General features: G+C 41.7%; 1 protein-coding gene across 1 annotated transcript; it reads left to right on the top strand.

The window, feature by feature from the left end:
* Window positions 1-19,663: 19,663 nt before the first annotated feature.
* LOC308302509 (solute carrier family 4 member 11-like) lies at window positions 19,664-47,679 on the top strand (the record flags this gene model as incomplete). The annotated part of the gene is made up of 21 exons (XM_080746765.1): window positions 19,664-19,700; window positions 27,913-27,963; window positions 30,107-30,202; window positions 30,657-30,700; window positions 30,853-30,963; window positions 31,138-31,246; window positions 31,484-31,565; window positions 32,949-33,072; window positions 33,948-34,157; window positions 36,587-36,671; window positions 37,032-37,157; window positions 37,712-37,825; window positions 38,419-38,551; window positions 38,937-39,010; window positions 40,287-40,542; window positions 41,035-41,141; window positions 42,129-42,294; window positions 42,675-42,848; window positions 44,830-45,025; window positions 46,590-46,759; window positions 47,613-47,679. The coding sequence occupies 21 exons, from the start codon at window positions 19,664-19,666 to the stop codon at window positions 47,677-47,679; spliced, it is 2,532 nt and encodes an 843-aa protein (XP_080602891.1).
* Between the last annotated feature and the right edge of the window lie 24,410 nt (window positions 47,680-72,089).

Genomic DNA, 72,089 nt, shown 5'->3' on the forward strand with positions numbered 1-72,089 from the left:
AACACAATCCGTAGTAAGGGGGAGGTAAGGATGGGCTTTGTTTTCTTTTACCAGTTTCAAGTAGCAGCCGCCTCTAAGTGGCTTTTCGGAGCAGTTTTAAAGGAAGGTAGGGATTTACACTCCTCAAGGCCTTCAGTAGACTAAGGGGTCTTCAACGTTTAGGTCAAGGACACCTTAGCTGAGAGAGAGATGAAGCAGGGACCCCCCACTACATATTGTAGTATAACATTGTGTTCCAGATGAAACAGTTTTATAGATTTGCATAGATAGATGCATAGACTTGATTCATCCCTCAGTTTTGGATTGCCTGGTAATGGTTTTGTATTTTCAGATATAACTTGAATTTATAGAGATCTTCTCTATAGCAAATAAATACATAATGCCGCCTTTTTCTTCCATGCATATTTGTTCAACCATGACCAAACTCTTCACCAGACACTTTCTTGGCTGTAAAACAATTTAAACAGCACGTGGTACTGTAAAACTTTAAGGCTAAAAGGATAACACAAAACAAGTCCTTGGGACTTGTTCACAATTGTGGTCCTTGGTGTTCAATTCATCAACATAGTATAAAGAATTAACACAATAATACATGATGGCATCAACAAATACAAACACTATGTACAAAGAAGAAAAGGGAAGAACGGCGACAATGAATGACACCTCCTTTAAATGGAAATTTGCATTTACCTCCCCTTGTGGTCTCCTGAAAGGTGTTTTTTCCAAGCCAATTTTGAACGAAACCAGTGATTCACCCATCCTTTATTAATGGATGGTGACAGGGCATTCCACATTTTGGTGGCAGAGTAGTGGAGAGATCATGGTTGCTCCCTCATGTGTATGTGGCTGGGTGTCACTCATTTAGTCCTGACCTGACCTCAGAGATGGGCGGCAGTGGCTCAGGGGTAGAGAAACCGTCATTAGAACACGGAGGGTTCCCGAAGGGTTCCCAGTTCGACCCCGGACTCCCCCAGAGTTAGTGTCGAAGAGTCCTTGAGCAAGACTCTGAATCCCGAGTTGCTCCCGGTGAGCAGGTTGGTGGCTTGCATGGTTTCCTCTGCCATCGGTGTGACGTGACGGACAGCCTGACAGACACACAGCTGCATGGTAGAGCTTTTCATAGTAACTTGCGACCTGACGGTCACAATTATAAACTGTATGCCTACTGTAGAGTGTCAAAGTGAAATTTGTCAAACCTTTTTGAAAATAGCTGATCTACCCGCTCAAATGTACTTCAATCTCTTCCAGAATTTACTTGAGTAAAAGTACAAAAGTATTGGCAAAATATGCTTAATGAGTAAAAGTACTCGTTATGCAGAGTATACTGCCAAAACCACCAAACTCATGCAATATGAAATATATTATTATTCAATACAAAATAATGCAGTGTCAGGGAACATACACAACAATAAAACCAAGGGATCCCACAGTTCAGTCCCTAGAGAGGATGTAGGCTACTTCAAAATGTTACTTAGGAGACCACCCAAATCACAATGTGATGACATTACACCGTTGTACTTTACAATACAAACCCCAAAATCAATCCTCCAGTTCTAGGCAACACATTTTTCACACACACATATTTCCACACAACTCCTCTAAGGTATATTAGTTCAATATTGAAAATGGGTGGTCTTCCCCTTTAAGTAAATGTACTTCCCACCACAGGAGCCAGAAGGAGGGGAAGCAAGATTCACTTTGAATGTCAACGGCCTACTTACCGCATTGCAAGGACTCGTTCAGTCATTCACACCTTCAGTGTTCATGTTCTATTCACAGTCAACTTGGATAGTGAAGAACAATAGACCATATTCACACCGCAGCCATCTTGTATTGCATCACGTTCCATTCGTCAACAGATATCAGAGTGGTGTGGGGCTCTGATTGGCCCCCACCATTCTTGTTGGACTATATATCTTGGCTCAGTGCCATCTTGCTTCTTTAGTCTGAACGACCGAAACGTTGTAATACATTTATTGTGAGTGAAGACAGTGTGCTCCATTCGTCAATTTGGTCAACAGAATTTGGTGGTACAGAACTCATATTTTTGGACCATCGCTCCATTGTTGTAAGGGCTGATGTATACTCCACTTTTAGAGACGAATTTATTTAGGTTCAGTGATTGGGTGAAACATAAAAGAGGAGGACAACAGCTTTTCAAGAATTTGAATTTATTTTATATATATATATATATTTTTTTTAGCAGAGACAATCTCTAAGTGTTTCAGTTTTTTCAAGTGTTAGTATAAAGACTTACAAAAGGTTCACAAAAGGAAGAAATACTGCGCTAGAAAATAAAATATCCCTTTACCCTTCAAATAAAAATACAATTACTAACCCTTCTTACCTAACTAAATAATTACAAAATGTACAGCCAAATTAATGACAGTAAACCTACATACCGTACCTACCTAATACATTTGGCTCCAAATGTGTATGCATCTGCTTAAAGGAGGCTCAGACTTGTTGCCACCCCATGTGGAGAGAGACACAATCCAAAATGGCCGTGGTGTGAAAACGGTCCATCAACACAATAACAAAGCCATTAACACGTGTGAACAACTCCACCCCGTCCGTCTGTCCGTCTCAGAGAAGGAGAGAACTAAACAATACATCTTCTACTTACTTCTACTCCACTACATCTCAGATCCAAATATTGCACTTTTACTCCACTAAAATTATTATAATATTATAAAACATACATAAACCACATTTATGTATGTTTATGCCTTGGCTATTTGGAGATAGCGATCTACAAGCTCACAACGCGTCGCATGATCTTGCATCGTGACGCGTTGTGAGCTTGTAGATCTGCTATTTTCAAACATTTTGTAGTTTGGTACTTTAAGTACTTATTGATGCCAATACTTTTATACTTTTACTCAAGTACATTTTAAATTCCATACTTCTACTTGTAACAGAGTATTTCTATATTGCAGTATTGATAATTTTACTTAAGTAAAACATTTGAGTACTTTTTTCCACCACTGATGCAGATCGTAGGATGGAGGAAAACAACGAGACGGAGGAAAACAAGGCTCAGTCAGAAGAGGATCCTTCGGAGAAGGACAGCTTGGACAGAGTAGAAATTGTGGGCAGCAAAATGTGAAATAATAATGTTAGGTTTATAATAGAGATTCATTAGTCGTTAATAGTGATTAATTGGTCTTTAAGCAGCCCATGTTTCTTTTTCAACTTTCAACAACCGTTTTGGGCGAAATTGTGCATATATCTAACCAACAAATTGAATTTCAGAATTTCTCAAGAATATATTTAGGAACAGAGCTTACAGGTTAAATAAAAGGTGTTTGTGTTCATGTTTAATTTTTTTTTAGCCAGAATCATGTGAAACTTAAATAGTGCCAGATAAACTTCTGGCAAACCTTTATCTTTATGGATTATCATGAAAAAAGTGCAACAAGAACAGGTTGGAGAGTTTACATGGTTGTAAGCCCTCTGCAAATAGTAACATTAAATACAAATAGACAACACCACTGGTTTAAATGCCTTGGCTGGGATGCACAAAGATACATTTATGGCAAGTTAAAATGTTGTCCTTTCTGAAAAAGGCACATAAACAACACTGAATTTGAAAAAGCAATGCCAATTAATTCAAAACTAGGGATACCCCATATCTCAACATAAACAAATCTGTAGTATTTCTATTTAAAAATGTTCCAAAATGTTGAGTCCCAAAACACTGATTGAATTGGCAGCCTTCATCACAAAGGGATTTTTCAGCTTCACATTCTAACATAATTATTAAAAAATAACATATCAGCTAAAACCGATATGTTATTTTCATATCTTGTTGGGCACAAACAGCTTCTTCATGTGACTGGCACATGAATAAAATCATTGACACAGATTTCCACAAGGATTCTATTGCTTCCATGAATGGCTTAGCAAGAACTGCTAACCCATTGTGAAAGCCTCTGGCTTAGGGCCCAATAAAAGTTGTCTTTGGTTGCTCTGCAACAGTGGTTACATCCAGGGTTGCCATGTCTGCTTTGGGATTGTTTTTTTTTTCTGTAAAGTTGCTTGTAAATATTGGTAGCTGTGAGTTGCAGTTTTTGGGCTTGTTTCTAAAGTGTAGTTGCTTATATTGGTCTTGCTTTGTGATGTTGTTTAAACCAGTGTTTCTCAAAAACTTTCATGACATGAAATGAATAGTATTTGATTGCGGATTCCCATCTGACAATATTGTATGCCAAGGCAGAGAGTGACCCCCATACAAGATTTGTGTTTCCTAAATGTATCTGATTTAGCGCGTGTTCCTTCCACCGGGGAAATCGCCACTGTCAGGTGAAAAGAAGCAACTTGGACTACTCATGCATAGAAGGAAGCATGAGGTCAGTCCGTTGTCTCCCCAGGCCCGGCAGAGGGAGAGCAGGGCCCAGGATTACATAGGCAATTGGCACTGGGTGAAAATGGGTTACAAAATCGTGGGATAAAATCTTTTTCTTTTTTGTTGTTGAAAATAGCAGATCTGCTTTTCAAGTGCCCAATGTATATTAGTTTAAAGGGCTCGCTTCTTTTGGGCTTCATGTTTTCATAGACCTGGTTGCTTGTTTCTCTCACAAACTCTGGCAACACGGCGCAGTGGTTACATCACATAGTTAAAGAGTAAGTCCAGGCGAGTGGTACAGGGTCCAGGCAGAGACACCATGACCCCGTGGCAAATGATGGAGCAGTTTGCTTACAGTAGTTAGTGGTGAAATGCACCGCAGTATCCGCTGTGGGATATCAAGCACAGAGGCATGGATTCTGCCTAACAAATCGAACCAGTGATCATTTTGACAGAACATTTTGATTTTTTTTTTTTATATATAAAATTCCATTTGATTACACTTGATTTTGTCGACAAAAGTTTATTTTGGCAGGCCTTTATGGCGTCGTAATGACTGATCTTACACTTGGTTGCATGCTGAAAATAGCCGACCTACAAGCTCACAATGTGGTGCAACGCGTAGTGAGCTTGTAGATCTGCTATTTTCAGAGCACAACCAAACATGAAATGACTTGTCTTTTAGTTCTACTGGATTTATTCTCCACTAGTCCCTCGCTAACCTTTTAGTCGTTTGGTTGCGCTCGGGTGTTGCACTCTGAAAATAGTAGATCTACAAGCTCACAAGGCGCTGCCCTGCAACGCATTATGAGCTTGTAGATCTTCTATTTTCAGCAATGCAACCAAGAGTAGAAACAGGCATCACAACGCCATCAATCAAGGCCCCCCAAAATACATTTGTGTCGACTAAATCAACCGTCGCTTTAGTAAACTAAAATCTTATGCAAAAAAAGACTATGACTAAAACTAAAATCTAAATTCCCCATCAAAATCAACACTGGATACTAGGTCATGAAGACATGTGGGAAGCAATCAGCCAGGGTTTCGTCGCAATGCGCGTTGTGAGCTTGTAGATCGGCTATTTTCAATCAGGTATAAAATAGGGCTAAAGTGGATTAATGCATGTTCTATTTCATCATTTATATCTGCAAAGTAACTACCGGTAGTAACTCAAGTTTTCAAATAAATGTAGTGGAGTAAAAGTACAATATTTGCATCCGAGAAATGGTGGAGTAGAAGTAAAAGTATTGGAAATTGGATATACTCAAGTAAAGAACAAATACCTCAAAATTGTACTTAAGTACAGTACTTAAGTAAATTTACTTAGTTACTTAACACCACTGGTATACAGTTATGTTTATCAAAGGTGCCCAGCATGGGTTAAAACCTGCCCACCCCCCACCCCCCCCCCCCCCACCCCCCACACCTTTCCCGCCACCTCCTTACAAATTCCAACCTCTTGCACACAAAGGCATCTGTGATCCAATTGGCTGAGGAGACATTAAGGTGTTATTCATTGGCATAGTGACCGCGTCCCCTTTTACCTGCCGCAGGCATGCTTGACTGTTGTACTAGTAGGATCACTCTCACACTGCACACAATCAAACAACACACAGCCTCTGGAACTACCCCAAATCCTACCTGACAATCCATCCATCCATCTGCCAAGCACATGCATGGTTCATCTGTCCTGTTCCGCCGTGTGGTTCTTCTGATTGAGGCCCATCGTCGCGCTTGGAAACCCATCGCCAGCACAGCGTCATGAGGACCGAGAAGGAGGCCCGGGGGGAGAGGGAGATGCCGGCGGTCATAGTGAACACCTTTGCAGAAGGTAAGAGAGATTGGAATTGTATTATCAAAGTATAGGCTACGTTTGTTTGGAACCTGATGAATGCCCCCCACGAGACAAAACGCACTGGTCACCTGCGTTTTGTTTTTCACACTTTGCCAAGCCATGGTGACCTAATAAATCGTCCTTGTTGGGTGGAAACCTTGCATGTCCAAAACCTTCCCCTTTTTGTTATTTTAAAAATGATTTAAACTAGTGAAAATAGCAGATCTACAAGCACACAACGCCCGTTGTGTGCTTGAAGCAAAGATTTTGGTTAAATTTGGGTCTTGGACCCGTTGGCAAACGCCAGGTTGTGTAGAAGACATGGATGGAAATGACAAAAGCTGAGAGCCCCCCACATCTGCACGCATGTGCGTGCACGCTCTCTCGCTCGTGCACCCACAACCACGTTTATCAGAAATGCTTCAATGTAACGTTTATGTTATTACTCTTCACAATGATGTTACATGTGGGAGACGTGAAGCTATACAGTACGTTTAATTGACAGGATCACAGATGTGAATGAATGCAAGGACCTACTGAGGAATTATATAAGGAGAATTAGCTGTGTTTAAACTGTGGTTTACACAATGCTTGACCTAAAGTTTTTTGCCTCGCCCTATGTGTGACCAACTCATCCTGCAGTCCAGTCTGCTTAAAACAAAGTATTTGTATAATTATGGAATAGGTTTGCAATCAAGTAGGCCACATCGTTGCTGTCGGGCAGTAATCTATCTCCATATTTTAACCGCTTGTGTTTTTTTGTAAATTATTGCCTTACTACTTGATCATTGTGGTGGATTTCTGGATCAATCAGTAATCGATGAGGCAATTAGGAGACCAGACAATATTCTATGTGGTGATGGCTATGCTTTATGTACATGATAGGGAGAAGTACAATAACACTCATGTCAGTGGTACGGTAGTTCTGCCAGGAGGCACAAGTCAGAGATCACATATACTGCTTCAAGGACAAGCTGAACCACACGATAGGCTGTACCAAAACAATAGCTATCAGGCCTAGTGGAGACATTTAGACTCTTACAAACTATCAAATATCATAATGTATTGTATAAGTATTATCATTGATGGTATGAAGGTTATACATATGCAGGCATATAATGTCTTCCTCATCATACTACAGCTTCACACAAAAGCAGGGGTCTTCAACAGGGGGTCCGGGACCCCTAGGGGCTCCTCAGAGTTACTACAGGGGGTCCTCCAAATCTTTGTGTGATAGAAGCTTGTTTTTTCCCTCTTTTTTATATTAACCACTTGAACCCTAGCGTCCATATTTTGAGAACTCTAGCTCACAGTGCTGCGAGGCGTTGTGAGCTTGTAGATCGGCTATTTTTGGCAAAGAGCTTTGCGGGGAAAAGAGCAGGCTAAGTACTGTGAAAGGTCAAGTTTATTAAGTATTGACGGTTCAAGTGGTTAAATATCTGAAAACCCACATTAACATGAATCCAAAATATACTGATGATCGTGCTGTCAAACAATGAAACTATATGGAATCTATGATACGGTTGTGGGGGGTCCCTGCTTCATCTCTCTCTCAACTAAGGGGTTCTTGGCCTGAAAACGTTGAAGACCCCTGCACAAAAGCATCAAAAGTAGAAGATCCACAAGCTTGAAAGCTTTAAGCTATTTAGAGCTGCTGCTTTTGCTACTTTTGAATTTGAATCCTGAAAAGTACGTTTTGGACATAATGAGGTTTCCACCCGACAGAGACGATATTACGGTATGTTTTTGTAAGTGACATGGGTCTCAGGGGTTGACACTAAGGTCTCAGAGGCCTTGCCCGAACCTGAAAGCAAACTCAACTCGACCGTTTTATTTAACTGTCTCAAACAGTCGGGCAACCGTTAAGTGTCAACCCCGGTGTGAGTTTTGAACACATAAGTAGAGTTGGGGGGAGAGGGCTTGATAACCTTGTGTTAGAATGAGGTCAGGGTGTTGACTTGATAAGCAGCTGGTCAGTGTTTCCATCTGGTGTTAATGGAATGTGTATGCATCATCCAGGGTCACCACACACACACACACGCACGCACACACGCACGCACGCACGCACGCACACACACACACACACACACACACACACACATACACACACACACACAGTTTCTATGAGTGTGAGACAGCGTAGTGCATTGAGCATTGAGTCCGCCCTCATAGGTAGAAATGAACTTCGGTGTGACCGTACCCAAAGTTATTGTTTTGGTAAAATGTACATTTCTGCCTAACGCTACTCTTCTTTGCTCGGGCAGCGTAGCATTCTCGGGCACAGTGTTTTATCTCTCCTGACACTGCTGCTTCATTGTGCCTTCTATGTATTCAGACATGCCAGAACAGGGCATTTCCAGATTACCTGTGTGGTAAACACTGGAAGGAAGCTGATGGTAGGTGTTACACTCCACCTCAGCACCACTTAATCTCCCTGGTGTGCAGAGAAATGTTAAGAGGCATGGGCTGACATTTATAAAAGAGCCTTTTGGTGAAAATGTTGAAAATAGCCGAGGTCTGTTATTTCTGTGCTTGACACCACACTGAATAAGCATAATCAAGCCAATAGAGGGTATGCGCATGCATAAAGTGAGTGGCAAATCTGACTTTTCTGTTTGGATGTATGGGCTGTCTGTCAAGGCCAGAAAGTGTTTTGACACTCAGCATTGGCGTTTCCACATAACTTCCAAGTATGATGATGATGTCATGTGCATATACTGGAGATATGGGGTACGGCGCTGTTTCCCATAAATTAGAAAACAAATGTCTAAGAAGTAGTGAGAATAATACCAGATCTACAAGCTCACAACACAGCGCGAAGTGACGCGCCGTGAGCTTGTAGATCTGCTTTTTTCACTAGTTTGGGTCCCGCCCGGGCAAATGTCTAATCTCTCTTTTGGGTCACAAGCTAAAAGGTTTGGGAACCACTGGTCTAGCGCATTGAAAGTGGGGATACCGACAATAAGCCACTCTGACCTACTTTTACGGTCATAACTACTGAAGAAATGCAGTAGCTGAAAATATGTTACTGAATGAGAGCTATAAATGTGTTTGCGGCACGCATGGCCAGGCAGCTCATCGGCAGTCAACCATTACGTTTTGGGTACACTTGCAGAAGCACATGTGTGTGATCATTAATCACATGGAAAAGTCTGACAGTGCCATGAGAGAGAGAGCTCTCATTTGATGGTCACTTTGTGGAAAGATATATAGCATCATTAACACGGTAAAAAGACTGAAAGTTGAATTGATCGGCGCAAAGAGGCTCAGTCGACATTTGGGTACATTTCGTCAGCCTCATATATAACAGTGTTTCTCAAACTTTTACATTTCAAGGTCTGCCCTTAACTCTGACAGTATACAAATGGAACCAAATGGACCCGTTAGGGTTCATTTGGTTCCATTTGTATACTGTCAGAGTTACAGACTTGTATGGGTCAATTTAGACCCCCATAAAGGAACCCACAGAGTCCCTGGAATCCACTTTGAGAACCACTGGGCTATAACATAAAGGCCTAAAGTCAGGGGTCTTCAACAGGGGGTCCTCAGAGTAACTACAGGGAGTCCGCCAAATCTTTGTGATGGGGAACATTAGCCAATCTACAAGCTCACAACGCCTCGCAGTGAGGCGTTGTGAGCTTTTAGAGTAGGTGTTGTAGAGGGGGATGAAGGGCAGACCAGGTACCACTGTGTCGACTAAATCAACCGTCGCTTTAGTAAACTAAAATCTTATGCAAAAAAAGACTATGACTAAAACTAAAATCTAAATTCCCCATCAAAATCAACACTGGATACTAGGTCATGAAGACATGTGGGAAGCAATCAGCCAGGGTTTCGTCGCAATGCGCGTTGTGAGCTTGTAGATCGGCTATTTTCAATCAGGTATAAAATAGGGCTAAAGTGGATTAATGCATGTTCTATTTCATCATTTATATCTGCAAAGTAACTACCGGTAGTAACTCAAGTTTTCAAATAAATGTAGTGGAGTAAAAGTACAATATTTGCATCCGAGAAATGGTGGAGTAGAAGTAAAAGTATTGGAAATTGGATATACTCAAGTAAAGAACAAATACCTCAAAATTGTACTTAAGTACAGTACTTAAGTAAATTTACTTAGTTACTTAACACCACTGGTATACAGTTATGTTTATCAAAGGTGCCCAGCATGGGTTAAAACCTGCCCACCCCCCACCCCCCCCCCCCACCCCCCACACCTTTCCCGCCACCTCCTTACAAATTCCAACCTCTTGCACACAAAGGCATCTGTGATCCAATTGGCTGAGGAGACATTAAGGTGTTATTCATTGGCATAGTGACCGCGTCCCCTTTTACCTGCCGCAGGCATGCTTGACTGTTGTACTAGTAGGATCACTCTCACACTGCACACAATCAAACAACACACAGCCTCTGGAACTACCCCAAATCCTACCTGACAATCCATCCATCCATCTGCCAAGCACATGCATGGTTCATCTGTCCTGTTCCGCCGTGTGGTTCTTCTGATTGAGGCCCATCGTCGCGCTTGGAAACCCATCGCCAGCACAGCGTCATGAGGACCGAGAAGGAGGCCCGGGGGGAGAGGGAGATGCCGGCGGTCATAGTGAACACCTTTGCAGAAGGTAAGAGAGATTGGAATTGTATTATCAAAGTATAGGCTACGTTTGTTTGGAACCTGATGAATGCCCCCCACGAGACAAAACGCACTGGTCACCTGCGTTTTGTTTTTCACACTTTGCCAAGCCATGGTGACCTAATAAATCGTCCTTGTTGGGTGGAAACCTTGCATGTCCAAAACCTTCCCCTTTTTGTTATTTTAAAAATGATTTAAACTAGTGAAAATAGCAGATCTACAAGCACACAACGCCCGTTGTGTGCTTGAAGCAAAGATTTTGGTTAAATTTGGGTCTTGGACCCGTTGGCAAACGCCAGGTTGTGTAGAAGACATGGATGGAAATGACAAAAGCTGAGAGCCCCCCACATCTGCACGCATGTGCGTGCACGCTCTCTCGCTCGTGCACCCACAACCACGTTTATCAGAAATGCTTCAATGTAACGTTTATGTTATTACTCTTCACAATGATGTTACATGTGGGAGACGTGAAGCTATACAGTACGTTTAATTGACAGGATCACAGATGTGAATGAATGCAAGGACCTACTGAGGAATTATATAAGGAGAATTAGCTGTGTTTAAACTGTGGTTTACACAATGCTTGACCTAAAGTTTTTTGCCTCGCCCTATGTGTGACCAACTCATCCTGCAGTCCAGTCTGCTTAAAACAAAGTATTTGTATAATTATGGAATAGGTTTGCAATCAAGTAGGCCACATCGTTGCTGTCGGGCAGTAATCTATCTCCATATTTTAACCGCTTGTGTTTTTTTGTAAATTATTGCCTTACTACTTGATCATTGTGGTGGATTTCTGGATCAATCAGTAATCGATGAGGCAATTAGGAGACCAGACAATATTCTATGTGGTGATGGCTATGCTTTATGTACATGATAGGGAGAAGTACAATAACACTCATGTCAGTGGTACGGTAGTTCTGCCAGGAGGCACAAGTCAGAGATCACATATACTGCTTCAAGGACAAGCTGAACCACACGATAGGCTGTACCAAAACAATAGCTATCAGGCCTAGTGGAGACATTTAGACTCTTACAAACTATCAAATATCATAATGTATTGTATAAGTATTATCATTGATGGTATGAAGGTTATACATATGCAGGCATATAATGTCTTCCTCATCATACTACAGCTTCACACAAAAGCAGGGGTCTTCAACAGGGGGTCCGGGACCCCTAGGGGCTCCTCAGAGTTACTACAGGGGGTCCTCCAAATCTTTGTGTGATAGAAGCTTGTTTTTTCCCTCTTTTTTATATTAACCACTTGAACCCTAGCGTCCATATTTTGAGAACTCTAGCTCACAGTGCTGCGAGGCGTTGTGAGCTTGTAGATCGGCTATTTTTGGCAAAGAGCTTTGCGGGGAAAAGAGCAGGCTAAGTACTGTGAAAGGTCAAGTTTATTAAGTATTGACGGTTCAAGTGGTTAAATATCTGAAAACCCACATTAACATGAATCCAAAATATACTGATGATCGTGCTGTCAAACAATGAAACTATATGGAATCTATGATACGGTTGTGGGGGGTCCCTGCTTCATCTCTCTCTCAACTAAGGGGTTCTTGGCCTGAAAACGTTGAAGACCCCTGCACAAAAGCATCAAAAGTAGAAGATCCACAAGCTTGAAAGCTTTAAGCTATTTAGAGCTGCTGCTTTTGCTACTTTTGAATTTGAATCCTGAAAAGTACGTTTTGGACATAATGAGGTTTCCACCCGACAGAGACGATATTACGGTATGTTTTTGTAAGTGACATGGGTCTCAGGGGTTGACACTAAGGTCTCAGAGGCCTTGCCCGAACCTGAAAGCAAACTCAACTCGACCGTTTTATTTAACTGTCTCAAACAGTCGGGCAACCGTTAAGTGTCAACCCCGGTGTGAGTTTTGAACACATAAGTAGAGTTGGGGGGAGAGGGCTTGATAACCTTGTGTTAGAATGAGGTCAGGGTGTTGACTTGATAAGCAGCTGGTCAGTGTTTCCATCTGGTGTTAATGGAATGTGTATGCATCATCCAGGGTCACCACACACACACACACGCACGCACACACGCACGCACGCACGCACGCACACACACACACACACACACACACACACATACACACACACACACAGTTTCTATGAGTGTGAGACAGCGTAGTGCATTGAGCATTGAGTCCGCCCTCATAGGTAGAAATGAACTTCGGTGTGACCGTACCCAAAGTTATTGTTTTGGTAAAATGTACATTTCTGCCTAACGCTACTCTTCTTTGCTCGGGCAGCGTAGCATTCTCGGGCACAGTGTTTTATCTCTCCTGACACTGCTGCTTCATTGTGCCTTCTATGTATTCAGACATGCCAGAACAGGGCATTTCCAGATTACCTGTGTGGTAAACACTGGAAGGAAGCTGATGGTAGGTGTTACACTCCACCTCAGCACCACTTAATCTCCCTGGTGTGCAGAGAAATGTTAAGAGGCATGGGCTGACATTTATAAAAGAGCCTTTTGGTGAAAATGTTGAAAATAGCCGAGGTCTGTTATTTCTGTGCTTGACACCACACTGAATAAGCATAATCAAGCCAATAGAGGGTATGCGCATGCATAAAGTGAGTGGCAAATCTGACTTTTCTGTTTGGATGTATGGGCTGTCTGTCAAGGCCAGAAAGTGTTTTGACACTCAGCATTGGCGTTTCCACATAACTTCCAAGTATGATGATGATGTCATGTGCATATACTGGAGATATGGGGTACGGCGCTGTTTCCCATAAATTAGAAAACAAATGTCTAAGAAGTAGTGAGAATAATACCAGATCTACAAGCTCACAACACAGCGCGAAGTGACGCGCCGTGAGCTTGTAGATCTGCTTTTTTCACTAGTTTGGGTCCCGCCCGGGCAAATGTCTAATCTCTCTTTTGGGTCACAAGCTAAAAGGTTTGGGAACCACTGGTCTAGCGCATTGAAAGTGGGGATACCGACAATAAGCCACTCTGACCTACTTTTACGGTCATAACTACTGAAGAAATGCAGTAGCTGAAAATATGTTACTGAATGAGAGCTATAAATGTGTTTGCGGCACGCATGGCCAGGCAGCTCATCGGCAGTCAACCATTACGTTTTGGGTACACTTGCAGAAGCACATGTGTGTGATCATTAATCACATGGAAAAGTCTGACAGTGCCATGAGAGAGAGAGCTCTCATTTGATGGTCACTTTGTGGAAAGATATATAGCATCATTAACACGGTAAAAAGACTGAAAGTTGAATTGATCGGCGCAAAGAGGCTCAGTCGACATTTGGGTACATTTCGTCAGCCTCATATATAACAGTGTTTCTCAAACTTTTACATTTCAAGGTCTGCCCTTAACTCTGACAGTATACAAATGGAACCAAATGGACCCGTTAGGGTTCATTTGGTTCCATTTGTATACTGTCAGAGTTACAGACTTGTATGGGTCAATTTAGACCCCCATAAAGGAACCCACAGAGTCCCTGGAATCCACTTTGAGAACCACTGGGCTATAACATAAAGGCCTAAAGTCAGGGGTCTTCAACAGGGGGTCCTCAGAGTAACTACAGGGAGTCCGCCAAATCTTTGTGATGGGGAACATTAGCCAATCTACAAGCTCACAACGCCTCGCAGTGAGGCGTTGTGAGCTTTTAGAGTAGGTGTTGTAGAGGGGGATGAAGGGCAGACCAGGTACAGAGCCAGCGGTCAAGTTGACTAAATATTGAGGGTTTGGAAGGCTAACTGTCTGAAAATGCACATTAGCGCGAATCCAACATACTAATAAATAGATATATGTCAGACAAGTCTCTGAAGCCTTCAATGGAATCTATAAAAAAAGTCCAGTGGTGTAAAGTAACTATTAAGTAGATTTACTTAAGTGCTGTAAGTACAATTTTGAGCTACTTTACTTGAGCATTTCCAATACTTCTACTTCTACTGAATGAATGAATTAATGGTTTTATTTTGGTCCTTGTTCACAACAAATGAAAAAAAAAACATACAAAATTCTAATCATGACCAAAAAAGGAATAGGCAGAAGCACAATGGTTATAGTTTGCCTATGCTTCACAATCCTTAAAAAACTAAACATTTTAATATTTAAAACACCTTCAGATAATGTTGCAAGATAATAATAATACAAATAATGTACTTTTACTCCTACACTTATTTGAAAACTTTAGTTACTAGTTACTTTGCAGATATACATTATAATATTATAAAACATACATTAACCACTTAAGCCCTATTTTATACCTAGGTTATATGAAAATAACAGATCTACAAGCTCACAAGGGGAGCAGGGGACAGGGTCCGTTCTAAATCTTCTAATAATGATTATTAACCTGAAAAGGTTGAGAACCACTACTCTATTGAACCAGCAGATGGTGCTCTTTCAACATTAAGCCAACTCTCTGCACTAAGCCTGTCATAATAATTCCTAAATCAGTCAAATATATTTCAGATCAAAGGAATGTCCTTCTGTTTAATATATAGTAATATCTAATCTTACTCTATTTAACTTCAACTACTTTCTTACTTAGAATTACTTGGTCATGTCATTATGTAAGGTTATTAACCAAATATCCCGTTGTTTTCAATCAACACTCTGCCTTTGAAATTCAGGACAAGCCTGCCATCTCCTGGTAGAGAAGTAAATAATTATAGGGGTTCTTCCATACAATGTCCCAGTTCTCTCCACTGTCTTATCTTGACTGCATTAAAAGTTGTTTTACTTGTTTATGGTGCCGTTGCGTGTCGTGTGTGTAGTCTACTCACCAGTCACCAAATAATGACTTGCTGCGACATGAGTTCATATTGTCCGCGTCATATCCATTTGAATGTTCTGGCAGAAAACGTGTTTGGTAATCTCCACTTTTCCACAAGCTGCACATTATCCTACCCAACAAACCCGAACAGAACGAAAACGTCACTTCTAATAGCAAGCAGTAGGCTGCGTACGTAGCCCTATATGGGGCACACGATTGTCATGTTGTGTTATATGTGTATTATAACCAGGCCTGTGGTTGTGTGCCCCTTAACACACCTGTCATTGATAACAATATCACATGCTCACCAAAGGAAGTTTTCATGCTCAGTGAAGCAGTCATTTCGGTCCCCCTGTCTCGGGCAGAGAATCTTGTCCATGTGAATCTTCATGGAAAAGTGGTGATAAACACACAATTTCTGCCAAAACCATTAATTGGATAAATGTGAAAAATGAAACTAGAGGACAATATCTGACTCCATGTAGTAGGGTCGCAGCAAATGATTGGGTGAGTGATGCAGACTGCAGAGTCAAGATGAGTCTGTCTGCTGAGGCAAGGGGGTGATCTATGGCTGTGTATATGGAATGGAATGAATCCATGAAATGTAATATCACAGCCATTGTCTACTTGTCTGGTGATGCCAGAGCCCTGTATTGGAGAGTTGTGCCAACTCATTTCACTTCATGGGGCCAGGAATGAAGGAATCGTCACGAAGGGTGACAACTGATATTTATGCGACTTCACAGAAAAACAAGCCCAACATCACTTATAATAAGAATGACAGCCACACTGGGCCCTCCCTATGTAACTCATTTTGGCATATGCCCCCAACCTCGCCACTCTCAACCCACCTCTCCAGACTCCCATTTGCTACCTAATTCAAATTCCCCTTTTACCCTTTAATTCATTTTAATGTATTTTTTATTTTATTTTAATATCCCATGATTTCATAACCCATTTTTCACCCATTGCCAATTGCCAATAAGCTGTAATTCTGGGCGCTACTCTCCCTCTGCCAACCTGGGGAGAGCCCCGAACTGAGCTCATGCTTCCTTCAGTGCATGAGGAGTGAGCAGGCCGCTTCTTAACACCTGAAGTGGTAGTTTCCCCTCTATATATGTAGTGCGTGGAAGGAACACGTTATTCCAACCAGTTCCTTTCCCCTCCATCAGGCTGATCAGGGGGAGGCAGTATAGAGACCAGGATTACTGCCTGTTTAATTCTAACAATTTTAATTGTTTTGTTATTTTATTTATTTATTGTACAATTTTAACTAGTTATATTCTTAATTAAGTGCTAGAAAAGTGCCATATAAATTGCATGTAGCCTGTTTGTTTGTTATTATTATCATTATTACATGTTTGCCTCTATACACACACACACACACACACACACACACACACACACACACACACACACACACACACACACACACACACACACACATACACACACACGCACACACACATACACTGAAAGACTAGAAGAGTGTGCCCTGTAACTGTCTTTGATGTCAATAAAAAAGAGGTAATAAAGTTTTACAGGGCCTTGTAGACTCTCAGAATAGAACCAGCCATCCGGTATGGTATTAAGGTATTAAGAGTGTGTGTAGTTGCATCATCATCAGGATTTCAGGCAGTGGTGGACAAAGTGCTCGATTCATTTTACTTACGGTATATCAATACTGCAATGTAGAAATACACTGTTAAAAACATTTACTTGAATAAAAGTACAAAAGTAGGCCTATTGTTTGTACCAAAAGGTACTTAAAGTAGCCTACAAAAAGGAGAAAGTAGCCTTACTCATTATGCAGAATGTGCCCATTTCACACAAGTTCTCGATCTACAAGCTCACAATGTGTTGCATCGCGATGCATTGTGAACTTGTAAATCGTCTATTTTCAAATGGAAGAAATATGTATGAAGGGCTTAAGTGGGTAATGTATGTTTTGTAATAATAATCTAAATCATAATCAAGTAACTAAAGTTTTCAAGTAGTGGAGTAAAAGTATAATATTTGCATAGTGGAGTAGAACATAAAAGTTAACTTTCTACCACTGATTTCAGGGCATGGAATACACAGGGAGACAGACACAAAGAACAGCACATAGTTTTGTTGTCATTGTGCTATTTATGAATAGTTCTGTATAGCCGTTAGGCTATATTATCATGTTATATTTTTATCATACCAAGGGTAGCATTATAGATGCAAACAAAAGTCAAAAGGCCCACTAGCAGCCCCAAAGGCCATGCTGTTCCTCACAGGGACTACCCATAAGTCCGAAGGTTCATTAGTCCGAAGGTTCATTAGTCTGAATTTAGTTAGGGTTACTGAGGTTAGGGTTAGGGTTTGAGTTAGGCATAGTATTCTTAACAAATTCGGACTAATGAACCAGGCTCTATGTGCACAGCAGCCATATTGGAAAGACATTGAGCCTCTTCCTTACTTCCTTCACAGGTGTGTTGCCTATTATACTAACAATGTCTGTTCCATTTCATGCAGCACAGTGGTTCTCAAACTGTTTTAATTTCAAGGACCCCCCAAACTCTGTCTGCAGCCCCCGACATGATTCTCAGACAAATAAAATGATCCTACCTCTACCCCTCACGAGAGAACAATAGCCAGTCATGGCCATGGCTTCGACACTAGGAATTAACATACTTATAAACGTAGTTTCACCATGGCAGCCAAATAACTATAACACTATAGCCAGCCAGCTGGCCCTCGCAATTAGCATACTTAGTTTCACCAAGCATGGGTGTATGGCCCTCATTTACATTGTCATTCGCAGCATGAATACACTGCTCAGGTACCAAAAGTTTCACCGTTCACCTGAAAACTGAGGACTGAGAAGATGAGACTTTGCTGCTGTGGTTCTAAATGCTGAAACTCCAATTGGCTCCTGTGACTCTAAACCAGTGGTTCCCAAAAATGTCAGGCTGTGACTCCCCTGGGGGTCCCGACCCACAGTTTGAGAACCTCTGCTCTAAACACTAGACTAGACTTACAAAGGAGCCAAGGACTTTCAGGAAGTGAAGCTGTCGTTTCCCCTCACAGACACAACCATACAGTCGCCACAAAGACTGCAGTCCAGGCTCCTGGGGAAGCTGAGGTACTTAGCTGTCACAACAGGGAATTCCTGCCCTCTTTTAGAACATGAGAGGCATGTTGTAATGAGTCCATTGTACCACCGCCATGGATATGCCAAACGGACAAAAAAATGTCTTGCTGATTACGTACCTGTGGTGAGACATATTGACATATGATATATTATGTACACACCTACATACACACATGGAAAGCAAGAGAACAAAAAAAAGTAGTCAAGTAGCAAGTAGTTGATTGCGTTGTTGCTGTCGGGCAAGTATCTCCATATAGTTAGTTGCTATCAGGCAGAAACCTCTTATGTCCACATTTTTGTTATAAATGAACGCCCTACTTGATCATACTACAGTACAGCGTCACACAAAGGCATCAAAAGTTGCAGATCCACAAGCTCGAAACGAGGCACAAAGCGACGGGTTTTGAGCTTGTAGATCTGCTACTTTTTTTTCCTTCTTTTTTTGAAATTTCTTAGATGTGTTTGTTTTAAAATGTATTAAAACAAATATATTTCTTTAAATGTAGGAAAATAAAATGGGATTTGTACTCGAGTCGCGACCCATAAGAATTGGTCTGTGACCCACAGATCGGTCCCGGGCCCACTGTTTGGGAACCACTGATGTACAGTAGGCTAATTTTACCAGCAGCAGCAGCCTGGTCTCCCTGCCCCCTCCCTCAACCTCCCCTCCCCTCCCCCTCCCCCTCTCTCCCCCCGAGGCCTCCCATGTGCTCCCATGGCAGAGGCGCGGGGGAGGTGATCTTATACCTCACAGTTTGTGTGAGCCATGCAGTTTCTGTGTGTGGTGTGTGTGTCTGATTGAGTGTGTGCGTGCGTGCATGCCTGTGTGCACGTGTGTGTGTGCCTCCAGAAGGCACTGCAGCCAGTGTGAGCAAGGTGTTCAGGGAAGTGAAGTTCCTCCTAGGAGGAGGATGGGGGTGATGATGATCATGGGCTGACTGACCTATAGTAGGGAAAGTGTGTCTCAACTCAACTTGTAAAACATGGAAGCCAAACAGGTCCTCCATTTCGTGCCATCTGGTAAGTTAAGATTTCACATTGCGGTTGTGGAGGTGATATGAGAGAGAGAGAGGGGAGGGGGGCTCTCACCATGCAACACGAGACCACCACCACATGACAAACATGTGGGGTCTGCTCTATGGCTATGCTCTCTGTGTTTCTCTCTCTGTCACTCACTGCACTGCTCATAACTTTGAATCACTAGTGTTGTTGGTGGTGGAAGGTGATAAGAGGTGACATTTTTAATAGTTTGGGCTTTGGGGTTTTTATTAAAGAGGATTTGATTGATTGAAATGAGGTCTGCACTGTACTGTATAGCTGAATGTCCCTGCTTTGTCGCACCCTGTATTGTACTGTAACTCGGCTGGTTGCTATGCTATTTCTTTCGAGTCTTGGGTGTTTTTAATCCATTGAACCTGAGAAAGATGCCTTTATTGCCAGGAAAGCTCAAAAGGAAATGGGGGGGTCAGTCAATATTTACAGATCACCTACAGTAGCCTATAAATGGGACACTTGTCTGACATGAGTAAATGTGAGCATGCACAGCTGAAATAATCTTTAATGTTTGTTTTGAAGACAGTTGTTTTTTTACTGTCATACAAACTGTCCATCAAAATCAATCACAGAAACATCAAACTAAATTGACTGAAGTACTACATTTATTTTCCTGTGATTGTGTAAAGTCAACATTCAGGGAGCCCTTAGTCCAGGGGTCTTCAACAGGGGGTCCCGGACCCCTAGGGGGTACTCAGAGTTACTACAGGGTGTCCTCCAAGTCTTCCAATCCTTTTTATATTAACAATTTGAACCCTAGTGTCCTTATTCTGAGAACTTTTGCCAAAAAGATCGTCTATTTTTGGCAAAGAGGTTTGGTGTAGAGGGGGAAAAGAGCAGCTTAAGTACAGAGTGAAAGGTCAACTTTATTAAGTATTGACAGTTCAAGTGGTTAAATATCTGAACACACAAATTGACATGAATCGAAAATACACTGATGATTATGCTGTCAAACAATGAAAGTAAAATATGGAATCTCTGAAAAGGTTGTGGGGTTCCCTGCTTCATCTCTCTCTCAACTATGGGTCCTTGGCCTGAAAACGTTAAAGACCCCTGAGTTTATAGCCAACCTCACACACCTCATCTGGTAGAGGTAGACTATCTCAGCGGTTCTCAACCTTTTCAAGCCGTGACCCCTCAAAATAATCATATTTAAACTGGAACCCCCATGCTGACAAGCACTTGGAATTGCAGGAGTTGAGGCATGAAATTTAGTTTGACTCGGTTCCACATAATACAGTAAATATTGTGGATAATAGCCGATCTACAAGCTAACAACGCCTTGTGTTGTGAGGCATTGTGAGCTTGTAGATCGGCTATTTTCAAAAGGTTTGCCTCTTTCTTATATTATTTAACAATTTGGCCAATGTTTGTTGACCAGTTGAGAACCACTGGGCCACTCTTCTCTAATCTGAGATTAGATTAAACACTAAGTAAGATTAAACACTGAGTTGACAACATATAGCATTGATACGATGTTCTTTTGCTTTAACTTCTACCCACAGATGAGCATGCACCTGGTCAATATGCATGCAATTTATTCATGTGGCAATTAACCAAAACATATATAGAAACCGACATTTAGAACCAATAACCGACTTGATCTTGATTATTTTCTTTTACTTCATTTGTTTATTTGGACAGTAGCCTACGCTGCAAGAACATCACAAAACAATGCAACATAAATACACCGGATTGAGCTAAGCTGCTAGTTTACATCTGCAGTCCCCACATGTAGGCTCTACTTGTAGGTTAATTGAATAACCGAGGCTCCTCAGTTTTGATATAGAAAGTAGGCCTATATAGAAAGAATCTACACAGATGTTTTTTTACGGATAGATTATTCTTTACTTTACTAATTAGGTTAGTCTGATTAAGCCTTGTATAGCCTACAAATAAAGCTCACAGTGCATTGCATCGCAACGTGATGTGATCTCATACTTTTAAAATAATCGTCCATTAATTGTAATCGAGGCAACGCTTTTAAATACCCTAATCGTGATATTGATTTGAAGTCATAACACCCAGCCCTAGCTGAGAATACATTGTGTTTAAAGTCAAGAATGGCACAGGATTGTGATCGTTGTCATGACATGATCTGTGATGGCAATTCAGTAGCCTTTGAAGGGTTAAACCACTCCGGTTACATTTTCTCAGGCTGAGGCTTAAGAAGATTATCCACTAGAAAAATGTTCAATATTCTAATCTTTCCACTCTCTTTGACTGCATCATTATAGGCTCAAACTGATGAAGACTAGAATCACAATAATAACATGTAGCTTATTTAGCTGATTCTTCCATGTCTCATATATTATTTACAAATCATTGCTGTCAGAATAGAATGTCCATATTTAATGCCTTTTCATAAATGAATGCTCTACTTGGATCGTGCAATAGCCTAGTGTGATGCAAAGGTTGACAAAATAACTGATCTACAACCTCACAACAAATCAGAACACAAGTTATAGGCTAGTTTTATATTTGCTGAACAGACAGCAGCGAATCCTGGTTGGCTTTATTCTACAACCACGAGGAGGTGTTATTTTAATCCACTCGAAAAGCCCATAACGAAGTGAGTTCTATCAGCTCTTCCAAGGGAATTATAGCTGCCTGCAGTGTCACAGAGAATAGCTGTCACGGAGACAAGGTTCTTTCATGTCTTTAATTGTAAAAATAAATCACTTAAAATGTGTAAGCTGTTGGATAATAAGGTAGGGAGACTGGGCAATTGTCATTTGGTCCAGTGATTCTATCCAGTCTCCCGTCTATCATCTCTGTCGGGCGGAAACCTCACATGTCCCTCACATGTCGATGTACAGATCGACAAGCTCAAAACATGTCGCTTTGCACCGCGTTTCGAGCTTGTGGATCTGCTACGTTTGATGCTTTTGATCAAGTAGAGCGTTAACTTACGAAAGAAACACAAAAAGTGAAAATGTGGACATAGGAGCTTTCTGCCCCGACCGCAACGATAATGCAAACACCTGCGCTAGACCAACCATAATGCCACACTTTTAGGTGTGTGTGTGAAGTGTTGAAGTGGAATGAACTGCAGTTCCTCCTCACTGTTTACGCTGCATGGCTGATGTAGCACTGTGTGTGTGTGTGTGTGTGTGTGTGTGTGTGTGTGTGTGTGTGTGTGCGTGTGCGTGTGCGTGTGCGCGTGCGCGTGCATTGTGAAGTTCACCTGCTGTTGTGCAAAACCACAGTGTTTGTGTTTCAAGTGCGTGCACAAGGCAAGGCAGTTTTATTTGTATAGCACATTTCAACAACTCAACTCAAAGTTTATTTATAGAGCACATTTAACGAACAGGTCAACCAAAGTGCTGTACAGGTTAAAAACCAAAAGCAAACTATATGCAATTCAACAACAAGGCATTTCAATGTGCTTTACACTGCAAGCAAGCAAGGGAAACACAATTATACAATGACATTAGGATGCATACAAAATGTATAGAAATTACAGTGCAGAAGAGAAAAGAAAAGAGAGAAAAGAAAAAGAACTTAAAGGCAACGGCAAACAGACAGGTCTCTTTAGTTTTAAAGAGTGGCAGCAGACCTGCATTTTTCTGGGAGTTTGTTCCAGATACGGTGCAAACCAACCAAATACTGCTTCCCCACATTTATTTCTGGTTCTAGGGACAGAATGGGCTTTTCCAGATGACCTGAGAGGTCTGGATGGTTCATGATATCGTAACAAGATCAGAAATGTATTTTGGCCCTGAACCATTCAAAGCTTTACAGACCAACAGTATAGTATTTTGAAATTCTTTGACTCACAGTCACAGGCGCCAATGTAAGGATTTAAGAAATGGAGTGATATGCTCCACTTTCATTATTAGTAAGGAGTCAACTGCAGTCGTTTTTTTTTTTTTTTTTCAAGTTCAAGTTTAGTCTTGTGGGAAAAGGGATTCATTATTGTGTCTCAGTGTTTATCGCAATAGTCTCAGTGTCTATCACAAAACTTGCCTGTCGGCTCCTGCTGCAAGGCTGGTGTGCCGATAATCATGATGAAGCACACGCTCTCGTGTAATATTGCTTAAATATCATGTTGGCTGATGTGTAGCTGTGTACAGTACATTATATTGTTGCTGTCGGGCAGAAACCTCTTATCTCCATATTTTAACTTTTTGTGTTTTTTGAGGGATGCAAACCGCTCCTGCGTTTCACTTTGTGTGTAGTAGCCATAAAAGATTATGAGCACGGAGCATTATGTGTCGTGTTTGCACCGCTAACTTCGCACAGGTGTGATTTTTTCCCCCATAAATTAGTGCCCTCCTTCAGGGGTGGCCAAATGCGCCCGACAACAAATTTTAATGCGACCTGCGGCTTAATTCTTAAATTGTATTATAAACGGCTCACCAGCAGAGTATAATTTGCCAGAATTGTTCCCCGCTGTCTCATTCTGAAGGGGTCAAAGAAAGGCTATTTTTAGGTTTTCTTTTAGCTTGCACTTCTGGTTACATTTGGTAATGTGAAATAAGGCTGAGTTATTTGTGTTTTGTTCAGAGCAGACACCTGACAAAAGACCATTGATAGGCCTATTAAATATTAATGAAAAGTAACGGTTTTGGACTACACAGAGGTTCCCACCCGACAGAGACAATATGAAGTGGCAGCCTGTTGTTTGTGGTAACAAATCAATTTGAGGTGGAGGAGGCATGGGAATATTCCGTCTAATCTGCTTTGAGATAAAGTCCAGTGCCGGAGGAGCCCATGAAGCCACACACTGTGCCTTTGGCCAAAACAAATCTTCTCCCTATGGCTGGGGTAGTGTCTCACAGATACCTGACCACGCGTACACACACACACACACACACACACACACACACACACACACACACACACACACACACACACACACACACACACACACACACACACACACACACACACACACACACACACACACACACACACACACACAGAGTTGGAGCAGTGTTTCAAGGTCAAGGACACCTGACGATATACACAAACATGACGCACTGCTGGAGTCAAATTTGTATTGTAACTGAACATTCTCACTCCACTCGTAAGCCTTTCCCCCCCAGAGAGGTCCAGTTCATGGGTTCCGTTCAGTTTCTCAGGCACACATACAAAAGGATTAACATTTTCACTTTTCATTTGAGAGACAGTACATTTAGCAGACGATTGATCCAGAGTGACTTACAGTAAGGTAAACACAAGGTACTACTACATCCAATGCACAGAGTAGAGACAGTGTAGTTAGTACCTCAGTAATCAGGATCATGGGCAAATAATATCTAAATTACATTTTAAATTATACATGAATTAATATCTAAATTATATTGTAACCTTTGTCTGTGATTCCAATTCAATGTGATTCTGATTCAATTCCACTTTCTCCCTCTCCTCATTCTCCTGGAAAGCATGAAGAACATTTCTTGGAAATGGAAAAAATAGACTATGTTGTCACATGCCGCCAGGCCTGGCTGCATGCATAGAGCAGATCAAAGCTATAGGTTTACATAGTTGACTTGAAACATACTGTACATGTTTTAACTGCTGGAATAAGGCATCTCAGTCTGTGATGTGTAATAACAACAGCAGTTGAACATGATGTGTGCCTGGGATTTCAATATAGCAAATGTGCAGTTAATTTGTAAACTATGTCACTAAAGCCCTTATCAGAGTCTGCGGTGAAGAGCCTATCACCGCAAATTTTGGGTGATCAGCTATCCGATACCTAAAGTGAGAAAACAAGTGGAGGCCATCATAGTCAGTCACGGTGAAGTCCTAGCACTGTGACTGACTGGTCTAGATCGACCAATCAGTGAACGGGGTGATGGGCCGATCTGTCTGATAGTAAAAACAGAGAGATATGTCAGGGTTCGCGGTGGATAGCTCTTCACCGCGAGTAATGACGTAATGTTGTAGTTTTATGACTTAAAAAGACTACACCGCGGTGGATACCTGTAGCTTATCACCGCGGTGCCTACTATGATAGGGGCTTAACATTACTCACTGTCTGGCTCGGGGGCACCTGATGGGGGTCCAAATGGACCCGTGTGGGTCTGTAACTCTAACACTGTACAAATGAAACCAAATGAACCCTTGGTTCAATTTGTACACAGAGTTGAATGAACACAATCACTGCCAAAGACAGACCCTGGTTTTCAGTGATCACACTAGAGGGCGCTCTGCGCCAACGTATGAATGGTGCTAGGTTACTAGGAGACGGATACAACCCGAAATGACGACGTCATCCCAAAATGTTTCGCCCCATTCACTTCCAGGTTATTGGATTTGGAAAAATCTATTTATTTTCCCAGATTTTCTTCTAAAGGCCACCACTGAAACCAGATTCTCTGGGGTGTCAAACCTGGCCCCCCGTGACCCTGTCCATCTGCAGGGGGTCTAGTTTCACAGAGCAGAGGCCCCCCACAATCTGGCTTGCTCACAGTCAGTATAAGCTATGGCAACACACAGTAAATGGATACATGCTGTCAGGAATCAGAAGAATCTGAGAATTTGAGATGTGTGATACAGTATATGATGCCATACAGCCAGGGACAAACCCGTTTAATCCCACCGGTCACAATAGTGACCGTAACTATTTTCTTCATTTATGAGGCTATAAAATGTTATTGAATGATTCATTCATGCATTTCCAGCAATTATTGAAAAGTTTAAAGGGTCCCAATCAAATATGTGCAGTGTCACATGTTAACTTTAAATTGTCACATGACCAGAGCTGTTTACTTCCTGTCTGCACCAAGAGGAGAGGATGGAAGCATCAAAGCCCCAAAAGAAAATGTTAGTAAAGTATCTTAACATAAAGATAGGACCATGATTTTTGGTACACGTCTTCTTTAAGATGTCTAGTATTGGTGTATGCCTTTGCAATTACTCAAATGTGTTCAGTGTGGTCATAAAACGAACAAACATATCGACGGCAACAATAGTGACCGGTGGGATAATACATTAGCAACTACTGTAGCTATACACATACTAATGCACATAGCAAATTATTCTCTTTCTGCTGTTTTCTTTTACTTTAACTGGGGAATTCCCGGGGACCACCGACTCCTGGTGCTCCAGAACGGATGCAAAAGTGGTCGCGCCCCCTAGTGGAGGACCCCCGCCACTGCAGTGCATATAAAATGCCGGCAGCGCACATAAAATGCCGTAACTCAGGCTAGGAGCGAACGGGAGAGCTGGGGCCGGTACCCACACGTCCGCCTCGGCGGCGCGGACATTATCCCACCGGTCACAATTGTGACCGATCATAAAACACACCTTTTCACCTACTTTTTCATGAAAATTTCAAAAAAATATAATTTATTATTTCAAAGGGTTACTAATGACACAATATTTGAATATTCTTTTGTCTTGGAAAAATTCGGGATTAAACGGAATAAATTAATATAAATTAAACTAGGCTATATAACATATCTCTTAGCAAAATGCAAGCAGACGAGTTCTGATGAAGCCGGTCGATCTGACATATGTGGGAGGAGTAGCACGGCAAAATAAAGTTTATCCGGAAAGAAGGAAAGAAGGAACGAAAGAAAGAAAGAAAGAAAGAAAGAAAGAAAGAAAGAAAGAAAGAAAGAAAGAAATATCTAGAGCAGGGTTCCCCAATAGGCGGCCCGCGGGCCATTTGCGGCCCGCGGGGGGCTACTGTCTGGCCCACACCAACCCCAGTAATAATGGTGGTATAAGAGCAGCAACAACACTATCGTCGTTGTCGGGTGGAAATCTCATATCTCCAAATTTCTACATTCTTTCGCAAATCATACAAGGCCGTTGCACAAAAGTAGTGAAAACAGCCGATCTACAAGCACACAATGCCTCGCACCATCGGCTGTTTTCACTAGTTTGAATCATTTTTAATATGATATATTCAAAACGAACGGTTTTGGACATACAAGATTTTCACCTGAAAATGAAGAAAACTGTAGTGGGAACACCACCATCGCCCCCTGCAATGTTGTGGCCCTCGGCTTGGTACCCTAGACATACTTCGGCCCTTGGGGAAAACTAATTGGGGAACCCTGACTGTTTGCCCTGTTAGGGCAACCACACTAATTACTGTTGACAGATGATGAAACTTTGGAATGGTGAAAAACGGAATGATTTGAACTGATATTCCATACTGTATGATCAAATCATCAGGTTCTTCATCGTAATCCTTCTTTCTGTCTCCTCTCCACAGGCATTCCGTCGACGGGGAGGTCCAAGAACGGATATGTCTTCCAAGAAATGGGTATGTAGGCCTACTGTATGGTTATAGATATACTAAAACTAAGACTAAATAAATTGACAATTTCATCAACAAATAAAAGCTAGAAAGAAATGTTAGGGAGGGACTAGTGGAGAAGAGATCCAGTAGAACTAAAAGACAAGTAATTTCCCATTTGGTTGCGCTGTGACAATAGTAATCTACAAGCTCACAATGCAGCTTGTAAATCCGCTATTTTCAGCATGCATCCAAGCGTAAAATAAGGTATCAATGCCAGCCAAAATACATTTTAGTTGACAAAATCTAATTTAATCGACCAAAAGCGTATGATATTTTGTCGACTGAAACTAAAACATTTCAGATGACAAACATACTGTATGACTAAAACTAAATGAAACTTTATTCAAAAGACTATGACTAAAACTAAAACTTGCGTGAAAATCAACACTACTGTAATGCATCTTATTAGTGAAGTGGTTAAGGTTAAATGGGCCTACTGTAGCTGTAATATGTCTAACTAGTACAGTGGTCCCCTATAACCTGTGGGGCGGGGCCCACTGGTGGGCCTGGATGGTATTGCAAGTGGTCCCCCAGATTGTATTTTGACTCCCTGTTCTTCTATTGAGACCTTTAGATCGACTCAATGGTTATGTCTCACAAATTTTGACCTGATGGCCAAGATTCATGTGGGGTCCCCAGATGATTAGCTTAATGTAATTTTTTTTCTCCCTCAACGGTAAACAGACCAACACACAGAATAAGTGTAGGGTATCTGCACATTTAGAAAGTGACAATTTAAGGACTTAAACGTGTTAATACCAAACTGGACAAACTGTCAAATATTAAGTAAGCAAGAGGCGAACGTTGTGAAAATAGCCGATCCACATGCTCACAACGCCTCGCACTGCGAGGCCCCTGCTCTATCAGAGCAATGCTAAAAGGAAACCAGGTTCAAATCCGGGGTAGAAGAGCAAAGTTACATGGTGCTTATGTGAGCTTTAATGCTAAATAATCTGCACACAGGTGAGGTGACCATTTCACAGGCTAGTGAGCAGCATAGCTAGTGTCTTCGCTGGAGTATTGACCAGTTAATTAATGGGCGAATAACAATGTAAGTGATCTATGAGTTGAAGACAGGTGGTGGTGGTGATATTCGTCCATAGATCACGGGGAAGGCTGGGCGAGCCTCACGGTTCGCTGGAGCTAATTTCAGGACCCGGCAGCAAAAACAATTTTGTTTATGAAGGCAATTTTAATTCCCCCCCTCCTCGCCCATTCCTTGTCTCCTCATAAAACATTCTACCAGCCATATTTCTGTTCTGTACGATGAAGGAATTTACGAGGGGCTGATATTGGTATATTGCCTCTCGTCTGGTATAAGGAGGATATTTTTTATTGGCCTGAGAGTGTTGTCCTCCCTTCTGATCCCCCCCCCCCCCATGTGTTGCTGTGTGCTGGTCAACAGATGGTGGGAGTGCGGAATGAATACTTTTATTTATTGCGGACATTGTTAAATCTAGTCAGTATTGCATGTTCTTAACCTTGAGATAAAAACACATGTTTTAGTATGGCAGCCACCCACCCACCCACCACAACCATTATCCTGATGCTGAGCCTGAAACTGTCAGGGAAAAGGTCAATTCTCTTCGAAAGAAAAGCTGGCTTCATTGCTTCTGGCTGTTAAACTCTGTAGTTCAGCTGTTTCCCAAACAGTGGGCTGGGACCCATGTGTGAGACGTGGACACATTTGTATGGGTCGTGACTCGCGAGTAAATATACCTTTATTTTCATTTCCTATATTTAAGATAATTATTTCAAAGGTTTAAACAAAAATCTATTAAAAACAATTCCATCATTTTTCTAAAGTAAATACCCCTGCTGTACAAGCTCGCAAAACACATCGCAAAGCGACTGGTTGTGAGCTTGTAGATCTGCTATTTTCACTAGTCTAATTTCACACGTCTAATTTCTATTTTGGGTCTCGAGCTAAAAGTTTGGGAACCACTGCAAAGTTCATTCAAACTTCAGAGTGGAAACTATATTCATTAATTTGGCTTGGACCCCACTTTGAGAAGCAGCGTTTATTTTTTTTACATTAGGGGTTGTCATCGTGTGTCGTTTCCACAGTGTGTTTGTTACATTAGTGTTATTTGCTGTGTGTTTCCAGAACTGCGTGATGGCGAGCAGGAGAACATCGAAGAGGGCAAAACCTCGCCTGTCTCTACCAAGGACCTCATATTCAACAACCACGCCCACACTACAGGTGTTTGTGTGTGTGTGTGTGTGTGTGTGTGTGTGTGTGTGTGTGTGTGTGTGCGTGTGCGTGTGCGTGCGCGTGTGCGACTGTGCGTGTGCGTGTATGCATGTTACCTTGTTGACACATTTTTTTATCCACCCTCTACACCAAATATGTTTTGCCGCACGGCATTGTGAACACTGTGAGCTTGTAGATTGGCAATTTTCACAAACTATTTAGCAGAATGTTCACCTTTGACATGTTCAGAATAGGGACATAGAGTTAATATGGTTAAGAGACGGCTAGTAGAGGAATGGAGTCCCGCACACTGTCTTAACTTACAAATAGTTTTATTAGGCAACGTTTCGGTCCTTCCGACCTTCATCAGGCATAAAAAGCCGGCTAGCAGAATGTGGCCCACTTAAAACTTTAATTTTGTTTAAACCAATGCTTTATTATGTCCATCCTGTTTCCTCCTCAGATCCGGACAGCCCTGGTTATGGGCTTTTAAACACAACCAGAAAAGTAAGATCACAAGTTACACATTCATTCATAGATGTAAATAATACATAATGGCTTTGATGTGAAAAAGGTTGAAAACCACTGGGTTAATCAATTTTTGATATTCATCTTCCTCCCACTGATCCGCCCTCTCTCTCAACTCCGTGGTGTAACAGTATGTCAAGCCTGTGAACTTCCTGGAAGAGGTGCGCGCCCACAGAGACCTGAACAGCTTCCTGGCGCAGGCCAGCGTCGTGCTGGACGAGAAGGCCAGCACCCTGGACGAGGTTTGATTGGTTGATTCTATGTACTTCATTAGAAGTTTGTGTAGTAATGCTTGGAAGTCGTGCTAATAGGGCTCAGCCCTATTACCACGACTGGTTGTGCATTGGACTGGCCACACGAAAGCTCAGTGTCTTGTTTTAATCGGGGTCCTATTGCACTCAATTCCTATCACTCAGGTGCTGCGGCGCATGCTGGCCCACGTGGTGGACGAGGGCCGAGGCGGCCTGGACGTGGACGAGGTCATGGCCTCGCTCTTCACCGACTCCGGTGGGAAGGACTTGAATGGTGAGTTTCCAGCCATTTGGTGGAAAGTAACTAAAGTAACTATAAGTACTAAGTACTGCCACATAGGGGGTGCCACAAAAAGGTTGCACCATCTTTAGTCTATTTCCCCTGCAGCTTTCTTATGTCCTTCCTCCCCAACTGACACAGCCCTGTTGTAGGCAACCCAGCCTGACAGAGATCTGTGCTCAGAGGAGCACACCTTTCTAATGTTTAGTTGTTTCCTTTATGTTCCCACAGTGCAGCTTCTGTCAGAGACCATTCAGGGTATAACTGCTACATCCACAGGCATCCACTACCAGCAGTCCTGGCTATGTATACTGTGAGTACACATGGTTTTAGTTTTTAATGAAAAGCTTTGACTGCGCCCCCGGGCCAGTGTAATAACTGGGTGGGGGGTGCACTACAAATCCTAAACCTATTTCAGCTCATCCTTTGACCAGCTTGCTGGATAAAGGGAAAGTTGCTCAACGAACCAAAAGTTACGTAACTATCAGCAGTATATCGATCTTTTTCATTACAATTATTTTCATTGATAATGTTTTTGATTAATCAAATAATCAATAAGCACTTTGTCAGATGTTTTGTCTGCACCACTTAAATACATTTCTACTAAATTAGAAATACTTCATTGGACAACAGTGTCATAGAAAAATAGACGATCTACAAGCTCACCACGCAGCACGATGTGACACATTGCGAGCTTATAGATCTGCAATTTATGCTCTTTAAAAAAGGGCAACATTTCATTTTCCTCCCCAAATCGATCATTTTTATTTAAATTGATTACAGATATGTTTTTAAATAATTCATTTGTTTGATTAACTGTTGCACCCCTGCAACTAAGTGGGTGTAAGGGTGTAATCCTATCTCACACAAATACTTTTGAATGGCAACAACACCAGCACAACAGTTCTAATGGAGCAGGGCTACAGTATTTATCTCTACAGTATGCTGTGTGTAAACTGTGATAACACCGTGTGTGAACACTCCCACTTACACGGGGCAGGAACTAGGGGACAACAATGTGTACATAGTCATACAGATAAAGGCAGCGTGGATACAGCTGGACGGTTGGACCCCTGCATCACTGTCAGGACGAAAAACTCCAAACAAGCAATTTATTATTATAAGTAGTAAAAGTGCGATAACTCAAGTGATCCAGAGTATGCTGAACGTGCCTATAGTGTGTGCTAGCGCCTACGTCATTGTAGTCCTTAGCGGCCATTTCTTGGGTAAAAACACAAGTGTTTCAATTGTTTGATTGCATAGAACTAATGCTTTACTCCAATCAGAACACCTGTGTAAGGCTGTGTTTACCCAAGAAATGGCCGCTCTTAGAACTACATTTGGCACACCCTATAATGCCTTAAAATCAATTATTCCTTTTTATTTAATTGATTCAATCGATTCATTTGATTAATGGGGAATTCAGCCGGACTAGCCGTCTCTGATGATGATGATATCCATGAACGACCCGCACGTATTTTCTTTTCATCGCAAGTCCTCGACAGCTCCTGCTCTCTCATTAGACAGCTGCAGAGCTCTGAATCTGTCTTGAGGGATTCATTCATGTGCAACGTGAGGAGCCTATATTGTCTGACTGTGAGTGCGTGTGTGTGTGTGTGTGTGTGTGTGTGTGTGTGTGTGTGTGTGTGCGTGTGCGTGTGCGTGCGTGTGTGTGCGTGCGTGTGTGTGTGTCCAGAGCCACTGTGGGGACCCTCCAGCGTCGCCATGTCTGCATCGCCCGCCTGGAGAGACCCCAGAACTGGGGACAGAACTGCTGTGAAGCTCGCTATGTCGTCCTCATCCTGGCCCCTCCCAGAACGGTAAGAATGTCCCTGTCCCACTGTGACCACCCCTCACTGCTGTCACTAGCACCCGATCCGTGAGGGTCCATTTGGGTCCATTTGTACACTCTCTGATTTACAGAGCCGTAGGGTCCATTTGGTGATGTCCATTTCCCACTGTGACCGCCCTCACTTCTGTCACCATAGGACTCTTTAGTGCAGTGGTTCTCAAACGTTATGATTTCAAGGACCCCACCCAATTTGGTATGCGTTAGGTCACAGCAGAGTCTTCTAATCAGAGAGTCCTGCCACTGCGGGGTCAGAAACAGCGCTGCTCACGTGATTCATTGTCACTTTACACCTCATAGACTTCAATGCATTTTGTAAACTTCCGGTTCGCCGTTTGTCACTATACGCCAATAGATGTGTGCGTAGAAGACCTGGCCCCATGAAGTGAACGGGAGTGACGCAACTCTCCGTAGGTAGAAGGCTCTGGGTCACAGACCCAAATGAAACCAAATGGACCCATGAGGGCAGCTACTTTGTTTCCATTTTTACACTATGAGAGCTATAGATTTTAGTTATAGTTAGGTGTTTTAATGTTGCTATGGACCATGTTGATTGATTGATTGATTTATTGATTGATTGATTGATAGACGGGTAAACCCCCCTTTGGTTCCTTTAAGCTGGAGACTCCCTGGAACCCCCTGAAGGACTCCTGGGGGACACCACTTTCAGAACCACTGTCATAGTATACTTTGTACCCAAATGCAACAGCGTATTATGTTATGACTCTTTATGGCATGCGATTGTTTTCTGGCTTGAGAGACTGATGATAACTTCAAAAAGAATAATGCAGAATAATAATAATTAAATGAAGTAATACAATCCCCAAATCCCGTCTTGCCCTCCAGAAAAGCACCAAAACGGCCATCGAGCTGGGCAGGACGTTCGCCACCATGTTCTCGGACATCTCCTTCAGGCAGAAGCTCCTGGAGTCCAAGAGCCAGGAGGAGTTTGTGCAGGAGCTGGTGTACCAGCGGCAGCAGCTCTCCATGCCCAGCGACAACCCTGTGGTGGAGGAGGTGGACAACACTGACCCACGGAAAGGCAAAGCCCTGGAGGTCTGTAGAAACACTGGACAAAAACTCGCCAAAATCACTAGGCTGCGAAAGCATAGCGTCGCTGTCATACAGAAACCTCTTATATCTCCATATTCTTTTTTTTTGAGCGGTGGTCACACCGTCTCCATAGCGTGGCCGTGTGTGTAGGTATGTTTGTTTGTTTGTTTGTATGTGGGTCTGTATGTAGCCTCAAGCCTGTGGTGTAGTACCTTTTCTGACCACACATGTTAAGGGAGGGGCGCTGTTGTTCAGGCCAGGCCACACACACACACACACACACACACACACACACACACACACACACACACACACACACACGGGGGGGGGGGGAGGGGAACCACCGCTCAGTTCACACGGGTGTGATTTTTTCTTTTCTTTTTTGTTGTTGTAATTTAATGCCCAACTTGTAACCTCATTTCTTACCATACAAAGACAAGAAGAAAAAACAAAACAAAAAAAACAGCTGTGGTCCTTGAAGGGGGTTCGAGGTGGTCCCCAGCTAAATGATAATGATGAGAGTTGGTAACCAAATGGATAGATCTTTAACTCCTTAACATTTTACGTTATCAAGAGAGAATTACCTGCATTGCTTAATTTACAAGAAGTCTACACAATTAGAGAACGTAAGAATTATTATTTTGGTCAACGTTGCCGACCATGTTATCTCTCCTATGGTACCAACATCAATACATCATGGAATTGTGGACAAAATCTTTCCCAACAATAAAAACATTTGTTTGTTTTTGGGTTTGAGAGGCTAAAATCTCATCAATTGGTGGTCCGTGGCTCAAATGCCCAATAAATAATGGACCTTGATGTGAATAAGGTTGAAAACCACTGTGTTACACCAACAGAAACCTACTGTAGCGTACAGTTAATACAGAAACAGGGAAGCTGGATATTACATCAGCCATGCCATGCAGGGCTGCTTGTAAAACAGTGCATTTATCTCTGCTGTGCTGCACATGTGGAGAGACCACCCTCGTGTTTTACTCCTCCATCTATTCATTTAAAGATATGGTCCAGTAAAAAAAAAATACAAAATAAAAAGTAAAAGTAATTATTTGATCCTGTTTTCCACACTCTATCAGCCGTCTCTTGAAGAATGCAGAGCAGCTGGGTGGCACGTTGCCAGGTCTGCCATGGTTGTCTGGCAGCAGAATGCTATGCTGCGTTGCCAGATTATGCGAGAGAAACAAGCAACCAGGGTCTATGAAAACAAGCCCAAAATAACTTTTACTTCACTATAATTATTTGCCAACTTAAGTTACTAGTTTTTTAGATTTAGATAGATTATTACCACAAAACACACACTAACAACCAGTTAAGCCCTATTGTATACTGGGATATTCCAAAATAGCCAATGCGTTGTCAGCATGTACAGATCAGCTATTTTTGAAAGGTTTTGTATTTTTATTTTGGCACTATATATTTAGATGGTAATACTTTTTTACTTTGACTTATAAGTCAGATTTTGAATACATATGGACTTTTACTCTTAAGAGAGTATTTCTATATTGCGGTATTGCAATTTGTACTTAACCTAAAGTAATCAAATCAGAGTGGTCGTTCCACCGCTGAGTATCTCATTATACTCTGTGCTTAAATCAAGAGGACATGTGCATGCTGAGCAGGGACATAGGGAACAGCCAACACATTGCCCAGAGACACACCAAAGCATGCACTTTTATAAAGGCAACAACTGAGGCCCCGTTGCCCGTTTATACTATGGCGTTTCCACGAGAAACCGCAAAATGAAATGTCAGATATGCCTTCCGTTCAGACGACGACAGCATTTTCGGGGGTTAAAAGCGCAGTGGAGCATGTAATCTGCCACGTTGATTATGTAAACAACTGCTTTGACAGTAAGGAGAGCGGACATGATGTCACACATTGCCAGATAGCACGTCACTGCCACCTTGCGACCTGGTGTGCACACTGCACGGTTTTAGTCTCCGTCTGAACACTGGATTAAAATGTGAGAACGCAATGACATTTTGCGTTCTCTCTACAGGGCTCTAAACAATTACCTTTCAGTTTTTGCTCTACATTAAATATACGTATTCGTTGAAAATAGCTGGTCGACAAATTCACAACGAGCTTGTCAGTCTGCTATTTTCCTCAAGAGTTTTCCCCAGAATTGCTGGGGTTTAAGTGGTTAGGGTGTGCATGGTCATTGGTCACACCAAACTTTAATTCTGCCTATGTAGAACTCCCACTGAAAGATCATGGCAGAATCCGCCCGCATATACAGGCAGAATCAAAGCTTGTGTGACTGAACCCTTAAAAGTTTGTTTTAGTTGAACACATCAGTGGTGGCTTGAATGAGTTGCCCCCTGAAATCCCCACTTCTCTTCATCTTGTTCTGCATCACCACCTCACTGGTCTTTGGCCTCCGCTGAAAATAAAGTTTTGTTCTATCTTTACAGACCAAAGAATTCTTCAAAGCCGGCAAAGGTGTCTACGATGACCTCCGTCGCAGACTCCCTCTCTACCCCTCCGACTTCACAGACGGTAGGAAGTAACACTCACTCTAAACATCACAATGAACTTTTTATTTTATTTTTTATAATGCTGCCATATTAATATCTAATGCTAAATTCAGCTACTGTCTTACTTGTTGGGTTGTTTTGGCTCATGGGGTTGGTTGAGACACTGCTTTTCAATATCGGGTCCCGGAACTACCACAGGGTCCAAATGGACCCTTACAAGTCTGTAACTCTGAGAGTGTACAAATGGAACCAAATGGTTTATTCAAATTAACACTGATAATTTTGCAGTGTCGATTGGGGTCCCATGAAAAAAGAGTTCCATTGGAGATGCAGACGTTGAGAGACAGTGGGTAAAGATAATGTTTGTGTGATTGGTCCACAGGTATGACAGGTAAAGACCGGTGTCTACTGAAGTACACCACTACTGCCATCTTCCTCTACATCGCCATTCTGCTGCCTGCTATTGCCTTTGGCTCTCTGAATGATGAGAGCACAAGAGGAGAGATAGGTACGTAGTACGCAACATACTGCTTCAGTATTGTGGAATTCCGATTATTATACTGCTGCCGCCCTACAAAGCCAAAGTGCAGTAACTACATTTCTTTGGAGACATTGACTGATGATTTTGTGTTCAATTCTTTGCCTGGTTACTGCCATCTGGCATTGTAGTATAATACTATTTAATGTAATGCATCCTGAGCTTCTGATAAAGTATTACATCTTACTCAACACATAGTGTGTTGTACACCATGCACAATATGTTTCAATGTTGTTGTTGTTGTTTATATTCTATTTGGCTGTACATTCTGCCATAAAATACAGGTATCTGAAAGTTGAGAGAATTCTGGCAAATTGTTTAATGTATGCAATATAACAACTTAACAACTACTACTACCACTGAATAGTTTTCATGGGATGCATGTACCTCACTTAACCTGTGATATTTTCGAACATTTTTTGAAAAGTCTTGTGTGTGAGAACTACTGTTTTAGAGGGCATTTGTAGAATCGGCCTTGGGTCTCAGTGGATTCATAAAACGTTCTGTGTGTTTTTTTTTTACAGATGTCCAGAAGACCATAGTTGGTCAGAGCATTGGTGGAATCATCTACGTTCTGTTTGCCGGCTCTCCACTGGTCATCCCACTGACCACGGCACCACTGGCTATTTTCATAAGTGGTATGTATGTACCAGTACACTGTCTGAACTGAGACCCAACGCAGGGGAATAGTGTCAAATAGAGTGATGTACTGACATATTATCTTGCTTATTATAGTGATGTATTACCTGCTTATTGTAAGTCGCTTTGGATTAAAAGCGTCTGCTAAATGCCTAAACTGTAAACTTGTAAACTGTAGAGAGAGGGATCAACACCTGGTTGATCTCAATGGAGATAAAAGTTGAGTTAAAAACCTGGTGCTTCTAGGATGAAAGTGAACCAAAACGTGAAAAAGAGGAAAGACCAGGGCACTCAAAAAAGTGCCATACTTGCCGTGATGAAGACCAGTTCTGTTACAAAGATGTTGACTTGTATCTACAGCTTGGTAGGCTGCAAATAACCAACACACCATCATAGCTAGCGCAAAATGTATGCTTATCAACAACAGATAAGTATCAGCTACTGCCATCGGTTGATGTCAGCTTTATTTGCAGATACAGATATTGACCGAAAACTGAAAGTATCGGCCGATACCGATATCTGTCCAATACCAATGGTGCATCCCTATTCAAAATCTAAAACTATAATGGGTCTGTGCATGTGTGTTTTCCAGTGATCAGGGGAATCTGTGATGACTATGACCTCGACTTCCCTGCATTCTACGCCTGCATTGGCCTGTGGAACAGTCTCTTCCTCATCCTCGGAGGCTTGTTCAACGTCAGTCTGGTGATGAAACTCTTTAAACGGTGAGTCCATAACATCAGGCAGTGTGTACGTGCGTGTGTGCGTGTGCGTGATCTATCAATTCCTTATGTGCTTGTCTAATGAGCTCCTACTATGTCAAAGATCCTATGCTTCCTGAAGTCCTATGCTTATAGTAACTTTTGAAAATAACCAAATCTGTCTGCCACTGAACTCATCACACTGATAATAGAGGCTGTTTTGACTTAGTATTCTCTCTCATATACATAACATTGCAATTGTTTTGTGTAGCCTCTATCTAGTATCTACCACCCCACTGTCTTGCCTTGAATGCTCTGCTATGACTGCCTATATCAAAAGACATTGTTCTTCTGATAAGAACATGCGTTGGTCTCACCATGACTGTCTTGTTTCCTGTGTGTTTCGCAGCTCAACAGAAGAAGTCATCGCTCTGTTTATCTCCATAGCTTTCATTGGGGATGCGGTGAAAGGCACCGTCAAAAGTGAGTGCAGCCGTCCTGGGTCAGATTTATCTAAGCACGCTGTTCACGTGTGTGGCTGATGGTGTCACGGTAATGTAGGGGAATGTGTGAACGGGTTGCCTATCATTTGACATGGTTAATGTAGATCAGTATAAATATTTATACCGTATCCAGTGATGGAAGAAATATTCACATTTTTTAATTAAGTAAAAGTAGCAATACCCGATTATACCCCAAAGTGTGGTATTCAAAATGTACTTGAGTAAAAGTACAGTACAAAGGTATTGGCATCAGAATGTACCTAAGAGTACCAAAAGTTTCACACGTTTTCAAATGTATAAAATGCTTAAAAATCCTTTGAAAATAGCAGATCTACAAGCTCACAACACAGCTTGTAGATTAGTCAATATAACGAATAAATAGATAAAGTGGTTAAAAACTTAGAACCAATGTCATTAAACCAAAATAACTTTGGTTCTAGAATCGGTTACAGTCTAACCTTGTTGCTTTCACAGAACTGCTGGCCATTTTTTTGGTTCTTAACCAACTTTTAGGGTTTCTGAACCAGTTCATTTTCGATAGAAACACCCTATCTAAACTGGTTCAATATTAGGCAGGAGGAAAAACGGAACCAGTTAAACCCTGGTGGAAAAGGGGTAAAGAGAAGGTTTTCTGTCATCGGGACCGGTCCCCACATGACAAGTGTATGAATCTAGTGTCACTGGGCAGGTCATAACAGGCAAACATTTGACATGTAGATGAGCTCATCTTTTTGACACACAGCAGTATAACCGTCTCCGTCGGCTGGGAACCTCGTATGTCCTCAAACTGTTACTTTTCAGGATTCAAATTCCAAAACAGCAAAAGTAGCAGATCTACAAGCTTGTAGATGTGCTACTACTGATGCTTGTGTGTGACGCTGTAGTGCGATTAAGTAGTGTGTTAATTTACGAGGAAAGAAAACACACAAAGTTAAAATATGGTTGTAGGAGGTTTTCTGTCCGACAACAGCGATTTTAGTGTTTAAGTCCTTTGTGGGACAAAATGACAAATGGGTCAAGTCACAGAAGAAGTTTAATAACCTCTGATATATCCTGTGTTTCATCATCATCAACTTCTTTCTTTCTTTCTTTCTTTCTTTCTTTCTTTCTTTCTTTCTTTCTTTCTTTCTTTCTTTCTTTCTTTCTTTCCTTCCTTCCTTCCTTCCTTCCTTCCTTCCTTCCTTCCTTCCTTCCTTCCTTCCTTCCTTCCTTCCTTCCTTCCTTCCTTCCTTCCTTCCTTCCTCCCCGGCTAACAGTCTTTGAGTATTTCTACCATGGACCCACCCTGGCCACCACTAACAGCACGGCGGTGCTGCTGCAGATACAGGAGATCCTACGGCAGGCTGAGAACAACAGCGCGTCGTCGGGGACCAACGGGACAGAGGGACACCTCGTCCCTGTGCTCCTGCCTGACTCCCTGGTGCTGTGCACCAGGGAGAGGCCCATCCTCTGCCTGCTGCTCATGCTGGGGACCCTGTGGCTGGGCTACGCTCTCTACCTCATCAAGAGGAGGTAATCATTCACTCAGCGGTGCTTTCAATCATCGTCAACTTAATTTGTCAAACAATACCGTACATATTGTCGTTGTCGGGTGGAAACCTTGTATGTCCAAAACCGTTTGTTTTGTATTTATCATTTAAAAAAATGAAAACAGCAGATCTACAAGCACACAACACCTCGTTGTTTTCCACTACACACCACATCTGTTGTTTTCACTACTTCTGTGCGATGGCCTTGTATGATGAAGCAGGGCTTTACTTTGTGACAAAAAAAAACATACCAATTTGAAACTTGGAGATACAAGGTTTCTGCCCGACAGTGACGATATGCTTACATATTATATAAAGACGTGCTATAGATATTTCAGCTTTCTGGAAAAAACCCAATAACAAAACAAAAACAGTAGTGTTGGCTCACAAGCTCACTTCTCGGGTAATGTATTATTCCTTTATTGCATAGTCTCAATTGCTGATGTAATATAATGTGATACTTTCTCCCCCACAGCCCGTATCTGAATTCCAAGGTCAGGGAGGTGGTGTCTGACTGTGCCTTACCCATCTCTGTGGTCATCTTCTCTTTCATTGGCTCCTACTTGTTCCTTGACATACAGCGTGAGTAACTGCTACGTTTCTTCCCTTCTCTTCTCTGAAGGGACGTGCAGAGAATGCTAGAGAGGCGCGGGCTGAAATTTCTAAAAGGGCCTTTTGGTGAAAATATCGAAAATAGCAGACCTCCAAGCTCACAATGCGTTGCAGCGTGACACGCTCTGAGCTTGGAGGTTGGCTATTTTCGACACTTGATACCACACTGAAATAACTTGAATGCTGCCTTCAGGTATGGCATGGTAAGAGGGCATTTGCATATCTTTCGTCATCGTAAATTGTAATTGTAATTGGCACTTTTTACAGACGGATAAAAGGGCTGGGGCTCAAGCCCGCTTTGATGTCTATGTGTGCACGTGCCTGCTTCTCTGAAAAGAGAACTCTTTGTGTGATAACATTTTTTCTTCTCACATTAACCACTTGAAACCTAGCATCCCTATTCTAAGCTTAGCCAAAAACATTGCAGATCTACAAGCAGCGAGGCGTTGTGAGCTTGTACATAAAAGAGCAGGCTAAGTACAGAGTCAAGTTTACTGGATAGATGTCTGAAAATACACATGAATCCAACACACACTGATGTTTGTGCTGTCAAACACGCCTATGAAGCTATCTATGGAATCTATGAAATGTTTAATTACAATAAATAACAAAATTCAATACAATACGTAGTATCTCTCCCTCAGCTAAGGGGTGAGGGGTCCATGGCATGAAATATGTTGAGGACCCCCAAATTTAGACAGTTCAAATCAGAGACCCCTCAGTCAAGTGTAGTGTTTATTTCATGACCTACGTAAAGACCTAATAGCTCTGCCTCTGTGAGGCTTCAGTAACGGTGAAATGAGAGATGCCTCTCTTTTCGAGAAACAAAACAAATACTCTTGACAAAATCTTCTCTTATGGTAGTCACAAAGGTTTTCAAATATCATTTTTGGTATGATATAAAAATATCTGCGAACCACTGGTCTAAAATGCACTGTGCCGTCTTTTCCCCGTTAGTTCCCGTATTCAACGTTCACAACGGTCCAGTGTTCAACTTTGCTCCATTCGACAAGCTGACGGGTCTGCAAACCCTGAGCGCCGTGGGCCTGGGCTTCCTTCTGGCGCTGCTCATCTTCATCGACCAGAACATCGTCATCTCCCTCACACACGTACCAGAACACAAGTAAGGCCCTGGTTAGCCTGCGTTAGCGGCAGAGACAAATGAATGATGTTGCCTTGTGGTGTTGTTGACACACCAGGCATTCAGTGGTGGAAAAAGTACTCACATTTCTTACTTAAGTTAAAGTATCAATACTGCAATGTAGAATTACTCTGTTATAAGTAAAAGTCTGGAATTCAAAATGTACTCGAAGTGTAAAGTGTAAAGAGTAAAATGTACTGGACCTAACGGGTCCAATTGGTTCCATTTGTACACTGTCAGAGTGGACCGGCAGACCTTAACCCATTTAGGCCAAGAATTATTGAATGCTTTAACAAGCTCACAGCGCGGCACCGAGTGCGAGCAGATCTAACGGTTTGAGAAACACTGATCTGTGCCAACAGGTTGCTCAAAGGCACAGCGTTCCACTGGGACTTGATGCTGACGGGCTTCATCAACATCCTCATGTCGTGTCTGGGTCTGCCGTGGATGCACGCCGCCTTCCCACACTCCTCCCTGCATGCGCGGCAGCTGGCCAAGACCGAGCAGCACGTGGAGAACGGACACGTCTACACAACGTGAGTGCAGGGAGGGAGAAAAAAAAATCGAACCTCTGTTCGAAGTGGAGCTGTGTGTGTGTGTGTGTGTGTGTGTGTGTGTGTGTGTGTGTGTGTGTGTGTGTGTGTGTGTGTGTGTGTGTGTATTGCAGTTGATGCTCAGGGCAGGCTAGACTCAACAGCACCTCTCTGGTCACCCAGGGTTACTACATACAGGCTACATACAGACCCACAGACCCACAGACCCACCCACCCACATACATACCTACACACACGGCCACGTATAGGGTAGCTTGTGTTCCACACAGCTCCAAAAAAAAACACGTCTACACCACTGTTTCCCAAACAGTGGGTCGTGACCCATTTGTGGGTGACAGACCAAATTTTTAGGGTCACGACTCGAGTAAAAATCCCATTTTCTTTTCCTATACATAAAAAAAATATCTCAAAAGATACATAAGTATATATTTTTTAATAATTATTTTTTAAATAATGTATACATTTTAAGCAAACAAACAAACAAATCTAAGAAATTCCATAAATAAATAAATATAAAAATTAAGAAGTAGTGAAAATAGCAAAGCTTGGCTGTTTTCACTAGTTTGGGTCTCGGTCTAATCTCTCTTTTGGGTCTTAGTTAAAAGGTTTGGGAATCACTGGTCTACACAACCTTCAGACTGAAACAATTTACATACTTCACTTAGATCAAAACTTCTTTGCTTGATTTGTTGAAATCTACCTCGTCTTGTTTTTGATTTTGTATTTTGATTTTGACAGCTTATTTAGATGTATTTCGCATTTTACATTTTTGAAGTTCTTTAGGTGACATGCATAGCAGATGTAAAATATGTTTTGTCAATGTCACCATTGATTGTTGTGTGATTATTTCTTGTCATTGTTTGTGTGTGTGGTGACTGAGGAACCCCTCAAAAACTAGATGTTGCATTTCAAGGGGGTTTATCCTCCTATCGGCAGATATGTGGGACAGTGAAAATGTTTACTTCTTTTTTTTTCTTCCTTTTTTAAAAAGGTTTCATCTTCAATGACATGCCCAAAATGGGATTCATTATAGATTATATTAACAATTTTGCTGCCATTTTAAACATAGCTCTAGTAAGCAGCTGCCAAATTGTCCTTACCTTTTAACGTGGGCACGCGCACGCATCGTGCACAATCGGTGACAAGCTTTCGAATAAAAAAAACCCCATTGAAATAGACATATCCGTTGCCACGCTGTATTCCTGCTTATCCGCCAGTGTTTACATGAAAAAGCATTGAAAAAAGCCAACTGTGCGCTATGGTAACAAGTGGACACGTTCGCGCACAAAACGCACGATATGTGCGGGGATCATAATCCAGGCGTGTAGAGACTGGATCAAAGTTTCCAAACGCAAAAATCCGATTGAAAAACGAGTGTTCCATCGCCGAGTAGCTTCCACTTCTGTAACAGTGTAAACCAATGGAGGCGGGACTATGGCCCAGGCTCAGACAGGATACTGAAAGCTAGATCCGGTCCAGACCGGAAATGACCGGATACAGCTAGGGGGGCGGGCCTAAAGAGCCAGAATCAGCGAAAATTTGCGATAATACTTTTAATCCTTTCATAATGATTAAAGCTAATTAAACTTCCGGGTTCGGCGGGCATGGCACCGCGGTACAGCGGGAAATCTACGGTTTCTACGGGCATCGCCCAGAATGAGTTAAGGGGCGCTATGCGCTGGCCTAGCGACCCAGCACATACCACAAAAGGCTCTCATGCCTGCCAGCGTGTCGCGGGTTCGAGTCCCATTCCTGATGACCTTTGCTGCGTGTCACTCCTCATCTCTCTCTCTCCCTTTCCTGTCAGTCTACTGTCCTATCAATAGAGGCGTAAAAGCCCAACAACAAATAAAATAAAATAAAAAGATGATTTTAGTCAAATTATCTTTTATCATCATCATTTTCAAACAACCGATCTTTGTTACAACCCTAGTTCACTAAAGTCTTATTTCCCTGCCCACAGAATTGTCAGCGTAAAGGAGACTCGTCTGACGGCTCTGGCGGCCAACATCTTCATCGGCCTCTCTGTGTTCATGCTGCCCATCCCGCTGCAGTGGATCCCCAAGCCCGTCCTGTACGGCCTCTTCCTCTACATCGCTGCCACCTCACTGGACGGCAACCAGATGATGGACCGCATGCTGCTACTGATGAAGGAACAGGTGGGCGGGAGAACACAAGAGAAACTGTCCTTGAACTGTCCGTCCGATAATGCAGTGTTTCTCAATCTTCCACATTTCAAAGGTCTCCCCTTAAAGGACAACTTTGTTTTTTTACAACAAGGGTTCGTATTTTAAATTGTAATTAGAGAAAAGAGAAGATGAGTGTTAAAATGTTTTCATTTACTGCTCTCTATTGTTTTAGCGATTTTAGTATTTTGATTTCAGTGGGTGAGGGCATGCGTGGCTAAATATGTCTTCTTGGACAAAATAAGCCGTCAATTTCTTTGTTACTATTTACACCAGGCCCCATAAGTCACATCTGCCCATGAAAGATTGCGGTGCATATTGGGAATGGGCTTATTGTGTCTACAAAATACATAAATAAAATACAATACAACCTGGGGGCATGCATGCAAATCAAAATTGTTAAAATCACTAAAACAATAGAAAGCAGTAAATGAAAACATTTTAACACTCACCTTAAAATATGAACCCTTGTTGTAAAAAAAACAAAGTTGTCCTTTAACTCTGACACAAATGTGTACAAATGGAACCAAATGAACCCTAACAGGTTCATTGGTTCCATTTGTACACTGTCAGAGTTACAGACTTGTATGGGTCAATTTAGGCCCCCCCTAAAGGAACCCACAGAGTCCCTGGAATCCACTTTGAGAACCACTGCAATAATGTCTCTAACTTTGTTCATTTTTTGTCATATTGTCGCTGTCAGGTGGTGGGAACCCGAGTGTAGTTTTTCGGGAAATGGCAAAAAAATAAAAGAAATAAAAATAAAAAGAGTGTTCCAATGGGTTCTACTTACTTATTATTTAGTCGCAAGGTCTTGTTAGTACTTTTAGTTTGTTCAACAATGTATAAGACCAACAGATAGACTTGTGCACTATGTCACTTTCTTTATGAATAGGCCTACATTTTTATTTTGTTCAATCTGTATGATATAGTACATTAATATACAATATAAGTTGTACAACTGAGGTGGTTCTATTTTGTCTCCCTTGAGACATTTAGATCATGTCAAAGGCCATGTCTCACCTAGACACAGGATCTGACACAAATATTGACAAGATGGCCAAGTTTCAATTTATCCCCTGAGCAAGCAGGCAGGTGCTATTAGCTCACTGGTAAAATGTCAGAACCTGCTCAGAAAACAGAGTTCAAATCTGGGGTAGAAAAGGAAAGTTACATAATGCAGCTTTAACCACTTTCGCTTTCAAAAATAGCAAATCTACCAGCTCACAGCACGTTGCAATGTGACGTTCTGAACTTGTAGATATTGTCTATATCAGTGGTTCTCAAAGTGGATTTCAGGGACTCTCTAGGTTCCTTTATGGGGGTCTAAATGGAGCCTTATCTGTAACTCTGACAGTGTACAAAGTGGAACCATATGAACCCTAACAGGTTCCACTTGTACACTGTCAGAAGGGAATTTTCAAAGTATGAGAACCACTGAGTCTACTACGGCCACAATTGTAGATTGTCTGTTTTTCGCGAATTCTGTGGATGTTTTTTGTTTTTTGACGAAAACCGTCGTCCTCTGTCCTCACAGACCTCCTACCCTCCCACCCACTACATCCGGAGGGTTCCTCAGAGGAAGGTGCACTACTTCACGGCCCTGCAGATGGTGCAGCTGATCGTCCTGTGTGCCTTCGGGATGTATCCACTGCCCTACATGAAGATGGTCTTCCCCCTGCTCATGATTCTGCTCGTTCCTGTCAGGTGAGACCAGTGGTGGACAAAGTACCCACATGTGTTACTTAAGTAATCAATACTGCAATGTATAGGGTGACCATATTTTCAGCCACTCAAACCGGGACGCGAACCACTGTTGCCTAAATCCGGGACCCTAAAAGCAATGCGCACGATACCGCGCATGCGTGTGCCCATTCTCTAACGTTCGTGCACGCGCACACACGCACCGCAGGGTTGCAAACAGGCAGTGAGTGATTGACAAAGGCTCAGTGTTGAATTCAGACACGCAATGAATTTGTTCATCTTTTCTGATAGGTTAGGTGAGCATGTTTTCATGAAAAGAACATGATAAATGTCTATGCAACCACTGACAACAGCTACTATTATTTGAATTCTGGGGACAGGGACAATTTGTTAGTGAATGTGAAAACCGGGACTTGTGTGTTTTAGAGATATTTCTCAGGACACCGGGACACAAAGCTTGAAAACGGGACAGTCCCCGGTAAAACGGGACGTCTGGTCACCCTAGCAACGTAGGCACACACTGTCACAAGTAAAAGTCCGGAATTCAAAGTTGAGTAAAAGTACAAATGTATTGGTATCAAAATCTACTTAGCGTACCAAAAGTAGAGGAATAAAGTTAGATTTAGGAATAGTTTTACTGAGGTTAAATGTACCGTACCGACACACACTAGTGGCCTGTTTCAGTCTTTAATTATTTCTTCTTCACTATTTGAAACACCTGCTGCTGCTGAACGGCACTTCTGTAGGGATTTAACATGTAGCTCCTCGAGTTCATGTACTGTATTAGCTCAATGAAATAAATTGGTCAACAACTCACAACAAGGCACAACTCACCTTTTTTAATTTGTCATTTCAGGACCAGCTTGCTGCCAAGATTAATAGATGCCAAGTATCTGGACATTATGGACTCCCAACACCAATAGTGGTGCTGTGAAAGGACAACAACTCCTCATTCCAAGGGAACCACATTGCTTATGTTACTGACATGACAGTGACAGCACAAATATGAGAACAATTATGTGTCATAATGCCATCTGCATTATGACACACTTATATTTGTACTGTACACTCATATTTCTACTGTACATATGTGTCCTGTCCACTCGATCGTACTTGTGGCTGAAGTCAGTGTCTGGATGGATGATGATGTTCACCCCTGCCTCATTTGCTTTCTCAATGATGAATTGCATACATTACAAGCTGCGTAGTTCTCTGTTATATTTGACACATAGGCCTACCTGTGATGTGGGATTTAACAGTTTTATCCAGTTTGAAGTCCTTGACAACAGACCTTTTGTGATTAAAAATGCTTTGGCCTGGTGTAGGTGTTTATAGACGGTGACATTTGCTGTACGCTACTTGGTTTTATTTTTGTTTAGTTTTTTTATTTTAGTTTGTTCCTTTAACAGTACATGACACAATGCTGTATACAATTTCCAAATGATTAATACACATAACTACAATAACTGTAATTCTTCAATTTACCAGAGTTGTTGAAATGTGTACTGTAGGTGATTTCACAGTTTTTACAATTGATATGACCTACACACTTGTAACATTCAATTACATATTACACAGTTGATCCACCTTCAAATACAATTTATGCAACTTTAAATTGGAGTATTTGAATGAATTCAACCCGTTATAATATATATATTTTTTAAACATTGTGGTTGTGATTATGTTTGTGTTTTATCTTTCTCTTTTTATTTGGAGTGTACATCCAGCCTACTTATCTGTGACTGTAACTAAAGTCATATGCTATATAAACACAGCACAGCAAACAGTTGTTCTTCCATAACAAATCAAGGTTCTGCTAGCTGTTCTCAAGGAATTTGGAGTGATTGTGTAAAGATGTGGTTTCTATAGGGATCAATAGCTGTTTCATTGGCCTCTTGAATAACCTAACTGAATAACAATTGGAGAGAGATGCTCTTCACACATGGGAACATTAATCGAGCTGTCGGTTTAACATGTAAATGAAGCTAAGACTTGGAATGCCAGCAGTGACCTTCACAGATAAAAGATGGGAAGTAGTTTACAATAAAAAATATAGGCCTTTAGCAGACCCTCTTAATCGAGCGCCTTCCACGGATCCAGTCCAGGATTTCATCCAAATAAAAGTAGCAAAATCAGCAAAAGTATAGCACACCACGGTGTATTTTGCAATACAAACCCCCAAATCAATCCTCCAGTTCTAGGCAACACAGAAGGGGGGGATTTTTTTATTTATTTCCAAACGACTCCTCTAAGGTATATTAATGACATAGTTCAGTATTGAAAATGGGAGGTTTTCCCCTTTACTTTAAGATAACAAACGGGGTACCAAAGAAGGTCTCAGCCAGAACAGTCACCAACGTAAATTCGTCACACAATGGGTGGCAGACTGGGGCTGAAACTGCAGCGTATTATGTTGGAGTCAATGAGCCGGGAGTGCACAAGCATAATAACAAACACTAATTCTGAATGTTTGGGACCATTGTAAAATAATCGCTTCAGGAAAATAAAAGAAAACATATCACACATTGTTGTCCGCTGTCTTGTTTTTCGATGTACACTCTACATAACGTAATTCATGTATCCAAAGAGAAGAGAGGGTAGGCTACATTTCTCAGTGGGAAGACAAATTCAACAGGTGTTGATAGACTGATTCACAGGACAGATTGACAGCTGTCTGCCAATAAATCAGTCAACACCTGTTGATTTTCAGTAGGAGCTGAACGAGCAACAAAGTAGTCTTATCTTGCTAGTTATGGAAATATTTATACATATAAATGTATAAATAATATGAAATTCATTTAAAGGACTGAGCTGCAGTGTAGAGGCAACTCAATCTGGCTACCCATTATCAAGAAAAGGGAAAACAGCGCCCCTTTGTGTTCCTTTTCGAGTCTGTTTTTGAGATTTGTAACTAAACTAAACCCATTTATTCAAGTACTGTATACTACTATTTTGAGGGACTTTACACTCGTTTTATATTACCTCTACATTTAACATGCAAAATGTACCTTCACTACAATTAGTTATTAATACATCGTTAATATTGGCCCTACTAATTTAAAACCACTGTATTATTTTACTACAAGGCATATTGTAGCTTATAGACTATAAGCAGCTAATGTGTCTATTATAAAACTTTTAGTCTACAATAAACACTACTTATGTCCTATTTTGGATATCTGGCTTTTTTCAAAAACGTTAGACAAATAGCCTACTTTGATAGCCTACAGTAGGTTATAAGAAGCCTACATGTTTTATGGCAATGCTTGTGTAAAATTCTGAACAGGCCTATAGAAAGCACTGGGATACTGCGAGTTTTACTTGATGAGAAAAAAAGAAGAAGAAAAAAAACAGGAAATAAAACCCGCAATATTTAAATTCAACATCATTGAGACTACTTTTAATATTGCAAAATCCTTTAACATCAAAAATGTTAAGACGTTTAGTTTATCATTTTGAATTAAAACCAATATCGTCTTTCCACACCTATTGCTCATTAGCAAATAGCAGAGGATGTCGTGCTCAATGAGAATAGTATGATACAGGGCAGGCACATGATCTCATAATATTATATTGTTTCATATAGACCTATAATATGTTCTTTTATATTCCTGGAGCGATTATATAACAAAGGTCGCAATCGGAATAAATAATTGTTTACAAACTGTCCAGCCCCGCAGCTCTGGCTGTCATTCCAAATACGCGTCATAGACTCTTCATTATTCACGAACTTCCGCCACCGGACTTCCGCTTCCGCCACCCAAAATGTTCCATGGTCACTGACCACGCCCATGTGTCTGTTCCTGCCTAGAACTTCCTTGCGGGGTACAAGAAGTATCAAAGAAGGAGAGGAAACCACCCGGAAGTTGGCACACCACGGTCCATGCGCCATGACACTGGGTGGCGGAACTTGCAACGGAAGCTTGATGAATAACATTGGCGTCTCGAGCTTCGGCTGGGACAGCTCATGAACAAAAAATAATTCTGAACAATTGAGACCTTTGTTGTATAATCGCTCCAGGAATATAAAAGAAGACATATCACAGGTATTTTTACAATCACATGCTTTTCGATGTGCACGGTACATAATGTTATTGAGGCAGCTAAACAGCGGCGGCGGCTGTTTCTGTCTCGGAGCTATCGCGAGATTTGGATTCCAGACAGGGAATGGTGGAGAGTCTCGCGATACTATCTAGTTCAGAAACGTAAATTGTGCTCTTTAGATGCCTCTATAATGTTATACAGTGTACTCACCGAAAAGCAACACAGCACTAAACAATGTGTGACATGTTTTCTTTTATATTCCTGAGCTGAGTGTTTTATAAAGGTCTCTATCGTTCAGAATTATTTTTTGTTCATGAGCTGTCCCAGCCGAAGCTCATAGACGCAATGTTATTCACCGAACCTCCGGTGCCACTTCCGCCACCCAAAGTGTCATGGCGGATGGCCATGAAGCCTAAAATGACGTTGGTGTCCCTTCCTTCTTTGATCTTCCTTGGCGGGGTACTGTGTGTGGGAATCCAGGTGAGCGCACCTGACCTAGTCACATAATAGGAACCAGGAAGTATAAAAGCCTGGTTCCTCCCTTCAGAAAGCAATTTGACTCTGGGTGCAGAGTCATGCATTCCCCTCTTATAGGGTGAAAGAGATTGAGAACACATGGTAGGCTAATGCTACTGCTAGCCTTGTGTTTGTTTGTTGAGCACATGCACTGTGGTTTATCCTGTTTTAATTGTATTTATTATTTCAGTTCACAAATGAAACTACCTCCAGTGCTGTGCTGAATTGACCGGTGTCCTGTGAGATCTGGATATAGGCCTACTGGTAAAACAGTATACATTTAATGTGTTGCCTCTTCTGTATTTTAATACATTGTAACATCAATGTCTTCTTTTACACAGTAGCTGTTGGTGCTGATGGTCCCCTGCCTTTGCCCTTGCATTGTGTATGCATTACCTGCAACACAAAGTAGGTTTTTAAGCTGTTTTGTTCTTTTTATGATTTGAACAGTGTTTGCATTCTATGTAGTTACTAGGGCTGGCAACTGATGTATTTTCATGATTTGAACAATGTTTGAATGCTTTTGATACTAGGGCTGGCAACTAATGTATTTTCTGTTTCCTTAAAGGGACCAGTCCAGCCACTGTTTTCCCCACTGTTATTTTACCATTTTGATTTGTTTGGTTTATTAGTTGTTTATTTGAGGTACAATAGTTTGGCATGATTTTAGGTTGTATTTACAGTGACATGTTTTAATTGGTTTTCTCTCCTCCCTCTGTTACAGTGCAACCTTGTTCTAGGCCGGGTCCGCCCTGTTGCACATAGCTTCTCCTGGGACTGCACTGTGGGACCTAGTTTGGCATGATTTTAGGTTGTATTTACAGTTTGGCATGATTTTAGGTTTACAGTGACATGTTTTAATTGGTTTTCTCTCCGCCCTCTGTTACAGTGTAACCTTGTTCAAGGCCGGGTCCGCCCTGTTGCACATAGCTTCTCCTCTCTCCTGGGACTGCACTGTGGGACCTTTGGTTTTTATTGGTGTGTACGTTTAATCTCTGGCAATGCATGTTTTGTATTGAATCCTTTTTTATTATTGCATGAGTTATATTGGTGCCAGGCCTGTCCCCTCTTCTTTCCCTAGCATTGTGGTACATAGCATAGTGTGCACGGGCTGACCCGCCCTTCCTTATAGGAGGGTTTTTCTGCTAACTTGTCACTTATTAATTAAGTCTTGCCCTACTTACCTGTTTTGCCCTGATAGTTTTATTAAAATTACATTAATGTATTTGGTAGCTACTTTGTAATAAAGATTTGTACTATTTTTCATAACAAAGTGCCTCTGTTCAATTGTTCCTGTTTAAGGGGAAGTTTGGTCACACTACACAGTGTTGTATATTTAAAGGTCTAAACTTTAAGGGGTTCCTCCTGTCCCCTCTATTTACGGGAGGTGGCGTTGTCAGGCTTATTACGCTGGTACTACATGTGTTTAGTGATTGTCCGTATCAACTTTGTGTGCTTTCTTTGACGTGCTAAAAGAGCTATAGTACAATGGAAGTCAATGAGGAGCATATTTTGAATGATCAATTTCTAATCAATGGAGTCTATTTAGTCATATTTTTACTGTCATGTCAGCAACGTAAGGAATTTGGTTTGCTTGGAATTGTTGAGGAGTCTTTGTTTGTTCAAAGCACCCCTATGGGTGTCTACATGAGTTGGGATTCTGGGAACCATAATGTCCAGATACCTGGCATTTGTTAATCCTGGCATTAAGCTGGTCCTGAAATGACAAATCACATGCACACAATGTAAGCGACCTGTGATGAAATGGCAGCCAGGAAATGAGACGTAGCAAGACACTGCCAAAGACATCAAGAGCTGCCAGCCAGCAAATTGATGTTGTGGGAACCAAAACATGATGACGTCCCACACTAACATATTATGTGGACGTACTCAAGAAAGACACAGGAAGCTGGCAAGATGTACAGTATGGAGAAGCGGTATGACTGGAAGTGAGGATGACCTAGTCCTAGAGATACTGTAGAGCCTTTGATTAATGTATTTCATTGTCCTAATGCAGTATATGAACTCTGAGGAACAATGTTATATCCTCTGTGTGTGTGTGTGTGTGAGAGTGAGCATAGAGGCCACAATTATGCACCACCAGCTAAGATGGCTTGGACATGTAATCAGGATGCCAGCCAATCGCCTGCCTCGTAAGATCCTATATGGCCAACTCCACCTAGGCCAATGCTCTGCAGGGGGACCGAAGAAGAGACTGAAGGACCAACTAAAGACCTCCCTTAAAAAGTGTGGAATCAAGCCTGCTTCCCTTGAGGACGCCGCTGTGGATCGCTCCTCCTGGCGTGGACTCTGCCAACAAGGAGTCCAACTGGCAGAGGAGAACCGAACAACACATCGCCTGGCAAAGAGGCAGAGGAGGAAGTTGCAAGTCTGCATCTGCCCCATCGGGTCAGATCTTTACTTGCCCTGTCTGTGGCAGACAGTGTGCATCCCGCATTGGACTATACAGTCATCAAAGGACCCACAAATTGTAGCAGAAGTCATCATCGGCCACGATGGACTACCTTAAGCAAGTAAGTGTGCAAATAAGCGTGTGTGCAGCGTGTGCCACGCGTGTCGGCCATATGACTGTGTGTGTGCTTGCGTCTTAAGTAGGGCTGGGTGTTATTTTGGGTGCGGGGCCATGCAAGGCTTTGCCAAGCCAAAAGGTGTGGTGGGGGGTTGGACTGCCAATTAAAACAGGGCATATTATTGGGAAAATCCCAGTTGTCCGACGCCCAGTTGTCCGACGCCCAGAGTGGACTAACAGGGGCAAATGTACGAACGGGCTCTCCTACCGTACTGATGAGCAATACAATGGTTATATGTCACAGTTATTGTCCACGACATTGCAAGCGGCGCGAAGGCCAGCGGACCTTGGTCCTGCTCTTCACGCCCAATCGCCGCAGGCGCGAGTGCCAGCGAAGAGCGGGCCAGGGCCGGCCGCTCGAGTTACGAAGCCGTGGTGAATGCAATCGTTATATTTATGCCCAGGACGAGCCTGGGCAAGCGCACGATAAAGGCATGAATGGGATGAAGATTGCTTGCTTTACAGTCTGTTGGAAAGGCTCAGAACGGTAGGAGAGCCCGTTCGTACATTTGCCCCTGTTAGTCCACTTCGCTGTCGCCGGGCGTCGGACAACTGGGCGTCGGACAACTGGGACTAGCCCTTATTATTACACAGGTTGTTATTGCTCCTGTCTCGTAAATTGTGTGTGTGTGTGTGTGTGCGTGTGCGTGTGTGTGTGTGTGTGTGTGTGTGTGTGTGTGTGTGTGTGTGTGTGTGTGTGTGTGTGAGAGACATTTTGTGTTCTACATATATTTTGATGACAGTACCTTTACTCAAATACAATTCTGTAACATTACAGGGGTTGTTATTGGACCAGCTTGCTGCCAAGATTAATAGATGCCAAGTATCTGGACATTATGGACTCCCAACACCAATAGTGGTGCTGTGAAAGGACAACAACTCCTCATTCCAAGGGAACCACATTGCTTATGTTACTGACATGACAGTGACAGCACAAATATGAGAACAATTATGTGTCATAATGCCATCTGCATTATGACACACTTATATTTGTACTGTACACTCATATTTCTACTGTACATATGTGTCCTGTCCACTCGATCGTACTTGTGGCTGAAGTCAGTGTCTGGATGGATGATGATGTTCACCCCTGCCTCATTTGCTTTCTCAATGATGAATTGCATACATTACAAGCTGCGTAGTTCTCTGTTATATTTGACACATAGGCCTACCTGTGATGTGGGATTTAACAGTTTTATCCAGTTTGAAGTCCTTGACAACAGACCTTTTGTGATTAAAAATGCTTTGGCCTGGTGTAGGTGTTTATAGACGGTGACATTTGCTGTACGCTACTTGGTTTTATTTTTGTTTAGTTTTTTTATTTTAGTTTGTTCCTTTAACAGTACATGACACAATGCTGTATACAATTTCCAAATGATTAATACACATAACTACAATAACTGTAATTCTTCAATTTACCAGAGTTGTTGAAATGTGTACTGTAGGTGATTTCACAGTTTTTACAATTGATATGACCTACACACTTGTAACATTCAATTACATATTACACAGTTGATCCACCTTCAAATACAATTTATGAAACTTTAAATTGGAGTATTTGAATGAATTCAACCCGTTATAATATATATTTTTTTTAAACATTGTGGTTGTGATTATGTTTGTGTTTTATCTTTCTCTTTTTATTTGGAGTGTACATCCAGCCTACTTATCTGTGACTGTAACTAAAGTCATATGCTATATAAACACAGCACAGCAAACAGTTGTTCTTCCATAACAAATCAAGGTTCTGCTAGCTGTTCTCAAGGAATTTGGAGTGATTGTGTAAAGATGTGGTTTCTATAGGGATCAATAGCTGTTTCATTGGCCTCTTGAATAACCTAACTGAATAACAATTGGAGAGAGATGCTCTTCACACATGGGAACATTAATCGAGCTGTCGGTTTAACATGTAAATGAAGCTAAGACTTGGAATGCCAGCAGTGACCTTCACAGATAAAAGATGGGAAGTAGTTTACAATAAAAAATATAGGCCTTTAGCAGACCCTCTTAATCGAGCGCCTTCCACGGATCCAGTCCAGGATTTCATCCAAATAAAAGTAGCAAAATCAGCAAAAGTATAGCACACCACGGTGTATTTTGCAATACAAACCCCCAAATCAATCCTCCAGTTCTAGGCAACACAGAAGGGGGGGATTTTTTTATTTATTTCCAAACGACTCCTCTAAGGTATATTAATGACATAGTTCAGTATTGAAAATGGGAGGTTTTCCCCTTTACTTTAAGATAACAAACGGGGTACCAAAGAAGGTCTCAGCCAGAACAGTCACCAACGTAAATTCGTCACACAATGGGTGGCAGACTGGGGCTGAAACTGCAGCGTATTATGTTGGAGTCAATGAGCCGGGAGTGCACAAGCATAATAACAAACACTAATTCTGAATGTTTGGGACCATTGTAAAATAATCGCTTCAGGAAAATAAAAGAAAACATATCACACATTGTTGTCCGCTGTCTTGTTTTTCGATGTACACTCTACATAACGTAATTCATGTATCCAAAGAGAAGAGAGGGTAGGCTACATTTCTCAGTGGGAAGACAAATTCAACAGGTGTTGATAGACTGATTCACAGGACAGATTGACAGCTGTCTGCCAATAAATCAGTCAACACCTGTTGATTTTCAGTAGGAGCTGAACGAGCAACAAAGTAGTCTTATCTTGCTAGTTATGGAAATATTTATACATATAAATGTATAAATAATATGAAATTCATTTAAAGGACTGAGCTGCAGTGTAGAGGCAACTCAATCTGGCTACCCATTATCAAGAAAAGGGAAAACAGCGCCCCTTTGTGTTCCTTTTCGAGTCTGTTTTTGAGATTTGTAACTAAACTAAACCCATTTATTCAAGTACTGTATACTACTATTTTGAGGGACTTTACACTCGTTTTATATTACCTCTACATTTAACATGCAAAATGTACCTTCACTACAATTAGTTATTAATACATCGTTAATATTGGCCCTACTAATTTAAAACCACTGTATTATTTTACTACAAAGCATATTGTAGCTTATAGACTATAAGCAGTTAATGTGTCTATTATAAAACTTTTAGTCTACAATAAACACTACTTATGTCCTATTTTGGATATCTGGCTTTTTTCAAAAACGTTAGACAAATAGCCTACTTTGATAGCCTACAGTAGGTTATAAGAAGCCTACATGTTTTATGGCAATGCTTGTGTAAAATTCTGAACAGGCCTATAGAAAGCACTGGGATACTGCGAGTTTTACTTGATGAGAAAAAAAGAAGAAGAAAAAAAAACAGGAAATAAAACCCCGCAATATTTAAATTCAACATCATTGAGACTACTTTTAATATTGCAAAATCCTTTAACATCAAAAATGTTAAGACGTTTAGTTTATCATTTTGAATTAAAACCAATATCGTCTTTCCACACCTATTGCTCATTAGCAAATAGCAGAGGATGTCGTGCTCAATGAGAATAGTATGATACAGGGCAGGCACATGATCTCATAATATTATATTGTTTCATATAGACCTATAATATGTTCTTTTATATTCCTGGAGCGATTATATAACAAAGGTCGCAATCGGAATAAATAATTGTTTACAAACTGTCCAGCCCCGCAGCTCTGGCTGTCATTCCAAATACGCGTCATAGACTCTTCATTATTCACGAACTTCCGCCACCGGACTTCCGCTTCCGCCACCCAAAATGTTCCATGGTCACTGACCACGCCCATGTGTCTGTTCCTGCCTAGAACTTCCTTGCGGGGTACAAGAAGTATCAAAGAAGGAGAGGAAACCACCAAGATAACTATAAAGAAGGTAGAGTCGCCAAAATGGCTGGGCATCCGCCATTGACGCTCATGGGAGCCAAAACTGGGACCGGAAGTTGTGTGAACTGCAATGGAGTCCATGGCAGAAGGATGACAGCCAGCTGGACCATGCTTGTGAATAAATTATTTCTGAACGTTTATCTCCTTTGTCAGTTAATCCGTCCAGGAATATAAAAGAATGCATATCACAGGTTGTTTTCCAATCAATTGTTTTTTTATGTGCACACTGTATAATTTTATTGAGGCATCTAAACAGCGTCATCCTCCGTCATGTATCGTTTCTGGAAGTGTTGCCAGGTTCTGAGAAATAAGCAACCAGGCCTAGGAAAACAAGACCAAAATAACCAACTAGGGCCAGGCAGGTACTAGGCTTTTATGAGCACTTTATACTGCTGTATTGAAAATAACCATCAACAAGCTATAGATCTGCTAAGACTTTGATAACTTGTCAAATGCGACATTCTGCATAATGAGCACTTTCTATATTGGTACTTTAATTCTATTTTAATATCATTCATTTTTAATTCCTGAGTTTAACTTGTGAGATTATTTCTAAATTGCTGTATTGATTGATTACTTACAGTTTGCAGAGACAGGTACAGAGAAGTCGGCTACAGTACAGTACAAGTTCTGCTAAAATTATTTTTCCAAAAAAGTATATGGGGTCCTTTGTACTCAATTGATCAAAACATTGATAATATTGATGATACTTTTACTCAAGTAAAAAACGTTGGTAGCCTACCACCACCACCACCACTTAGAAACACTGGTTAAAACAATAAAAAGCCCATTCCCTTGTTACTGCTCCATCGGTCTCTTTCAATGTTATGAGATACATAAAGTGGCTTAAAATAAGACAAAAAGCTTACTAGGATCTCCTTTTAGTTGACCTTGTACCAATAATTAGGCTACAAGTAGGCCTACTGTCATAAAACTGTACGTTTTCCAGGCTTCTAATACATTCTTCAATCAAAAAGGAAAAAATAAAAAAAAAATACCGGTAAGCAACTTGTTCACTTTAGAACAGATTGAACATTCGTAAGCTATATTCATGTATAACATCGTGTTTCATGTAACATAGGCTATTCATACTTTTATTTTAAACATGAATACATAGGCATACCTTATTGAGAACAATGTCAATAATACTATCAACAATGTCAATTGTGCACAGTAAGCATGTTTTATTTTTAACATAAATGTGGAAAATGTTTTAAAAGATGAAGATAAATGGACATTTGGGGGGAAAAGAGTAAAAGAAATGTATTTATTTATTCATGGTCATCAATCAAGCAATAATTTCGCGGACCCCCTGCAGTACCTCCGCGGACCCCCTGGGGGTCGTACCCCCCCCCCCCCCCCCCCCCCACACACACACACACACACACACACACACCCCACACACGATCCCAAGACGCCACCTGCAACAACCAATATTTACAAGCAACTTCACAGACAAATAAGTCCAAAGTCGCTTATAATAAGCACACATGGCAACACTAAATCCTTGGCACGTTCAGAACGTACGTTGTACTCTTTAGATACCTCTATAAAATTGCACAGTGTACACATTGAAAAGTAACATAGCAGGAAAAAAAGTTTTATATGATGTCTTTTATTTTCCAGAAGTGATTATTTGACAAAGGTCTAAGACGGTCAGAATAATTGTTTGTTGGTGGTTTGTTCATGAGCTTCTCCACGGACTTCCATGGAATCCAATGCAGGCCACCAAACTTCCGGCTGCAGGCCTGGCTCCCATGGTGAGACGAATCTGCCGACTGGAATTGCATGATAGCGAAAATGACGTATATGTCCCTACCTTGTTTTTAATTTCCTTGGAAACCACCCGGAAGTTGGCACACCACGGTCCATGCGCCATGACACTTTGGGTGGCGGAACTGAGACGGGTCTGTCTGCAGACCACAGATTAGGGGGCGGATTGTGTGAGGGATGCTATTGGACCACAGATTAGGGGGCGGATTGTGTGAGGGATGCTATTGGATAGTATGAGAATGACTCAATCCGCCCCCTGGAATCTCAATCCACCCCCTATGACGTTGCACGGACGGGGCACCCTCCTGATGGAGGAAGTTCCCACTTTGCTCTGGAGAGTTTTTCAAAGGAGGGAGGGGGGGAGAGAGCCAGGGAGCCTGGAGCTCGGAGCTCCAGGGCCCACCGAGAGTGCCCCCCAGGTCGGCCTCGAGCGGCGAGGGGCCGGCCCCTGGGCCCTGGAGCTCCGAGCTCCAGGCCATAGGGGGTGGATTGAGATTCCAGGGGGCGGATTGAGTCATTCTCATACTATCCAATAGCATCCCTCACACAATCCGCCCCCCTAATCTGTGGTCTGCAGACAAACCCACTTGGCGGAACTTGCAACGGAAGCTCGATGAATAACATTGGCGTCTCGAGCTTCGGCTGGGACAGCTCATGAACAAAAAATAATTCTGAACGATTGAGACCTTTGTTGTATAATCGCTCCAGGAATATAAAAGAAGACATATCACAGGTATTTTTACAATCACATGCTTTTCGATGTGCACGGTACATAATGTTATTGAGGCAGCTAAACAGCGGCGGCGGCTGTTTCTGTCTCGGAGCTATCGCGAGATTTGGATTCCAGACAGGGAATGGTGGAGAGTCTCGCGATACTATCTAGTTCAGAAACGTAAATTGTGCTCTTTAGATGCCTCTATAATGTTATACAGTGTACTCACCGAAAAGCAACACAGCACTAAACAATGTGTGACATGTTTTCTTTTATATTCCTGAGCTGAGTGTTTTATAAAGGTCTCTATCGTTGCTGATGGTCCCCTGCCTTTACCCTTGCATTGTGTATGCATTACCTGCAACACAAAGTAGGTTTTTAAGCTGTTTTGTTCTTTTTATGATTTGAACAGTGTTTGCATTCTATGTAGTTACTAGGGCTGGCAACTGATGTATTTTCATGATTTGAACAATGTTTGAATGCTTTTGATACTAGGGCTGGCAACTAATGTATTTTCTGTTTCCTTAAAGGGACCAGTCCAGCCACTGTTTTCCCCACTGTTATTTTACCATTTTGATTTGTTTGGTTTATTAGTTGTTTATTTGAGGTACAATAGTTTGGCATGATTTTAGGTTGTATTTACAGTGACATGTTTTAATTGGTTTTCTCTCCTCCCTCTGTTACAGTGCAACCTTGTTCTAGGCCGGGTCCGCCCTGTTGCACATAGCTTCTCCTGGGACTGCACTGTGGGACCTAGTTTGGCATGATTTTAGGTTGTATTTACAGTTTGGCATGATTTTAGGTTTACAGTGACATGTTTTAATTGGTTTTCTCTCCGCCCTCTGTTACAGTGTAACCTTGTTCAAGGCCGGGTCCGCCCTGTTGCACATAGCTTCTCCTCTCTCCTGGGACTGCACTGTGGGACCTTTGGTTTTTATTGGTGTGTACGTTTAATCTCTGGCAATGCATGTTTTGTATTGAATCCTTTTTTATTATTGCATGAGTTATATTGGTGCCAGGCCTGTCCCCTCTTCTTTCCCTAGCATTGTGGTACATAGCATAGTGTGCACGGGCTGACCCGCCCTTCCTTATAGGAGGGTTTTTCTGCTAACTTGTCACTTATTAATTAAGTCTTGCCCTACTTACCTGTTTTGCCCTGATAGTTTTATTAAAATTAAAAAGTAAAAAAAAAAAAAGTTCAATTGTTCCTGTTTAAGGGGAAGTTTGGTCACACTACACAGTGTTGTATATTTAAAGGTCTAAACTTTAAGGGGTTCCTCCTGTCCCCTCTATTTACGGGAGGTGGCGTTGTCAGGCTTATTACGCCAGTACTACATGTGTTTAGTGATTGTCCGTATCAACTTTGTGTGCTTTCTTTGACGTTCAGGTTCAGGTTCAGGTTCGGTTTATTAGTCAAATGCGTATCCATACAAGTACAGACAAACAATGAAATGCTTGTGCCAAGAGCACTCTCAGCCTTATTGCACACAAAACAATACGACAACAACAGGTCACCCAGGACAACCCAAAAAACAACAAAACAACCATACAGTGTGACAGTGTACAGTTTAAAAACTGTGTATATTGTACATGACTACCTACGTCTCGCTTCCATCTCTTCGTTAAGCAGCCTGATTGCTTGAGCATAAAAACTATTACTGAAACGGGTGGTGTGAGATTTGATGCTCTGGTAACGTTTTTTTGAAGGGAGTAGATAGAACAGGGAATGGGCGGGATGACAGCTGTCCTTTAAGATGTTCTCTGTCTTTTTCTTACAGCGTGTGTTATAGATTGTGTGTAGCTGTGGTAATTCTATGCCAATGATTTTGGCAGCTCTCTTCACAATTCTCTGTAACTGTTTACTGTCTTGAGCAGTCACGTTACCAAACCACACTGTTATGCATCCTGTCAATACACTTTCTATGGTACAGCGATAGAAATTAACAAGAGCCTTGGTGCTTAGGCCAAATCTCCTGAGGCGCCGCAGAAAGTACAATCGCTGCTGCGCTTTCTTAAGGATACCTTCGCTGTTTTGAGACCATGTGAGTGAGTTTGTTATGTGAACACCCAGGAATTTGAAACTGTCCACTATGTCTACAGGTGAACCATTTATGGTTACGGGACTGTGATTGACTTCAGATTTCCTAAAGTCAACGATGATCTCTTTTGTTTTACTAACATTTAGAGAGAGATTGTTATTCTGGCACCATAGGGTTAGCTCTTCAATTTCCCTCCTATAGGCCCTCTCATCATCGTTGGATATTAGTCCTATAACAGTGGTGTCATCTGCAAATTTGAGAATAGAATTATTTCCACACCTGGCAACACAGTCATAGGTGAACAGACTATACAACAAGGGACTGAGGCAACAGCCCTGGGGCGCTCCAGTCCTGGTCAATATCTTAGATGAATGCTTGTTCCCTATTCGTACAGATTGTGAAAAGAGTGTGCTAAAAGAGCTATAGTACAATGGAAGTCAATGAGGAGCATATTTTGAATGATCAATTTCTAATCAATGGAGTCTATTTAGTCATATTTTTACTGTCATGTCAGCAACGTAAGGAATTTGGTTTGCTTGGAATTGTTGAGGAGTCTTTGTTTGTTCAAAGCACCCCTATGGGTGTCTACATGAGTTGGGATTCTGGGAACCATAATGTCCAGATACCTGGCATTTGTTAATCCTGGCATTAAGCTGGTCCTGAAATGACAAATCACATGCACACAATGTAAGCGACCTGTGATGAAATGGCAGCCAGGAAATGAGACGTAGCAAGACACTGCCAAAGACATCAAGAGCTGCCAGCCAGCAAATTGATGTTGTGGGAACCAAAACATGATGACGTCCCACACTAACATATTATGTGGACGTACTCAAGAAAGACACAGGAAGCTGGCAAGATGTACAGTATGGAGAAGCGGTATGACTGGAAGTGACGATGGAGGGCTCGTCTGAGGATGACCTAGTCCTAGAGATACTGTAGAGCCTTTGATTAATGTATTTCATTGTCCTAATGCAGTATATGAACTCTGAGGAACAATGTTATATCCTCTGTGTGTGTGTGTGTGTTTGTGTGTGTGTGTGTGTGAGAGTGAGCATAGAGGCCACAATTATGCACCACCAGCTAAGATGGCTTGGACATGTAATCAGGATGCCAGCCAATCGCCTGCCTCGTAAGATCCTATATGGCCAACTCCACCTAGGCCAATGCTCTGCAGGGGGACCGAAGAAGAGACTGAAGGACCAACTAAAGACCTCCCTTAAAAAGTGTGGAATCAAGCCTGCTTCCCTTGAGGACGCCGCTGTGGATCGCTCCTCCTGGCGTGGACTCTGCCAACAAGGAGTCCAACTGGCAGAGGAGAACCGAACAACACATCGCCTGGCAAAGAGGCAGAGGAGGAAGTTGCAAGTCTGCACCTGCCCCATCGGGTCAGATCTTTACTTGCCCTGTCTGTGGCAGACAGTGTGCATCCCGCATTGGACTATACAGTCATCAAAGGACCCACAAATTGTAGCAGAAGTCATCATCGGCCACGATGGACTACCTTAAGCAAGTAAGTGTGCAAATAAGCGTGTGTGCCGCGTGTGCCACGCGTGTCGGCCATATGACTGTGTGTGTGCTTGCGTCTTAAGTAGGGCTGGGTGTTATTTTGGGTGCGGGGCCATGCAAGGCTTTGCCAAGCCAAAAGGTGTGGTGGGGGGTTGGACTGCCAATTAAAACAGGGCATATTATTGGGAAAATCCCAGTTGTCCGACGCCCAGTTGTCCGACGCCCAGAGTGGACTAACAGGGGCAAATGTACGAACGGGCTCTCCTACCGTACTGATGAGCAATACAATGGTTATATGTCACAGTTATTGTCCACGACATTGCAAGCGGCGCGAAGGCCAGCGGACCTTGGTCCTGCTCTTCACGCCCAATCGCCGCAGGCGCGCGTGCCAGCGAAGAGCGGGCCAGGGCCGGCCGCTCGAGTTACGAAGCCGTGGTGAATGCAATCGTTATATTTATGCCCAGGACGAGCCTGGGCAAGCGCACGATAAAGGCATGAATGGGATGAAGATTGCTTGCTTTACAGTCTGTTGGAAAGGCTCAGAACGGTAGGAGAGCCCGTTCGTACATTTGCCCCTGTTAGTCCACTTCGCTGTCACCGGGCGTCGGACAACTGGGCGTCGGACAACTGGGACTAGCCCTTATTATTACACAGGTTGTTATTGCTCCTGTCTCGTAAATTGTGTGTGTGTGTGTGTGTGTGTGTGTGTGTGTGTGTGTGTGTGTGTGTGTGTGTGTGTGTGTGTGTGTGTGTGTGTGTGTGTGTGAGAGACATTTTGTGTTCTACATATATTTTGATGACAGTACCTTTACTCAAATACAATTCTGTAACATTACAGGGGTTGTTATTGCCTCCCAAAGAGTATTTCACCTTACTGATTAAATTATTATAAACACACTCCAAATACTCCAAATAAAGCACACACTATCTCTTAAGTTTGAATGTTTATTGAAAAAAAGGCGAAAATATACAAAAAGTATACAAAAATAAAGCGCTTTTATATGCCATATTTTGAAACAAACCTCTTTCCACAAAACAGAGGGGATTATCTCCAGAGTAACCAGACTTATATTGCCTTGAAGTAGACAGTTTTTCCTATAGCACACCACAAACTGTTGCTTCAAACTCCACTTTGACTCCTGATGTGTGAATTCTGAGGTGTTTTTTTAAGTTAGAAGATTTAGTGAAGCATTGCCCACATTGGCCACAACTGAACGGTTGATGGGCTCTATGCATCCTCTGGTGAACATGCAGGTTGTTGATGTAGATGAAACAGCATCCACATTCTTCACACTGGAAATCTCCTGTGTGGTCTCGCTGATGAACCCTGAGACCTTCTTTCGAAGCAAAGCTCCGTCCACATTGGTCGCAGCAGTGGGGGCACTCTCTGTGACCACACTTGTGGTAAAGGAAATGTCCCAGTTTAGTGAAGCCTTTCCCACATTTCCTACATCTGTAGTGTTTATCGCTGTGTGTGTGAATGGTGATCTGGTGCATTTTAAGGCCAGACTTCAAAGTGAACTGTCTTCCACACTGTTCACAACAGTGGCTTTTTGGTTTGGGAACAACGCTTCTTTGTTCGTTTGCTGCTGGCAGGACGGGGGTTTGGAACATTGCCGGGGTGTTACACTGCACCACTGGATTGGAAATAAAACATTTTAAATTGACATTTGTTATGCATTCCAAATAGAACGTGTTTACAAATGACAAAGAAATACAACCGTTAGGCATCAGTTAGTCGGCATAATTAATTGTATCTATTTTCTTTAAAAGAAATCCACGATAGTCCATATCATACTATATCATATCAGCTATGATATAATAAAATAATAATGGGTGAAATATAGTAGGTGTTAATAGCCCTTGGATGCTAAAGTGAAACAAAGCATGGACAACTAGGTGAAAGAGACAGCATGAAACATATAAAACCCCAGAACAATGTGAAGTTATTTTTCTTGTATATTTTCAGAATTAAATGTACATCAATAAACAAGAGAAAAAGAGAAAGGCTGCAGAGAAAGTAACTCACTGAATTGTTGACTGAGGTATATGCAGGGTTCCTCCTGTTCAGCAGAATGATTGTCTCTGGTGGTGGTGGTGGTGGTGGTGGTGGAGTCAAGAGAAGTCATCTTCACCTGCAAAGTCTGGTTGTTGACTGATATCCTGGAGGAACAACACACTATACTTATACCAAAGAGGAGGACAATAGAACCATCTCTCCACCAACCACAACTTACCTGAATACTCCTGACCCCCACATCCAATCTACCCCTCCCTCCTCCCCACAGGCATAGATACCAGTGGTGTAAACTTTAAAGTCACTAAGTACCCGTACTCAATACCGGTAGGCTGAGTGTTTCCAATTTTCAATGCTTTTACTTCTACTCCATTATATCTAATTTGAAATAGCCTATCCCATCTACAAGCTCACACTGTGTGTCGCAGATTTAACGAAATGATCATTGATACCTTATTGTACTATACCAGTGGAAGTATGTACAAAAAAATGCTGACACAAATAAACATTAAACTGGCATTACTGTCAGCTGTGATAATAAGTGTGTGTTCTTGTTAATAATTAAAAGAATGAAGCATGTTAAGAAATGCCTTATTCAAAAGCTTGAGGAATATATGCGTGCAGACTTGCAACCATTATCCTCCTTTACTGACCTTTGATCTTGGGCCACCTTTTTCTTGAATAATCATGGATGGCCTACTTTAAAAAAACATTTTAATCTTTACGTGGGCAGATGTTTTCTCAACTTGCTGTTATCGTGTGAACATAACAACCAGCTGTGATTGTAAACCCTCAGTTTTTGTATGTTTTAAACCATGGTATTGATGGGCTACATTTAGGGATGGGACATTCAACATGTATACTTTCTACAAGCGTTTCATTCTAATATGAGAAGTGGACATTCCATCTTTTGTCTATAAAGCTCACTGCAGTCAATTCTGCATATCCTAACTCAATTTAAATGCAAACCAAACAATACCATTTAAGGTAATATGTGAATGAGAGTATCTCTCCTCCACCTTGTTATTCAAGCAGTCATAATAGATAGGCCTATGAAGTCCCTATAGAAACCTAATCTGTACACAAGCCTGTAGCGTAGCACTTCACTGCTTATTGCTATATTATGAAATTAACTGATTTACAATTTAGGAATTTAGCAGACACTCTTGTTCCAGAGCGACTTACGGTAAGCAAAAAGGATGAAGGTTAGCATGTTTAAAAATGTCTTAATCAAAAGCTTGAGCAATATTATGCGTGCAGAATTGCAACCTCCTTTTCTGAACTTAGATCTAGGGCCACTTTTTTCTTGAATAATCATGGATATCATCACCTAATCATCACCTTGTTATTCAAGCAGTGTCAGAATAGATAGATCCATTAAGTCCCTATAGAAACAGCATTTGTACACATCTGCCCGTAGCAATTGCCCTTGCATTGATGACCTTGCATGGCTTATGGAGGCAAAAATGTAAATTAGATAGCATGTTGTGTATCAGATATCAGGTTCATTTGTAGACCTGGCATCCTATAGTGTGCATAGTTTCAATGTATAGATTATTGATCTTTTGATAATATACTGTTTAGACTGATAGCTTCTTGGTTTACCTATGATCCATCCTAGATTACTATTTATACCCTGTGTTTACCTTGCTAGCTTACTTTAAGTCGCTCTAGGAACGTGCGTCTGATAATTTCCTAAATTGTGAATCAGTTCACGTTCTGCAAAACAATATAACCTGTAGTGAATTAGGGACAACTGCTCACTAGGCTGTGTTTATGGTATGTGATTGTACGTCACGTCACACTTTTGGCCCTACTCTCATCTCCGGCACCGTTGCCCCTATCCATGCCAAACTTTGCACACACACTCCCACAACCACAACCTCCGCCCCTGACTTCTCACATGCCACTCTTCTAGCGCCACCATGAGGTTATATGCGACCTGACAGTCGCTTATCTCCCGATCTTACTGGTATAGGCTACTGTAAGTAATGCTGCTTGGTACTGATTAGCCGTGGTCATGATGTTTCGGTAGACTGACTGAGGATTTGCTATAGTTGCTGTGACTTGCACAGATGTTGCTGTGATTTGTTTATGTAGTGATGCGCGGAAGCAGGGATTGAACCCGGGACTCCCACTCGCCAGTCCAACGCACAACCAGTCGTGCTAATAGGGCTGAGCCCGATTAGCAGGGCTGTTGTCGCTGGTTCATGGCTGGTACTAACTGTGGGGGCTACATTTAGATTTGTTTTATTAACACAACATCAATTTGGTTACATTTTTACGCTCCGAGTTTACAGACCTGTAAGGTGGTTCCTACAGATAGCTGCAGTACTCATGCATGTGATTTGCATAATTGGCAACTTGTCTACATTAATAATAGAAGCAACGATCTCCACATTACATTACAAAGGAGTGTCTGACCATAGTCTGTTACGTATACCTGTGGATTAGATCATGGAAACCACAGATACTTTGGGTTGTGGGGTTGGACTGACAGTCAAAACTGGGAATATGTTTATTGCTCCCAAAGGGACTGTGATTGACTGGAATTATTATAACTATTGAGGTGCTTTTAAGTTTTGAGATGATTTGACATTGTGTTCTTGTGCATTTCAGTTGTTCAATATGTTATACTTCTACTCCACTCAGAGGCAAATAGTGTACCTTTCACTCCACTACAAATATTTGACAGCTTTAGTTACTAGTTACTTTGGTTTAGATTATTAATTAAGAAAACATGCATAACCAATTGCCAAGTACCTATTTCACCACTGGTCCCTTTATTATATTTGTATCTTGCTTATGCTTGATGTAAAGTAGGCCTACATTGAATTGCCTTGTAACATGTTATACACACACGATTCCCTTGCCTTGCCTGTTGCCTGTAATTTCACAATACTCAAACCACACAGTATCAACCACCTCTTCAAGACAAAACTGTCCACGCTGATCACATTTACAGGGTTTCTCCCCAGTGGGAATTTCAAGTGAGATTTTTTATTTTTTCATGAAGTTGTTCCCACACTGGTTACAGTCGTATGGTCTTTCTCCAGTGTGAAGTCTCTGGTTTAAAGAGCAAGACCACTTTGGTATAGAGATGTGTGTTGTGCTTGCCATGATATAACTCCAAAGGAGGAAAACAAATCAAACATAAATAAATGCTCCATTGATTAGAAATTGATCATTCAAAATATGCTCCTCATTGACTTCCATTGTACTATAGCTCTTTTAGCACGTCAAAGAAAGCACACAAAGTTGATACGGACAATCACAAAACACAGTACCCCGTTTGTTTTCCAAAAATAAAAAATCTCACTTGAAATTCACACTGGGGAGAAACCCTGTAAATGTGATCAGCGTGGACAGTTTTGTCTTGAAGAGGTGGTTGATACTGTGTGGTTTGAGTATTGTGAAATTACAGGCAACAGGCAAGGCAAGGGAATCGTGTGTGTATAACATGTTACAAGGCAATTCAATTTAGGCCTACTTTACATCAAGCATAAGCAAGATAAAAATATAATAAAGGGACCAGTGGTGAAATAAGTACTTGGCAATTGGTTATGCATGTTTTCTTAATAATCTAAATCAAAGTAACTAGTAACTAAAGCTGTCAAATATTTGTAGTGGAGTGAAAGGTACACTATTTGCCTCTGAGTGGAGTAGAAGTATAACATATTGCACAACTGAAATGCACAAGAACACAATGTCAAATCATCTCAAAACTTAAAACCACCGCAATAGTTATAATAATTCCAGTCAATCACAGTCCCTTTGCGAGCAATAAACATATTCCCAGTTTTGACTGTCAGTCCAACCCCCTATACCAGTAAGATCGGGAGATAAGCGTCTGTCAGGTTGCATATAACCTCATGGTGGCGCTAGAAGAGTGGCATGTGAGAAGTCAGGGGCGGAGGTTGTGGTTTGCTAGCTAAGGAGTGTGTGTGCAAAGTTTGGCATGGATAGGGGCAACGGTGCCGGAGATGAGAGTAGGGCCAAAAGTGTGACGTGACGTACAATCACATACCATAAACACAGCCTAGTGAGCAGTTGTCCCTAATTCACTACAGGTTATATTGTTTTGCAGAACGTGAACTGATTCACAATTTAGGAATTTAGCAGACGCAAATTCCCAGAGCGACTTAAAGTAAGCTAGCAAGGTAAACACAGGGTATATCAAATGTAGAGAAATAGTAATCTAGGATGGATCATAGGTAAACCAAGAAGCTATCAGTCTAAACAGTAAATGGTAAATGGTGCATTTATATAGCGCTTTTATCCAAAGCGCTTTACAGAGATTGTGCATTACATTCACCCATTCACGCACACATTCATACACCGGTGGCGGAGGAAACCATGCAAGGCACCAACCAGCTCACCGGGAGCAATGTGGGGTTCAGAGTCTTGCCCAAGGACCCTTCGACATTAACTCAGGGGGAGCCCGGATTCAAACTGGGAACCCTTCGGGAACCCTTCGTGCTCTATTAACGGTTTCTCTACCCCTGAGCTATGCCGACCCACACAGTATATTATCAAAAGATCAATAATCTGTACATTGAAACTATGCACACTATAGGATGCCAGGTCTACAAATGAACCTGACATCTGATACACAACATGCTATCTAATTTACATTTTTTGCCTCCATAAGCCATGCAGGGTCATCAATGCAAGGGCAATTGCTACGGGCTGATGTGTACAAATGCTGTTTCTATAGGGACTTAATGGGCCTATCTATCTCTGACTGCTTGAATAACAAGGTGACCATCCATGATTATTCAAGAAAAAAGTGGCCCTAGATCTAAGGTCAGAAAAGGAGGTTGCAATTCTGCACGCATAATATTGCTCAAGCTTTTGATTAAGACATTTTTAAACATGCTAACCTTCATCCTTTTTGCTTACCGTAAGTCGCTCTGGAACAAGAGTGTCTGCTAAATTCCTAAATTGTAAATCAGTTAATTTCATAATATAGCAATAAGCAGTGAAGTGCTACGCTACAGGCTTGTGTACAGATTAGGTTTCTATAGGGACTTCATAGGCCTATCTATTATGACTGCTTGAATAACAAGGTGGAGGAGAGATACTCTCATTCACATATTACCTTAAATGGTATTGTTTGGTTTGCATTTAAATTGAGTTAGGATATGCAGAATTGACTGCAGTGAGCTTTATAGACAAAAGATAGAATGTCCACTTCTCATATTAGAATGAAACGCTTGTAGAAAGTATACATGTTGATGTCCCATCCCTAAATGTAGCCCATCAATACCATGGTTTAAAACACACAAAAACTGAGGGTTTACAATCACAGCTGGTTGTTATGTTCACACGATAACAGCAAGTTGAGAAATTCCCACGTAAAGATTAAAATGTTTTTTTTAAAGTAGGCCATCCATAATTATTCAAGAAAAAGGTGGCCCAAGATCAAAGGTCAGTAAAGGAGGATAATGGTTGCAATTCTGCACGCATATATTCCTCAAGCTTTTGAATAAGGCATTTCTTAACAGGCTTCATTCTTTTAATTAGTAACAAGAACACACACTTATTATCACAGCTGACAGGACCACGATAATGCCAGTTTAATGTTTATTTGTGTCAGCATTTTTTTTGTACATACTTCCACTGGTTATAGTCTTTGACACAGAATTGCTTTGAGTACAATAAGGTATCAATGATCATTCCGTTACATCTGCGACACACAGTGTGAGCTTGTAGATGGGATAGGCTATTTCAAATTAGATATAATGGAGTAGAAGTAAAAGCATTGAAAATTGGAAACACTCAGCCTACTTGAGTACGGGTACTTAGTGACTTTAAAGTTTACACCACTGGTATCTATGCCTGTGGGGAGGAGGGAGAGGTAGATTGGATGTGGGGGTCAGGTAGGAGTATTCAGGTAAGTTGTGATTGGTGGAGAGATGGTTCTATTGTCCTCCCCTTTGGTATAAGTATAGTGTGTAGTTCCTCCAGGATATCAGTCAACAACCAGACTTTGCAGGTGAAGATGACTACTCTTGACTCCACCACCACCACCACCACCACCACCAGAGACAATCATTCTGCTGAACAGGAGGAACCCTGCATATACCTCAGTCAACAATTCAGTGAGTTACTTTCTCTGCAGCCTTTCTCTTTTTCTCTTGTTTATTGATGTACATTTAATTCTGAAAATATACAATTTTTTTGAAAGAAAATAGATACAATTAATTATGCTGGCTAACTGATGCCTAACGGTTGTATTTCTTTGTCATTTGTAAACACGTTCTATTTGGAATGCATAACAAATGTCAATTTAAAATGTTTTAAAA

This window comes from Nannobrachium achirus, assembly GCF_963921795.1.
Source record: "Nannobrachium achirus genome assembly, chromosome: 17".
Taxonomy (NCBI): domain Eukaryota; kingdom Metazoa; phylum Chordata; class Actinopteri; order Myctophiformes; family Myctophidae; genus Nannobrachium; species Nannobrachium achirus.